The 72,089-nt window shown below is 34.8% G+C and overlaps 3 protein-coding genes across 3 annotated transcripts; 2 read left to right on the forward strand and 1 right to left on the reverse strand.

The window, feature by feature from the left end:
* Nucleotides 1–12,865: 12,865 nt before the first annotated feature.
* On the reverse strand, nucleotides 12,866–24,114 carry LOC141559812 (putative E3 ubiquitin-protein ligase TRIML1). The gene is made up of 7 exons (XM_074297491.1): nucleotides 24,021–24,114; nucleotides 16,852–17,275; nucleotides 16,010–16,105; nucleotides 15,340–15,570; nucleotides 14,612–14,634; nucleotides 14,375–14,472; nucleotides 12,866–13,682 (listed from the first exon to the last, which is right to left on the reverse strand). The coding sequence occupies exons 2-7, from the start codon at nucleotides 17,269–17,271 to the stop codon at nucleotides 13,141–13,143; spliced, it is 1,410 nt and encodes a 469-aa protein (XP_074153592.1). The 5' UTR covers nucleotides 17,272–17,275; nucleotides 24,021–24,114; the 3' UTR covers nucleotides 12,866–13,140.
* Nucleotides 24,115–38,951: 14,837 nt separating this feature from the next.
* Nucleotides 38,952–53,366, forward strand: LOC141563502 (tripartite motif-containing protein 43-like). Its single transcript, XM_074304697.1, has 7 exons — nucleotides 38,952–39,107; nucleotides 43,482–43,884; nucleotides 45,520–45,627; nucleotides 48,955–49,236; nucleotides 49,451–49,473; nucleotides 49,646–49,743; nucleotides 51,999–53,366. Exons 2-7 carry the CDS (start codon nucleotides 43,486–43,488, stop codon nucleotides 52,256–52,258), a joined length of 1,170 nt encoding a protein of 389 aa, XP_074160798.1. The 5' UTR covers nucleotides 38,952–39,107; nucleotides 43,482–43,485; the 3' UTR covers nucleotides 52,259–53,366.
* An 8,636-nt stretch (nucleotides 53,367–62,002) lies between these two features.
* On the forward strand, nucleotides 62,003–68,872 carry LOC141563503 (putative E3 ubiquitin-protein ligase TRIML1). Its single transcript, XM_074304699.1, has 7 exons — nucleotides 62,003–62,062; nucleotides 64,628–65,051; nucleotides 65,799–65,894; nucleotides 66,333–66,563; nucleotides 67,239–67,261; nucleotides 67,386–67,483; nucleotides 68,175–68,872. The coding sequence occupies exons 2-7, from the start codon at nucleotides 64,632–64,634 to the stop codon at nucleotides 68,714–68,716; spliced, it is 1,410 nt and encodes a 469-aa protein (XP_074160800.1). The 5' UTR covers nucleotides 62,003–62,062; nucleotides 64,628–64,631; the 3' UTR covers nucleotides 68,717–68,872.
* The last annotated feature ends 3,217 nt before the right edge of the window (nucleotides 68,873–72,089 follow it).

Here is a 72,089-nt window from a genome sequence, read left to right on the forward strand (position 1 = left end):
GGTGTTTATACTTACATTCTATTATAACAACTCAGAGAAGTTCCAGAAGAATCTATTATTTGATAGATTTAGTGCTGAAATTTGCTATAAAAGAATGAAAAAGTAAGAAAAAGTGTTCCCTTATTTTTTTGACAATTCTGGGCAAATGTTATAGAGTTGGTCAATTGGATTTAGCCAAGCTTAAATGAGGGAAGTGAGATCATATTGGAGAAAATGAGTCAAGAGAATCCTATTTCATTTTATGCTAAAAAAATTTCCTTCCAGCCTTTCCCATGAGAACACCACTTACCATTTATACATGTAAAATCCCACAGGGATTTCCCACTAGGATGAACAGGATAGTTCATAAATTACAACTCTCCACCAATATAACTGTTTGTACTAAAAATCCTATTTCTTAAAACAAAAACAAGACTTCCTCTAATATTAACTTCAAAACTTAATAGATTTACTACATCTTTGTTTCACAAATTTGTTTGCCCAATTATACTCATATCATTCTGAAAGAATGAGATATTTCAGAAATTGAATTTAATGCTTATGACAAGTTCAATCAATAAATTAACTAATTTAATTCTTGCCTAGGCCATGAAGTGACTACACATTCAGATCAAAACAGCAAGGTCTTTCCTACTTACAGTTTGTTACAGTAATTTAGCTGTCTTGGTATTATTCTAACAACTAACAATTCTAATAACTAATAATTATTCAATGCTGTAATGATACATTTCCACTATTTGTCTACTCTGATCATGGCTAGGAGAGCTGTAAGTAGAGACATGGTTATAAGAGCATCAAGACTAATCTTCAAGTTCTACCCTGCTATAAGTGCCCTAATATATTACTCGACTTCTTAAACTCTAAATTTCTTAAACTAAACATGGGAATCATGAAACTATGATTTACTATTAGTAAATGTTTAATTTTTGCGCCTGTTTCATATACTTATATATCTGGTATCATGTAAAAATTTTTCTGGAGGAAAGGGATTGAGAATGAAAAAAATTTCAAGAAACCTTGGTATATAGAATCAAGTGGACAGGTTTCTTATAGGGGAAAGTGAATTAAGAAGAGTCCACCTTAGCTTTTTCAATGTAACTTTCCTACTTAATTCCCAGGAACAAATATTCACCAGCCTTAGATGTCAGATGATACTTCCAGTGAGTTGCTGACTATTGATTCTATCTGAAAGCACTCAATTAAAGTCATAACAAACCTAAGAATAAAACTCCAAAAAGAATATTCACAGTCCCAAATTTTTACTAATCACAGTAAATTTGGATATAATCATTATCAATATCAAATTATCATTGCAATAAATTAACTTACAAATGAAAATTTAGTATCTCTTCCAAAAATCACACATGAGATTTTGACAAAAGTTTTTTTCCCCTAACTTAAATGTTTCTTCCTAAAAGTATTTCCCTTTCTTGAAAGTAGTTAAAAATTTAACCTGATGATAAAAAGAATAATCATTAAACTTTTATGAAGCAAATTAGTTAGAACCTCTAAAATGATAGATTTCACTTATTCAATCTTATAGCAAAAATAAATCTTTAAAATTGAAATTTAGTAAAACTAAGTTAGTATAAAATGTCTTTAACATAAATAAATCTCCAAACTATTGCAACAAAATAAATTACTAATCATTACAAATTTTCCACTTACCATCTTCTTTTAGTCAAAAGATATTTACAATGGGGAGGAAATCAAGTAAACAGTAAACAGAAAAAAAAATCCAATTAAATTAGTCTTATCATAATAATAAAGTTTATCAGGCCTTTAAAAAATTTACTCAATCTTTTTCTTTCTTTTCTTTTTAAATATACATTATAAGTAGTCTTGAAATTTTCACTCCCCTTTTGTGCAAGGATTCTTATTTTGGATCTCATCAGGAACAAAGAAAATTGATAAGAATTTATGACTAGATGGTTCTAAGAATCCTTATGTTTACAAAGGAAATTTTACAAAATCTTTTCTTTGTATAATTATCAATATTCCCTTTCAAAATACCTATGTAAATACTTAATTAAAACAACTCTCATAAATATCATAATTTCATGATAGCCAGACAATTTTAGGTGAAATTTCTTTTTAAATAATGACAAAATTTGGAAGTTTATACATTCTTAATTACAGTGCTATTATTATGTTATTATTAATTACAGTGCTTCAGAATATTACTGCACCTGGGTTAGTTAGTCTGATAGAATGATCTAACAGCTAGCTCCCTAACCCATTCATTCTCTCTTCTATTTTCTTAGCAGTACAATTCTTTTTTTTTTTTTTTTTTTTTTTTTTTTTTTTAATAGTTTGTATTTACCAGATATTTGCATGGATAATTTTACAACGTTGACAATTGCCAAAACTTTTGTTCCAATTTTTCCCCTCCTTTCCCCCCCCCCAAATAGCAGGTCGACCAATACATGTTAAATATGTTAGAGTATAAATTAAATATAATATATGAATACATGACCAAACAATTGTTTTGCTAAACAAAAAGAATTGGACTTTGAAACAGTGTACAATTAGCCTGTGAAGGAAATTCAAAATGCAGGCAGACAAAATTAGAGGGATTGGAAATTCTATGTAGTGGTTCATAGTCATCTCCCAGAGTTCTTTCCATGGGTGTAGCTGGTTCAGTTCATTAGCAGTACAATTCTTAATCCAATAGCATCAGATTATAAGATAAATTGCTTTTTTGATTAATATACTGATATAATTGTTTACCAAATTATGTAAGAAAATTTAGAAATATAACAACACCATGATATTAAGTGTCCTTAATTAGATGAATATGCTTCCAAATTACCTTAACAGAAAATCATTCAAATCAAGGTTGACCTTATAAATATGTAAAAATCCATACAAAGTTATCAAATATAAAGCAGTTACATCCAATAAAAACAAATTATAAAAAGTTAACATTTATTAATTCTTTACTTATAAAACTACCTGTATTCTAGTGATGAGGGTTGGGGTCCCTTTAAGATTCCTAATTGCCCAACCCATGACTGACCTTGATTCACAAATCCTGATCAAAGGCACCCTTTGAATATCTGGGCCCAGCCCCCCCACTCTCAGCTCAGCTCAAACCAGCCCACACCTGATCTGGGCTAACTGGAAAGCCCGCCAGAACTGGGTACCGCCCATCATCTTCTAGGTATAAAAGAAACAAGCTGGAACGCCCTCATTGCAGGAGCCCTCCCAGCCAACACATGATATTCTTCCAGCCATGTAAGGGTCCCTGTCCGCCAACGGCCACCTTTGGCCCTGGCGTCTTTCTAACTGAGCTTTACTTCCAAATTCTTACAATAAACCTTTTACTTATCAATCTAGGTTTTCGGGCCTGTAAATTCATTTTACAGGGGACACTGCGCCTCATGGGATCTATGCGCCAACAAATGGGGTTCCCCCTTTCCTTTCCCTCATTACTAGGGCCTCAGACATGCATCAGATAAGCGATAAATTATTATTAGTAGTACTAGTTCAATTATTACCTGTTCTACAACTAAATACATCTCACTAAATATTTAAGAGTTTTCATATATCCCTCCAAAAATAATTTTATCACATCTTTTTAAAAGTCTAATTCAAGTGTAACAAGTCTAATTCTTGTATAACATAGATTAAAGGGAAATTTTATTTAATACCATTTCTCATTTCGATGGCCTCTCAAATTTCACAATATAAATTTAAAAATACAATGCCAGTTAGGGAATACAATAATACAACAGTAAATATCAGATGACACCAATTGCATTTTCAAATTATCACATATAAGTCATTGATTTTATTACCTTTGGCATTTTAAAAACCACTTTAGAATGATCAGGTATGAAACTTACATTCAATTAAAGAAATAATGGGGGCATCTTGGTGGCACCGTGGATAGAGCTAGTGCTCTATCCCAGAAGTCAGGAGGACTTGAGTTCAAATGTGACTTCAGACACATTTCCTAACTGTGTGACCCTGGGCAAGTCACTTAACCCCCAATTGCCTCAAAAAAGAAAAAGAAATAATAATTTAGTACCTGGCAAATTAGTTACTGTGTCATGCACTCTATAATCATTGTATTATTTCGATCTCTAAACTGGAAAAAGTTTCGACCCCCTAGCAAGATTGAGAGAGATAATGATATAAATAAAATACCTGAGGAAAAGAGGGGTGGGGTAAACAGGGATCTGGTCCTGGAGTAAAGTCCGATTACTGGAATCAGTGCTAACAGGGCTAGGGAATGAGCTATAGGGGAAAGGATGAACAAGTTAGAGGATAGAGGTGGGAGAAGGGGGATAGATGATGAGCTTGTGGGAGAGGTAGGCAGCATCGGAAGGGGGTGAGAGTTCGGGGAGAAGAGGACAGAAGGAAAGAGGGGAGCGAGGAGGGAGATGCTGCTGAGGCACATACGGGAGAGAACGTTTCTTTCCGCAAACCAGAAGTAGAAACATTCCCCTTCTGATTTAGACATAGAACTTTTGACTTGTTTTTAAAATAAAAGTTTATTTTAAATTATTATATAATTATATGTAAAAATTATTTAAAAAAATAAACCAATTTTGAACTGGTCACAGGAATTCCACCATAATTCAGAGTATTCAGTTAGCTAACCGCAGCACTGGCAATTCTAATGGTTGGGAGACTCATAGAGCCATCCATCCACTGGGCTATCTAGCTGCTTCTGATCATTCAAATTCTTACTGCTATTATGTACAGCGTATTTCTGGTCCTGCTTGTATGGCTCAATATCAGGTCATGTAAATATTTCTAGGCTTTCCATAATCAGCTTGTTCATCATTTTTTATAGAACAATAATATACCATTATTTTCATGTACCACAACTTGTTCAGCTATTTCCCAGTTAATGGATATTCACACCTTTTCCAGTTCTTTGCTACCACAAAAAGAGCTGTTATAAACCTTTTTCCACATGTGAATCCTTTTCACTCCTTTATAATTTCCTTGGAATACAGACCTAGTCATGGCACTGAGGTCAAAGGATATGCATAGTTTTATAGTCCTTTAGGCATAGTTCCAGATTGTTCTCCAAAAGATCACAACTCTACCAACAATGCATTAGTATATCAGTTTTCCCAGTACCTTCCAACATTTATCATTATCTTTTTCTGCATCTTAGCCAAAGTGAAAGGTGTGAGGTAGTACCTCAGTGTTTTAATTTTGTATTTCTCTAATCAATAGTGATTTAGAACTTTTTTTTCATATAACTTAAAAAATTTCATCATCTGAAAATTGTCTGTTCATATCCTTTGGCCACATATAAATTTGGAAATTATTTGTATTCTTATCAATTTCACACAGTTCTTTATATATGTTAGAAATGAGAAATTGAAAATACTGTCTGTAAAAAATTTTTTTTCCAGTTTTGTATTTCCCTTTTAATCTTGTTTCTCTTGTTTTTGTTTGTGCAATTTAAAAAATAATTTAATGTAACCAAAGTGGTCCATTTTGCCCTTCATAATGTTCTCTAGGTCTTTTTTATTTTTATTTTTTATTTTATAATTATAATATTTTTTTTGACAGTACATATGCATGGGTATTTTTTTTTTTTTTTTTTTTTACAGCATTATCCCTTGTACTCACTTCTTTTCCGAATTTTCCCCTCCCTCCCTCTATCTCCTCCCCTATATGACAGGCAATCCCATACATATTAAATGTGTTACAATATATCTCTAGGTCTTTTTAAATCACAAATTCCTCCCTTCTCCAAAGATCTGATAGGTAAATTATCCCTCAATCTCCTAATATATTTATGGTACTATCCTTTATGCCCAAATAATGTATCTATTTCAATCTTACTTTGTTATGGGGTTAGATGTAGGTCTATGCTGATTTTCTGGCATATTATTTTCCAGTTTTCCTAGCAATTTTTGTCAAATAATGAGTTCTTATTCCACAAGCTACAGTTTGGGGTTTATCAAATACTAGATGACTATAAGTCTTGATTATTATATTGTGTATCTAATCTATTCCACTAATCCACAAATCTATTTCTTAGCCAGTGTCAAATAGTTTTGATTACAGCTGTTTTATAATATGATTTTAGGTTTGGCACTGCTAAGCCACATCCTTTGTAATTTTTTTTTTTTCATTAATTCCCTGGGTATTCTTGACTTTTTGTTCTTCTAGATGAATTTAGTTATTATTTTTTCTAGTTCTGTAAAATAATGTTTTGGAAGTTTGATTGATAATGGCACTGAACAAGTAGACCAATTTAGGCAGAATTGTCATTTTTATTATTTTGGCTTGGTCTAGCCATGAACAACTGATGTTTTTTCCAATTGTTTAGATCTGATTCTATTTGTGTGAGACATGTTTTGTAATAGTTTTCATATATTTTTTGGCTTTGTCTTGGCAAGTAGACCCCCAAGTAGTTTATTTTGTCTATGGTAATTTTAAATGGAATTTCTCTTTCTATCTCTTGCTGAAGGTCTTTGTCAGTAATATATAGAAATGCTGATTTGTGTGGGTTTATTTGATATCCTGCAACTTTTCTGAAGCTGTAAATTGTTTTTAGTAGGTTTTTCGATGATTTTCTAGGATTCTCTAAGTATATTATTATATTATCTGCAAAGTGTGATAGTTTTATTTCTTCACTGTCTATTCTAATTCCTTTAATTTTTTTTTATTTTCTTATTGCTAAAGCCAAAATTTCTAGTATAATGTTGAATAATAGTGGTGATAATGAGCATCCTTATTTCACCCCTGATCTTATTTTTTTTTAGTTAAAAAAAAAATAACAATAGTTTTTATTTACCAGATATTTGCATGGGTAATTTTACAACATTGACAATTTGCAAAACATTTTTTTTCAATTTTTCCCCTTCTCCCCCCCCCCATGGCAGATCGACCAATAGATGTTAAATATGTTAGAGTATAAATTAAATACAATATATGTATACACGATCAAACAGTTGTTTTACTGAACAAAAAGAATCTGACTTTGAAATAGTATACATTTAGCCTGTGAAGGAAATCCAAAATGAAGGCCGACAAAATTAGAGGGATTGGAAATTCTACTTAGTGGTTCATAGTCATCTCCCAGAGTTCTTTCACTGGGTGTAGCTGGTTCAGTTTATTACTGCTCTATTGGAATTGATTTGGTTCATCTCATTGTTGAAGAGAGCCACATCCATCAGAATTGATCATACAGTATTGTTGTTGAAGTATATAATTCACCCCTGATCTTATTGGGAATACATCCAGCTTTTCTTTATTACAAGTAAAGCTTGCTGTAGGTTTTAGATAGATACTGCTTATTATGTTTTAGGAAAGCTCGCTTATCTCTATGCTAATGTTTTTAATAGGAATGGGTGCTGTATTTTGTCAAAAGCTTTTTCTGCATCATTGAGATTATCATACAATTTCTGTTGGTTTTGATATTGATATGGTCAATTATTGTAAATGTTTTCCTCATATTGAACCAGTCCTGTATTTTTGGTATAAATCCTCCTTGGTCATAGTGTATTATCCTGCTGATAAATTGCTGTAATCTCTTTGCTAATATTGTCTTTAAAATTTTTGCATCAATATTCATTAGGGAGATTTTGTCTGTAATTTTCTTTCTGTTGTGGTCTTTCCAGATTTAGGTATCAGTGCAATATTTGTCATAAAAGGAATTTGGCCTTTACCTATTTTTGCAAATGATTTACATAGTATTGGAATTAATTATTCTTTAAATGTTTGATAAAATTCATTTGTGAATCCATCTGGTCTTGGAGATTTTTTTCTTAGGGAGTTCATTAATGACTTGTTCAATTTCTTTTTCTAAAATGGGACTGTTTTAAGTATTTTATTTCGAGAGAAGACCTACTTACTAGGGTGTTCTCTGCCCTAAAGCTGACTAAGAGAGTAATGTGGACTTCAAGAAAACAAGTCTATGGCACCTAAGTCGAAGTGCTGAATCTCTGTTTCCATCTGTGTCTCAACATCATTAAATGTCCCCCTTTTTCCAGCATTTGGTCAAAGAAAGACAAAAAAAGACTGATTTTGTGGGTTTATTCTTCCTAAGAAGGCAGGCATGCATGGGAGCATAATTAGAATGGATCTGGGGTGGGCAAAGGCAGTTTTTTTTTTTTTTTTTTTTTTTTTTTTTTTTTTTTAACACAAATCGGAGAGAGAAGGTGGTCTTACTGGGTTTAATCATTTTTTCCCTGGCCTAGGCTGCTCCTCACATAATCCCTACTTTAAGGAATATTTGATTTGCCTTCTGATTGGCTGATTCTGATTCCCAGGTCAAGTATGGCCTCTTCTGGATGGTCAGTGAATTCAAGCAAATCAAGATGGTTAGTAAAAATTAACTGCCTCAGTTCCATAAATAGCATATCAAACATAGTACACCTTTAATACATTTTTATTGATTCAATGAATAAGTGCAGCTTTCCATTATGTGCAGAGCACTGTTTTAGATTTAGGGTTTGAAAAAGTGTCTGTCCTTCTATCTTTTTTTTTTTTTTTCCCTGAGGCGGGGGTTAAGTGACTTGCCCAGGGTCACACAGCTAGGAAGTGTTAAATGTCTGAGATCAGAGTTGAACTCGAGTCCTCCTGAATTCAAGGCTGGTGCTCTATCCACTGGGCCACCTAGTTGCCCCTGTCCTTTAGAGACTTAAAAGTTAAAGAATAAGACTTCAGAAATAAAGAGAAAGAAATATGTGCAAATATATGTACATAAATCTTTACTCAACTAATTTAAAGGCAAAGTCTTGTGAGAATGTGGAATTTGAGAAAGACATAATTCCATGTATTTGAAGTATAAGTGTTCTACAAATTCATGAAAAGGAAAGTCTCTACAGATCCAAATAAGCACCATCTGCAGAGATGTTTATTACAATTTATGTTTTAAGTGAGGAACATAACTGTTAAGTAGGAAGATGTTTATTTTTCAAAGAGGTAAAACCTCAGAGTTGTTATTATTGACATAGTCCTATCAACCTAAAATAGAAATGGATCCCAGTGGAGAACATATTGACTTAAAAACCAATGAATTAACATATTCTATTTGTATTACATATTTATTTTGTTAAATATTTCCCAGTTACATTTTAATCTATTAGAGCTGAACTCTGGAGTTTTTCTGGAAAAGAAAGTACCTGACTTTGTAATTCCATAGACCTCAGTTTTTTTCAGTTCTAATGACTAGGTATATTAGCTTAGAGGAATCTCATTTGTTCTTCAGTTTCTCATCCATAAATTACAGAAGATGGAGCAAATAAATAATCTTTCAAATCTAATTATCCAAGAATTTTTTTGAAGGCTAGATTTTTATAAGAAGATGGGGAAGGAATTTCCAGCAGAATCCTCTTTAACCTTAAAGTTTACTTAACGTTTACTCTCTTTGACCTCAAACTTCACAACCATTATTTCTCCTTACTCCAAAGTATTATTGAATGCACTCTTAGAGTGATCATCCATAAAGACTATTCACTCTAATATCAGCAGCATTATCTAATATTAGATAGTCAAAAAGATTTATATAATGAATGTGACTTTAAGGAACTACCTTCCATTAAATTCAGGTAAGGCATTTTGTTCGCTTATAGTCTGGTTTAAACTAAATATAATTAGAAGGGATAACTGGTCTGAGAGCCAAATCTCTCCTGCTGTGGTAGAGTAAAAAAATTGTTGAATGTATTTCCCAATTACATATTATGATTTCTTGAGAAGGCCTACATAGGTTTTACATAAGTTGATATCAGAAAATCTAGATTCATACTATCCAATTGTTATTGTGACTAAGCCATTTCAGTCATAAACTGACTCCTCATGACTGAGGTTTTCTTAGCAAAGATACTGAAATAGTCTGCCATTTCCTTCTACAGCTTATTTTACAGATGAGGAAATTGAGGCAGACAGGGTTAAGTGATCTACTGAAAGTTATACAGCTAATAAGTGGGCTTGATTGACAAGTCTTCCTGGCTCCAGGCCAAACACTTAATTTACTAGACCACCTAGCTGTCCCCATACTCAATCATCAAGGCTTGCATTAGTTATATTTGTATATATATATTTTTTTCATCCTTGTTACTCAGGATCTGTTCTATATAACTAGTGTCAAATCCCTACTCCTTGACTCTGGGCAGTCATTTGATTTTTCTGAGATTCTTCATCTGCAAAAGAAGAGTTAAATTAGGGCATCTCTAGATCTCAGGACTACAATGCAGAAACTGACATATGAGAGATCAGATTTTTTTCCACTAATAAACTTTCCATTTAAGATCAACTTGAGAGTTTTAAATCCCCCTCTCAATCTGAATGACTGCCCCCTTTTAAACCTCCCTCTGTCTTTTTAGCCTTTTAATTCCCTTAAAATATTTAAAGAAGTTCTTACTATGAGGTATTTTTTTTTTTGACGACTCCTTTTTTTTTTGTTGTTGTTCCAAATTATCCCTCCTTTCCCCCACCCCTTCCCTTAGATGGCAGGTAATCCAATACATGTTAAATATGTTAAAATACATGTTAAATCCAATATATGTATACATTTTTAGACAGTTATCTTGCTGCACAAGAAAAATTGGATCAACAAGGGAAAAAACAAACAAACAAACAAACCTGAGAAAGAAAACAAAATAGAAGCAAACATCAACAGAAAGAGTGAAAATGCTATGTTGTGGTCCACACTCAGTTCCCACAGTCCTCTCTCTGGTTGTCTTCATCACTGAACAAGTGGAAATGGTTTGAATAATCTTATTAAAGAGACAGATCCATCAGAACTGATCATAGTATAATTTTGTTGTTGCTGTGTATAATGATCTCCTGGTTCTGCTCATTTCACTTAGCGTCAATTCATGTAAGTCTCTTCAAAATTCTCTGAAATCTTCCTGTTGGTCATTTCTTACACAACAATGATATTCCATAACATTCATATATCATAATTCATTCAGCCATTCTCAATTGATGAGCATCCATTAAGTTTCCAGTTTCTAGACACTACAAAAAGGGTTACCACAAACATTTTTGCATATACCACTGGCAATTTTCTTAATCTCTTTGTGTCTGTTTCCTTATCTGTAAAATGGGAATATTTGTAGTGCTTATCTCACAGAGTTGTTGTGAGGTTAAAATGAAATAATATAATTAAAACCTGTTTCAGAACTTAACTAGATATAGAAATGCCAGTTATTATTCTGTCTCAGTTTTGTTCTCATTTCCCTTTTTCTCTAGACTACCAGAGACATATCTCTTTAAAGTTACTTAGGGCCTATGTTAATCATGGCACAAATACATCTGCAAAATGACGAGTGTGTGTGTGTCCAAGCAGGTTTTCCCCTGTTATTTCCTTTATTATGGTTCTAAAGAGGTATTCTATGAGCTCAAGGTCAGTGAGCACTAAATTCCTGGCTGGTTTTTTTTAAAACTTTATTTTGGATTCTAGATGTCCTAGATAATGAAATTACTTTGTCTTTGGCTCTGTTTCCTACTTGGAGTAAGTTTGGGAGGTCATGGGAATCAGAGAAAATGATATCTTGTTGATCATATGACCTGCAACTTTAATTTTAATATATGTAACTTAAACAAGGCTGAAAATATTGTAATAAATATGGTTGTTGGTAGCAAATGGATGATTTTGTTAGCTGTGTTCCATATCCTGCTGATTAACTCAAGTTCTAAATTTTGAAGACATTTTTCTTACAGAATTGACAAAATTTTCTAAGTAAAGCAATATAATGCTGCAAAAACAGCAGAAATTCCCAATTTTTTCCTATACTTATTCTATGGACTCATTTTTCTTGTTTTTTTCCTACCATTATCAGTCAAATAATACCGAATAATGTTGGTAACAGTGGTTGATCCTGACCTTCTTGGAATATCTATATTGGTAAATATTATTTATCACCATAAAAATAATTTATTTATTTTTGGATCTGTTAGTTTGGCTCTTCCACTTTTGTAAGTTCATTTCATAAAAGTTGCTAGTTTTGTTGGCATAAATTAGTAAGTTTTAAAAAATATTACTTCATCTTCATTGTTACAATTTTAATCTTTTCACTTTGAGAGTAAAATGATTTTCTTTCCTTTTTTTTTTTTTTTTTTTGGCTGAAGCAATTGGGGTTGTGACTTATCCAGGGTAAAACAGCCAGAAAGTGTTGTGTCTGAAGCCAGATTTGAATTCAGGTCCTCCTGACTTCAGGGCTGGTGCTCTATCCACTGCACAATCTAGCTGTCCCCTCATTTTTCTTTTTGAAATCAAATTATATATAGGAATATTGAATTAATCTTGAAAATGGTTTAGTTTCATTTCTAAACTTGGTAGACTAGCTTTTCTTTTGCATTTAATTGTAACTTATTTTTAAGTTTGATCTTTGTCAGCTACACTTTTTTTTTTTTTTTTTTGGTATATTGTCCTATTAACATTTTAAGAACTCACTTGTTTTTAATCCAAAAGATTTTGCTAGACGCTTCATTGACATTTCCTTTATTAAACCAATTTATTGATTCTGTTATTTTTCTTTAATCCACTCTTGCTTTAGGCTTATTTTATTTAATCATTATTTAGGATGAATTTTTGCTACAGACTCTCACCAATTATAGTTGTTACTACTTCATTGTCAGTAAAGATTGAATTTTAAATTAAATTTTTTTTATTTGTCTTTGTGTGTTATGTGTTAACATGGATTCCCCCCTCCCCAAATGCATTCAGAATTGAAAGATGTATACTTTGTGAGTTCCATTTAGGAATCAGTAGATGTCAATGGCATATATGTGTTTTTACATAATTTTTTCAAGTTCTTAATTTTTAAGATTATTTATCATTCTAGTAGACTTTTCTAGGTCTACATAGAGTACATGGAATTCCCCTAGCTTCAAGTTCCCTTCTAGCTTAATACCTGTCATCATATTTATCTGTGAGTAATTAACAAACTTTGATCCGATTTCAACAAGCATTTATTAAACTTCAGTAACATTCTACACATTGGTTATAGAGAGAGCAAAATGAAACAATCCCTGATAACAGCTTATATTCTACTGGGGTTAAAAAAAAAAAAAATACAAAGATAAAACAGGAAAAGTTATTGTCAGCAGGGCAAGTAGGTACAATTATTTTCATATAATATAGTACATACGAATTGGGGTGATAATGCCAAAAGTTCATTGGCCAATAAATGTGTGTTCTTTGATTTCTTTCACTTAGGAACAGATTGTGAGAGAATAATCATTTGAATCATTTGTCAATACTTTCTTAGAAAGACTAAAGAAAGGCTGGAGAGGTCCTGAAAATGAAGTGGCAGGGAAAGTAAAAATTAGATATCCATTTTTCACATGATAAAATGATATCTCTCCACGTTCATAGTCAAGGAAGATGCCAATTTTTAACTTGCTCACATTGACCAGGCAGTATGAGCTATGGACTTGGGAACAAAGATTAAGGTGGGACGTGGGATAAAATATGTAGTAATTACCTTTCAGTACATTTCTAAATATAAACAAGTCTTGAGACTCTTTTGATTTTTTACAGATGCCAAAACAACACAGAGTGTTATTTGATATCTCCACCTCCCAGTAATGTCTCCCTGAAATGAAGGACTGAGTCCCAAGGACTTGAGCAAAATCTGCTAATCCCCCATTATTGTCTGGTGCTTCTTCTTGGATACCTCCATATCTCATACTTTTCATATCCTCGGATATGATGATACCTGGGTCAGCTGTGTTGCAATCCAGAGTGATGTTCACTGTGGAGAGAGGAAGATTAAACAATAATAACATCCAAGTTGTGATATTGTTGTAGTTATTTTACTGAGAAAAAGGTATAAACAAATGTTCCCAACGAGGAATGACCTTTTCTGTATCACAGTGATATCAAAAGAGTCAGTAAGGGTCAGTATAGCTGCATAGTATGAGGAATGAGATGCTCTTGGTTTGTCTTGTAGCCGAGAGATTTTATGAAATGCTTATTTGGGAAATCTGGAAAGTTGGAGGAGGGGTGGGGAAAGGATTTGGGAAAGACCGTAGCCACATTGTAACAGTCTTAAGTCATGAATGGTTTTTATGTAAAAAGGAAAGTTAAATTTCTCTGACCTTTGATGAGAGATCAATAAGAAATAGAAGTTATAAAGAAATATAAAGTTATAAAGAGGCAAAGTGAGCCTCATTGTGAGCAAAATCTTAATGGTAAGGAAATTAGAAAAATAATAGAGTATATAGTGGAAGTTATTCACTATCTCTTTTAAGCAAAAAAGGTTGGATAAATACTGAAGTGAATTGTTCAGGTATGAAGGTGAACTAGATGGTCACTAAGGTAGGTTCCATTCTTGACATTCCGGGATTCTGTGAAAGCCAAATGGGCTCTAACTGGGAAATTGGGCAAGACATGGAAATGTGTTGGGTCCTTGTTATTGACCTCCTCTTTTCCCGCCCTACTCACCTTTAAATCTGAAAATTTTTTTCATAAGACCAGTAATAGAGATGGCAGCCATGCGCATCGGAAAGGGTTCTATTTCCTTTTGCAGCACAGATTCATTCCTAGAGAAGACAAATGTTAAATTTATGTCACCAGTTATCAAAAGACCAGTGACACAATCTTCATTGTTCCAATCAAGGTCTATTAGGCCAAAAACATTTTTATGTTGTTTCCTCCTAATGAAGTAAGGGGTAAACCTACCTGCTTAACACTTCTTTCACATCCTGAGGAGAAAAAAATAAATGATATATGATTAGAACAATAATGAATGGATTTGAGTTAAGAAAATGAGACTTTGGAACTGATCACCTCATCATTGTCTTGAAAAGACAGAATAGAAAAGAATCTTCACAATTTCTGCCCTGAAACATTTCTCACATATGTCCTTTATCTTATCTCATCCAATAGCCATCTTGGTTTAGGCTCTCCTCCTGTCTTGTGATCTGACTAATTTGTCTCAATATATTGAATGTTATCTGCCTAGAATTACAGCCCATATCAATTAAATGACAGTGGCTCCATATTATCACAATAATAAAATATTGAGCATTAATAACCTTCTGTTTGGCCATTAAAATTCCACAACATAGCCCAACTCATTGTAGGTTCACTTTATATTACTTCCTTTCCCACTATGTTCCAGCTTCATCTTATATCCCTTTCTTTCTCTCAATGTTCCAGACTAACTGTTCTCTTTGTTCCCTTATTGGAGCCAGAACACAATCCAACACACAATTGAATGTATTGCCCGAAGAGGTTAATAAAGGGAAAAAAGGAACTAGCTTGTATATGTTGAAGGACTAGAAAACATACAAAAGGATAATGGATTATACAATTTCACTTTGTTTGAGACATGGGGTATAGATTGTTCATCTTGTCATCTCTTAACTTTCTTTGCTCTTTTTTCATCTTATTTTCTGAGGTCTTACCAGGAGCAAATCCAGATCTGGTTTCTTACACTCCTTCTCTAACTCTCTGCTTCTCCTCCTTAATTCTAGGCTATGGACGAACCATGTATTCATTCTCTTCCTCATGCCTTCTAAATTGGCTGTTGTTTCTGCTTCAAATTTTGATAGAAATGCATCCTTCTCTTCCTTTAGAAATCGTTTAAGTTTTTGGAATTCAGACAAAACGTGCCTCTTTTGAATTTCTTCTTCCTTCTACAAAGAAAAAATAAGGTTTATGAATACAACAAGTGACATGACATTAAATGGCAATAGGAACTTTTGAGGTTCTCATTGGGTTTTGATTTTTTTAATTTCTATGGCTGAGGTTGGCCATGGACAGTGAGTAACCTCTCTGGACTGTCCCCACTTTACTATGCTTGATGCTCCAAGCACACAGTCTCAATTTCTGCTGTTGGAAACCATCATTACTTCTCTGGTTCTCTTTTTGCTGCAATGCAAAGTGCAATTCATTTGAAACCTAAGCACTTGGCTACTAATTATGTGCCTTTAGGAAAAACAGTTAACCACTCTGACCCTCAGTGTCCCCATTTATGGGACCAATATGTCTACTACTTCTCTCAAAGAGATACTTTGAGGAATGACAGCAGAACATGCATTTCAAATGTTGAAGGATCAAAACATAGATACTTGCCTGTACAAATGCCAGCTTAGCCTTCTCAATGGCCAATTGGCGCATAGTGTTTTTGGTTTCTCTCCACAAAGTAGTCACAGTTCCATGGAGTTGCTTCTACAAATTTGTAAATCATATATATTTTAAAAGAAAGAAAACATATGTTTCTGTAGCCCTCAGAAGTTTAGTTTTAAATATCCAAGCCTATTCTTGTATGAATGGCTGAAAGATCAATGAATAATAAAGCAATAATGCTCTTACTTTTGAAGGTATGGTAAAAGTTAAAACTTCAAGCCCATAGTATATGTGGGCAGCTAAGTGGCACAGTGGATAGAGCACCAGCCCTGAATTCAGGAGGCCCATGGTAGATGTGGGCAATGGCTTAGCATCCAAGTCTTTCAGAAAGACTAATTCTGAGATAACAGTAGTCTCTTTCTCCTCCCTGCCCTCCCAAGAGGAGATAACATTCTTGTAACATAAAAAGAAAACCATTAGTCAACTAACTGTCTTGGCCCTTTCTGTAATAGATGAAGAAATGATGATACTATAACAGATGAAGATGGCTCTGACGTCAGAATCCGTTCTCTATAATGAACAGAAGCTCTTCCAGAGACTAAAATAATTCAGCCAAAACAAGAGTAAACTCTTGAACATTAGGGGAGACTTATATTTTCAGTCTGTTAGGAAAGACTTAGGTTGAGGTCAGAAAACACATTATACTTCAATTAACCAAGAGCATTTTTGAGTACTTAGAGTATAGCAGCTAGCTTGTGAAAACACATCTCTTGCTAGGATGAACTTTGAAGACTATTGTGAAAATTCAAAATGAACATGTGGATGGAATGATGGGGTACATTACTCACTCTAAAGTTCTCAGCAGCCTCATCTATGCAAAAGATTGTGTGAGCCTCATGCTCCTGGGATTGAGAACAGGACACACAAATTGGCCTCTGGTCATCATCACAGAAGAGCTTCTCCAATTCCTGATGTACCTCACACTTGCCATGTCCATCAGGGTACTGAAAACAATAGGATCCTAGTTCTTTGGCAAAGGCTGCCAGTTTACCAAGTTGCACATTGACTTGAAAATTCTGTATCTGGGAGACACTCCTGCACTCTGGACAGGAGAAAGGGGTTGGACCTTGTTGCCAACTACTACTGAGGCAACTTTGGCAAAAACTGTGTCCACATTCAGTGGTCACTGGGTTTGTGAAGTATTCCCTGCATATGGAGCAGATGAACTCTTTGTGGAAGTCTTGAATCAGTTCTGAGGTAGAGGCCATGTTTCTGAGGAAAGAGAATAGGAAAGGTCAGTAACTGCGTTAGGGGACAAAAGTGCAAAGACATGGCCCCTTCTATTCCATCAACTTTATCATTTCATATAGTTGTTTGTTCTTTCTAATACAATGGATAAGAGGAAAAGACTGAATTTTTCACATCATGTGATTGAGGACTAAGATGACAAATATGTAAGCACTGCAATTTCTTTCTGATCTCTTAAGCTTCTCTAGATCAGCTAATAACTATTGAAACACTGTTCCCAATTAAATTCATAATCTTACTTAGGTCAAATTTGCTCTTCTTTTTGTCCTTTTCTCAACTTTTGTTGATAATTTCAATTCTGATCTTATAAATAACTGTCTCCCTTTCTCTTTTCTCTTCCTCTCTCCCTACCCAAAAATCTTAAAAAATTTTTATGCTTTTCATTTTCATACTTCAGTCACTTGGGGGTAATTCTCTATTCCTTCCCATCAGAAGTGGGCATATGGTTTACATTCAATTACAATAATGGCTGAATAACAAAATAACAGTTCTCCTAAGCCAAACGCCTCATGAAATATGTCTTACAAAGAAATGGAGGCATATTTTCTTAACTTTTTTAAGAGTCGAGATTAGGAGTCAAGATTAGTCATTAAAATTAGTTTTATTTCATGTTTTGCATGTATGTGTTTGTGTTCTGTTTATTCTGGTTGTCTTGGTTGTGTTTATTTTAGTCTGAATCAGAGGTTATGCTTTCCTTGTTTCTTTGATATAACAATATTTTACTATACTCTTCAATCTCCAAATCCAAATCCAAACTTTGAAATTCTTTGCCACCAGGAAAAAGAACTGTGATGAATTTTTTCATATATATGGTAATTTTAAAAAAAACCTCCTTCACATATATGACTAAAAGTGAGATCTCAGGGTAGGGAGTCTGGACACTTTTTGAGGATAATGACAAATTTCTGTCTAGCATGAGTGGCCCAATTCACTGTTGCTACAGCAAAAATGCTTTAGAATACTTGTGTTCTCCAAGCCCCTTCATCACTGCCCATTTCTTCTTATCACTTATTTTGGAAGTTTGAAGTGATGCTTTTGAATTTTTTTTATCTTTAGTGTCTTGGAGCATTCTGTCATATATAAGTTGGTACCTTTAGAAGCATTTGCAAAATTCACAAAGGGAGAAATTTGGGCTAATTAGATGGATGAAGGAAGTTATCAATCCTCTCTGCCTCCTATCCCCCCTTTTGGCTCTTTGCCTTCATTTGATTATTATTGGCTTGGAGAATACTTTTATAAAGGAATTGTTATCTCTAAGGTATATTTGCCAGATAGATAATGGGAGAAATTCAGATAACTAAGTGGAGAAGGGAAGATATTCATCCTTCCAAATTCCTACCACTCTATCTTAGCAAGCTGAATTTCTCCACTTTATCTTGATGTTTTCTTTCTTTTAAAATATGTGATTTACAAATTTGTAGAAGAAACTTCATGGAACTGTGACTGCTTTGTGGAGGGAAACCAAAAACACTATGTGCCAATTGGCCATTGAGAAAGCTAAACTGGCCTTCATATCCTGAAACTGTTCTCCTTAAAACTGTCCTTCTTGACCTTTGGGGCCATCAAGTGGTTTCATTAAGATTGAACCAGGACCACTCCTACTTAGTCTCTGCTGGAAATCTAGGCCTGATGTCCTTATTGAGCTGAAAATTGGCTCAGGACCACTCCCAGTAAAGGTGGGAGTTAGAGTTAAGAGTAAAGAGATTTGGAGAAGCTTAACTGCATTCTTATCTTGATCTGCAGCTCTGACAGGCAGGGCCACACCCATCTTCCAGACCCTGCCTCACAGGAGCAGCCGTGTACTTCCCTAGGTGGGCCATCCTGCCTTAGAGCAGTGGCTGCCAAGGCCCTTTTAATTGAAGAGGCCTCAAAATTAACCTTGGGACAGCCATTAAATTAACACCTGGGGTTCAGAACCTTTTAGAAGCCAAAGGGCATCAATTGCTTGGTGAGAAGCCTAATATATATCAGGGTCTCCTACCTGACCTGACTCTCTGGGTTCCACACATCCTTAATCCTGCCACCCTGCTCCCTGACTCCACCCCATCAGGAGAAATTAGCTTCCCTTAAAATGGGAAAGAAATGCTTATTCTTCAGGAACTCTCAATGGCACCCTAGACTCTAGGCTACTTAACAGTTTTAGTAAGGATGAGAACAAAAAAAGCATTTTCTCTCCTACTTTTCTTGATTGGCATTCTATACCCCTGCCAGCAATTAACTTCTCAATTACATTCATCTAGGAAGCTCTGTGGGTGGTGGGGGTTATTCAGCATTGTTGGGTGGAGTATCAGCATTCTCAAAGGCAGCTCACAGACTGGACCTGATACAGTTTCTGCAAAAGGCCCTATTCCCAAACATCATCATCTCAACCCTGGATGATACCCTCCCTTTAATCTGATCCTGAGATCAGTTTTCTCTAAACTGCAAGCTTTGAATTTTCAACTGCCCTTCAGCCTGCAGATCCTGGGATCACTGATTGAAACACACAAAGCCCCTTAGATACCCTGCTGCTATTTTCAGATCTCACACCTCCCCTCCTGGCATGAACCCCTAAATGAACTTAGGGATATCTCTATGACCCTTGCCAGCTCCAAGCAATTACAGAAGAGACCTTCGCCCTTTACCCCAAATGAATTTGGGTGGTGACTGCTTGAGGGAGGAATGACAGAGGAACCCTGAAACTGTCCTTCCTGATGTTTGGGGTGAGCCTTGAAACTCTCCTGACTGGGACCCACCCTTGGGGCAGTTAAGTGGTTTCATTAAAATTGGCCCAGGGCCACTTCTTAGCCTTGGCTGGAGAGCTGGACCTGATTTCTCCATTGAGTTGAAAATTGGCTCAGGACCACTCCCAAGAAGTGGTTTTATTCAACTGGAAATCTAGGCCTGGGGGCAATGGCATTGAAGGAATCTTATTCAATTTAAACCTTAGTTTCAGATTCCTCATAAAAAAGGGGAACTTGAGGCTCATTTTCTTGGAGAAGGTCCAAAGCAGGAATCATCCCATGCCCAGGAACCTCTCCTTGGCATAGTTGCTTGCAAGGACCCCCTGCCTCTTCTCAGCATTACCCTTTATCTCTCTCTGCCAGGATTTCTCTACACCCCTGTTTATCTCTCTGCCAGGACTTTGTCACTTGGAAGTCAGTCTCCTAGCAAAAGCTGATTTCTCAGTGCCAATAAACTTCTTTGTGTCAGGCTAACTTTTCTGGTTCTCTGATTTTTCTGGTTCGTGAATTCTTTCACGAACTTTCATGTTGGACTTGTGATGTCCAGAAAGGGTTCCCACAATTCTCTGATCTGTACCAAACCTCATCAATCTGATATGTTATTTCCTAACACATGAACATGAAATCTTGCTCTTCTCCATTTCCTGAGTTTAGAGAACTCATTCCCAAAGTTGTATATTACATCATGGTGAACTACAGCTCTCACCCTCAATGCCTGCCATATTGTAATGGCCATATTTACATTCTTGACCCAAAAATGAAATTTTTAATGGAAAAACTTACCTTCCTTTTTTCTTCTTGGATGTTTTCTTCAGCTTCCACTGCTCTGCCTTTTTTCTCTGCTTTCAGAAGGAAACTCTGAATCTGTCTCGTCTTAGGCCTTTCATATATCCCTAAGGACACCAAAGCCTCTCCTTCTTTCAAGGTGTGAATTCTCCTGACCTCCAAAGCCAAGAATAAACTCAGATGTAACAGCCATTTTCCTGGAGGTATGAACTCCATGTTACTCAGTGTAAATGCAATCACAAGAATGTGAATTTCAGGAAGTATCAGAACCATGCTTTTGGCAGAGAGGTAATCCTGGATAATTTAATAATGAATTGAATTGACTGACACCTTATATTGGACCAGGTGACTTTACACCTTGTGTTGGGAGAGACTGAATTTCAAAAGGAAGTATACTGAGTGAATCATAAAAAAAGTTTTTCATTTAGGAATCTTAATTTCCTTTTCTGAATTTCAGAGTTGGCTCTGTTAGTAAGAAACTAAAGGGGAAATATTTCAGTGAGAATGAAATGCTGTAGCATGATTTAATCCAACAGTAATCATGAAGTACATAGATCACTGGTTCCTTTATTTGGGGGCTATTAGTTAGTTAAGGAGGTGTTCCAACTTCAGCCTTAAGTGTCTTCAGTGATTTAGATATTAAGTGTGAATTTCAGATGTACTTAGATGTGGTTCTAGTTTACTGATCTACTAACTTTGCACACTGCAATTTTTAAATTTTATTCTGAACATAAAGGAGGAAGGGGGAAGAAAGGAATTATATAAAATTCCTTTCAATATATAATAACAATTATTGGAAAATGTCTTCCCCCCCCTTTTTTCTTCTCGCCACTCCCCCGTCTTGGAGATGGCTACCAGTAGGTACAAATATGTGTGTAGTGTGTGTGTATATTTGTATAAATGTGTATATATACACACCATTCTTATAATTCTATTTATCAGTTCTTTATCTGTGTGCAGAAGATATATTCCTTCATAGTTAACTTGGGAATTTATTATAGTCAAAAAGTCACTAAAAGTTTTTCTTAAAACCATATTTTTGTTATTATATACAGTATCCTTTTAGATCACCTCATTTCATGCATCCTGATTTCATGGAAATCTGTGTTTTGCTAAAATCATTGAGCTTATCATTTCTTATAACAGCAGTATTGCATGACAATCACACAGTACATCCTGTTTAGCTCTTCCAGAAATGATGGATTTTTCTGCAATTTCCACTTCTATGCAACCACAAAGAGCTGCTAAAAGTATTTTAGAACATATAGATTCATTTACTTTTTCTCCTATCATCTTTCAGAGGGTCAGTTTCAGCAAAATTCCAGATTGAAATAATCCTACAATTTTAAAGAACAAAGTTGTACCAATAGTTAATTGTTCCCACATCCTCTCCAACATTTATTGCTTTTTCCTTAATTTATTTCATATAATCTTATTAATTAAAAAAAAAAGTTTAAAAAAAAGGAGGTTTAGCATTAGCAGACCTCAAATTTTATGATTTGGATGTGATGATCAGATTTGTTTACAGAAAGGTAGATCCATAGAAGAGAGCAGACATACAATTTATAGCAGCAATTATAGTCGCCTTATGTTTGATATAGCTAAAAACTTAAGATTTGGGAAATAGAACTCATTCTTTGCCACATTGCAAATCATTCTAAGTTGTAAAATGACTGACTGGAGAAAGTATATTTAAAGCTACATTAAAAAGAATTTGGTTTGTCAAACTCAGAAACTACTTGCTTGGGCTTTATAGGAAGGTGAGAAGGATCAGCAGACTAAATATGATAGTGGAGGCTTCTCAAGTATAGGGGAGAGGACCTTCCAAAAATCTAGCATTATCAACTGCTCCTATTGGAAGATGAAATTCAGAGGGTAGAGAACTCTGGATAAGGAAAACACTTAGTATTCTGCTGATAAACAGAATTATTATGATAAGAAGGAAACTACTATGGTAAGAAGGAGCCAGAGACTCAAACATTTAGCAAAGTCTCAAAGAAAAATGTAACTTGGACACAAGTCCATTAAGAATTTCTAAAAGAGTTAAAGCAAGATTTTGTTTCTTAAAAAGCTAAAATGATTATTTTCAAATACGAATAGTAGAGGAAAAATTGTAAAAGCATGAAAATTGTGGAAGATACAAAGTAATATTTTGAAAAAATGGAGCAAGTACAAAAGCTTACCAAAGAAAGTATCTCATTGACAATTGAAATTGACCAAAGAGAAGCTAATGACTCCATAAAACATCAAGAGATGGCAAAACAAAATTAAAAGTCTAAAAAAATAGGGGAAAAATATGAACTCATATAAAAAAAAATTTGAGCTTAAAAATAAGTCAAGGAGAGATCATTTTAGAATGATTGCCCTACCTGAAAGTGATGACCAAAAATAAATCTAGATATCATATTTTAGCAATCATAAAATAAATCTATACAGATCTCTTAAAACTAGAGGAAAAAGATTTTAAAAATCTACCAGTAATCTAAAGGAAATCTGAAAAGTAAAATGTTCCTAGAAAGAAAAAAACAAAACAAGAGAGAACATCACACTAAATAAAACCTTAATAAGAGGGGTTTCAATAGTATTCAATAGGACTTTGGGAAACACTTTGATCCCTTTGCAGCTACAAGGATTTAAGCCCATCTGGCCAAGACCAACTAGGTGCTTCCAAGCAGCTGATCAGTGTCCAATCATCCTGATTTAGATTACTGCACTTCTTCAGGGTGAACTTATACTTCACTCCCACTTAAAAAAAGGCTCCTTTTTCCTCTTCTAATATACACTGTTATGTACACTGTCTTTCCTCTAAGCCCCATCCATTCCACTTACTTCAATCACTGAAGCAGCAATATAAAGCACCCTATCTTGTTGACAGTGAACCCAGTATTCAGTTACCCATCCCAACTACATTTCCATGCCCTTCAGTTAAAAAGATAAGAGTAACTATCAGAATCGTCTTTCCTTCAGACCCAAGATCATTTATTGAGTCCCAAGGAATTCCACTCAGGAGTGTACCAGTAAATGTTTAACTATCACTCTGTGAGAGAGGTAAGGGGTTATATATAAGGTACTTAAGTTTAATCTACAGTACTAGTGTTATCTTCATTATTTTCTTAAGTCAAGAAATCAGTAAAACAGTAAACCAAGCCAAGATTTTTAAGCTACACCAAAATGCCAATTTCTCAAGTACAAATACTCACAATGAAAAATTGAACCATCTATTAAGAGCTGATTTCAGCACACTTTTCACTCTGTTGATATTACTCTGGAGAGCTCCAGGAAGATGCTTACAATACCCCCATCCCCTACTTAAATGAATTTGACCACCATTCTTTCTCCTCTGAGTCCCACATCCTGTGCTTAATCAGAGCTAGCCTTGAGATAACTACATACAATACTGCCTACTCACCAGCTGAGATCAATCCTGGAATTATTTTAGAGCACCTGGCAGCAGTATCCCCATTTTAAAATTCATAAGAGGACCCTCCCCTCAATCTGAGCTCTATCCTGGGAGACCAATCACTGCTACATTGAGATACTCAGACCTAAAATAACTTTATAGAGTGCTGACCACTTGATGATCAGCCAGAAACTCCAGAGCCACTATGACATCCCTTGACTGGACTATGTGTGGAGTAAGACATGGTGAAGAATTTACAGATTAAGCACATATTGATCAGAGACTCCTAGTAAATGTAATATCAGGCCTATAGGCCCCAGTCATGTGAAGGCCTAGGCTGCATTCCTTTGCCCAAATAGGGATTAACCTATACATGGCCGAAGAGATTATAAATCACATTGTCAGCTGCATTCCACTGACCAAATATGACCAATCACAACCTATGGAGGGTGGGATTTTGGAGGTTCTTTGTCTGAAATGTATAAAAGTCATGAACATCTTCAAGGGAGTGGCTCTCTCCTGCTGTGAATCTGGCTCACAGACCAGGATGGTCCTCTTCTAGAGATTCTAATAAATAATTCTGCTTTTCTACGAGTAATCTCTGAGTAGTCATTTTTGGATAGGATTTTCTATCCCTCACAACCAGAATCCACTATTACCATCTACCTTGGTGAAATAGACCCCACTTTTCCTCAAGTGTACTTCATTTTCACTTCTATTTTGTATTTTGATGGATGCCCTATAAAGCTATATAATAAACTACACAGAATATTGAAGAGGAGGGAAGAAGATTTGATCGCATTTAGAACATTATTCAATTCTTTTTAATAATCCCCCTGTCCTTTTTAAATAAAGGCCCATCTTTATAAAAGCAAAATGCTTCCAGGGAGGTTGGACATAAAAATTCTCTGAAGAATTAAAAATACATATTACTCAAAGGGCAAGACACAAGTCTCATGCAGACTGTTCATAAGCTTTAATATATTTCATTCTTCACTAAACATTTCTTAAACATATGTGCTAGACACTGTATTAAACTTAAAGGGGTTATATACAATGTTGCGCAGGAATACCATTACAAAATATATAACAGCAAATTATATAAGGAGTGAAAGCTAATAAGTAAGAGGATGAAAATCCTTGTGAAAGATTTGAACTCAGATTGTGAATAAAAGCTTTTTATCCTAAGAGATAAAAGCATAGAGGCAGTAAATTCTATGCAAGGAAGACATACTGTGAAAACATTGGTGAATGGAACTTTTTCTATACTCAGGAAAAGCAATACTCTCTCAGTAAAAGTAATAATAAAAGTATACTGTAAGGAAAACAAAAAGCAGTTTTTAGAGAGTAGGTAGGAAGTTCAAGTTTGGAAATAGTGGATTTAAGTTGCTTGATGGACATTCAGATACAGGTAGCTGATGAAAGCCTAAACCTTAATCGAGGCAGGAGGTTTGAATTTAGAAATATGAGATTTGTCCACAGAGATAATTATTAAACTCACGTGAGGTAATAAGATCCACTAAAAAAGATGTTCCTAGAAAGAAAAAAAAAAAAAAAAAAGCAGTACAGAATCTTGGTGGACAATCACATTTAGGATTTGTGATAGGGTTGATCATCTAGAAAAAGGTTGTTAAAAAGAGTGCCCAGACAGGAAAAATCAAGAAAGAACATCACACTGTATAAACCCTTATATAATAAGGGGAGTTTCAACAGTATTCATTAGAGTCAAATGCTGCAGAGGGGTCAGTAAAAAAGAGGAGAGAGTAGAGGGCATTGATTTGAGCAATTTAGGGATTATTGATGACCTTGAGAAGCTTCATGCAAGTATTGAGATTAGAAATCAGATTGAACACAAATTTTACTCTAAGGTAAAGCAATGGGGACCACTAAGTAACTTTTTCTAATTTGGCTACAAAAGGAGAGAGAAGAAAATATATTGATATGATTATTGGGGCAAGTATAAATTTTTTTCGTTATGGTGAACACTTGAATACTTGGGTTTCAATAGTATTCAGCAGAGTCAAATGCTGCAAAAGGGTCAGTAAAAAAGAGGGAATTGATTTGAGCAATTTAGGGATTATTGAGATTACCTTGAGAAGCTTCAAGAAAGTATTGACATTAGAAATCAGATTGAAAGAACACAAAATTTATTCTAAGATGAAACAATGGACAAACTAAGTAACTTTTTCTATTTGGCTACAAAAAGAAAAAGAGAAGAAAATATATTGATGTGATTATTGGGGCAAGTATAAATTTTTTTTCATGATGGTGAACACTTGAACATATTTGTAGGAAAGAGAATAGGAGCCTTTGAAATGGAAGATTGAAAATTCAAGAGTATGGTTGATTGAAAAGATTGGAAGATGGAAAAGGCTGGAATGATGGCCCCTAATAAAGAAGTTGGCCTTTGTGAATAGAAAGGATATGACCTCTTCATCATCATTAGAGCTTAATGATACAATGGAGCATCACGTTAAGGGGATTTGTATTGTAAAATTAAGAAAATAGGTTCATGGATGAAGAATGTCTTATTTTCCCAGTAAAGAATAAGGCAAACTTCTATGTTCAAAAGGGAGGAGCAGAGTGAATCTTTAAGAGAGACATTTTGAATAGCTGCTGTGGAGAATACAATACAAAGCACATCAGGAACATTTAAAAAAAAACAGTAGCATAGACTTTGATAAACTATATATCCCCAGTTTTTGAATGAAAGATTCACCATTGCACTATGGGGAATGAATGTGGATCACAACATAGTATTTTCACCTTTTCTGTTATTGGTCTTTGTGTGCTTGTTTTGTTCTCTCATTTTTTTCTTCTTGAGCTAATTTTTTTGTGCAGCATGATAACTGTGGAAATATATTTAGAAAAATTGCACATGTTTCCTTGCTGTAGGGGAAGGGAGAGGGAGGGAGAAAAATATGGAACACAAGATTTTGCAAGAGTGAATGTTGTAAACTATCTTTGCATTAATTTGAAAAACAAAAAGTAATATTATAAATATTTACCAGTGGTAAAAAGCAATCAGAAAACAGGATAACAGTCTGAAAGAAATTAGACGTAGGGGGCAACTAGATAGTACAGTGGTAAGAGCTGGCCTTGAAGTCAGGGAGACTGGAGTTCAAATGTGTCTTCAGACACTTAATACTTCCCAGCTGTGTGACCCTGGGCAAGTTTCTTAATCCCAATTACCTCAGGGAAAAAATAGATTTAGGCCAAACCCCAAAGAAATGCAAAATGGAGAGTAACTTAGATATAAAATATCACATCATAAATTAGAGGAGTAAACTTTTTTGTTATTTTTTCTAACTCAGTAAAATAATTATTAAAAATTTAATTGGAATGACATGGAACACATAATTTAATTAGGTAAAATTGTCATTTTAAAAATTTAGCTTACCAACTTGTAAACGATAAATCTGAGTTCAGTTGTTTAGATCTGACTTTATTTATTTAAAATGTATTATGTTTATGTTTATATAGTTCCTGTGTCTTTCTGGCAAGTATACATTCAGATATTTTGTACTGTTTGGTTATGATAATTGCTCTGTCAATATTAAATAATATTGCTGACACATAGTTTCTTTTGATTTAATCTATTTTAACTTTGTCCAAGGCCATGATTACTATGCTTTTTTTTATTAACCTAATAAATTCTTCTCCTGATCTTTATTTTATCTTAGGGCGCATCTCTATTTATTATTATAATGTTTTCTGGAAGCAACACATTGTTGAATTCAAATTGTTAGTCTACTATCTACTTCTATTTTATGGGAAAATTCATCCTATTCACATTCTGAGCTATAATTACTTATGCATTTTTCTCCTTATTTTTCTTACTATTCTTTTCCCATTCTATATACTTTATCTCTCTGTACACCTCTATTCACTACTTTGAAATGAGTCCCTCATTTCTCCTCTCCCTCTACCTTATCCTCTTGCCCTCTTATTTTTTCTGAATTCAGAAAATTTTTATTCTCTTCTAGTTATACATGTTGTTTTCTCTTTAACAAATTCCCAATGAGAGTGAGATTCCTGCACTAACCATCCTCCACCTACTAGTTTCTTCTGTTTCAATTTTTCCTTTCATACCTCAGTTGACTGAGGCAATTACTCCTTTTTGTCTCTTCCCACAATTTTAGTTTTTATTTTAGATCACTCCATCATTCTAAACTCAGCTGACTCCTTTATTTAAAAATACTTAAATAATAACAATCATAAAAATACTGCTAATATTTTCACATATAAACAATTTGATTTAATTGAGTCCTTTATAATTTGTAACCAAGATCCAAAATCAAGTATTAAACAACACTGGTCTATAAATAATAAGTCTGATTTCTCATCCATCTAAGTATAGGTTTAAATAAAAAGAAGTTTACTGACATAATTCATCTTCATAATTCTTCAACTATTTCTGGTGGGAGTAGGTCCTCATGAAAAATATTGTGGGCTTGATGATCTCAATCTATGGAAATGACTTGTGTTTCTCCTGAAAAGCCAAATGCAATTATGATAGATCTCATCTTCAAAAAAAGTTGTAACAATTGTAACTCTGCAACGATCCAGATACTAAAGAGAAAAAGAACTATATAAAGACAAGAAACATTAATTCCAAAGAATGAAATTTCATAACCCAAGATTCTCAGGAAAGTTGAGATTTTTAGAATAAGAATAATCTTTAAATATTTTACTATATTTAAGAAAAGAGATAATACTAGTAGTCAAGCCCCAGATTTCTGTTTCAGGCATTTTCTCTTTAATAGGTTCCCACATAAAATTATCAAACAAATTATCAGAAACTTCAGGGAGAAAAGGTAAAATAAATAGATTCAGCAGTATCAGAACTTAAACTACATTATGAGGTAAGAGCTTTGTTGAGGTGTAAAAAGGATGCGTTTTATTACTTTAAATTAAAAACTTCTTGTATAAAAAAAATAAAAGGATTGCAGAAAATTGAGAAAAAAATCTTTCATAGACAATTTCTCAGACAGGATTGGACTGGGTTGGAATACTGCTGTAGTGTAAGAAATCATGAACTATTTGATTTGGAAAGACAAGGAAAAGCTTGCACGCTTGCACTTATGAAAGAAGATGCTATTCTATCTTCAGAGAAACAGAGAACAAATAGAAATAAACATAGTGACTTACATGTATGTGGATGAGCATATATGTGTAAATATGTATATGTTTATAAATATCAAGGAAGAAAGAAAAGCTAGCCAGCTTTGTTTATTTATTTAGCAACTAAATTGAATAAAATTCTATTTAATAGGGATAAATGTAAAGTTCAATATTTTGAGATTTTAAGTTTTCTATCTTTTCACTGATATGAAACATAACTATCCATCCTTAGTTCTATGTCTTTGATCTTTGGTCTGTCTTCCCATGGATCTTCCACAAAATATTCCCCTGATGACTTTGTCTCATTGGATAACTCGAAATGGAGCGCTGAAACTTATAACCTGACTAATTTACATCTACTTCTTGTCTACTTAAAAATATATTCTTTATACCACTTGTCTTCTACAGGTGTTCATTGGAAATAAATTTCATCCTGCTCATGTGCACCAGGTTCTTCCTCACTGCCTTAGATAATCTACTACTATTATGCTACTCATAGGAGAGCTGTGATTTCATAGATATGGGGAATTCCTGTTGGTTAAATTCTTATAGGTAAATGACTTCCCATGATGACCATCAGATTTTAAATCCAGGGCTTCCTAACTCCAAGGCCAGGAGTTTATTTTTTACATCTATCTGATGCTCTAGCTAGAAGCTAGAGCTCTGTATCAAGAAGATTTGTATCATGGAATCAAAGGACAATCTCTTAATTACAATGTATAGCTTGTACTATTTCAATTCTAGTCTGGCTTTATTAAATAAGACATAATCTCTCTCTCTCACACACACACACTCTCACACACAGATGTGTTCTCTCCCAATTACAAATGATAGCCTAGAAAAAAAGACATTTTTCATCCACTGATTATTTTCCCCTTGTGGATAACTTAGTAAAGTTCAACTGAATGATTATAGATCTGATGTAGAAGACGTAATGTTTCAGATATTGATGCATTTAGCACAATGGTATGCACAAAGAAAAGCTATAGGGAGAGCTGTCTATTTAAAAAAGAATTCCCATCCAAATGAAATATGTGGGCATATTTCATGATTATGTCAAACTCTTTCAAGAAGGTCAGATTCCGCTAGGTGGAGCAGGAGATAGAGCACCAGCCTTGAATTCAGGAGGACCAGAGTTCAAATCTAATCTCAGACACTTAACACTTCCTAGCTGTGTGACCCTGGGCAAGTCACTTAACCCCAGCCACAGGAAAAAAAAAAAAAGAAGGTCAGATTCCTGGTGTTTCAAACCTCATTTAACTATAATTTGAGGGATGTTTATCAAAGTTATCTCTGCTGTGAAAGATGCAATTATTAAACAATAATTTTTTAAATGATTACTACTTGTCAGATACTGTGTAAGATATTGAGGTATACAAAGATGGAAAGAAAATCATTTCTGTTTTTAAGAAGCTTAAATTTTGTTAGATCTTTTAAAGAATATGATAAAATTTTGCCATGTATCTGGAAGTCATATGTTCATGAAATTATTTAAGCTGATATTTTGACTTATGGAATCACATGCTCTCTACAGGGAACAAAAAAAAAAATAGTAGGATCTTCTCTTTGTCTTTTTACAAATTGTTTTAGTGCAAAAATTAGGTATACATGTCTATAATGGTTAGGGAATGGTGACACTGCATCATGTGAGAAGAAAACTGGGATTTATGTCTCAACATGAATCAATAGTGTTTTATGGGAGCAAAAAATAATAAAAAACATGATTATCTCCAAAATTTGGAGTTTCATAAATTAATAGTTAAAGTAGTAATAAGTTGACCACTTATGGATGCAATGGAAAAGTTGCACACCAGAGAAAAAGACCTGTCTAGTCTTTTCCATCTCAGATTTTATGTGATTGATGAAAATGTGGTATAAACAATAGGGAAGACTTAAGTCTTTCCTGGTTTCCTTCCAGTTTCAGCTAAAGTACAAATTTCATCATTAAGTCTTTTGTGATCTTCCTTAATGCTAATGCTTGACCTTGCTTGATTATCTTCAATATAGTTTGTATATAACTTTTTAATATTTAGTTATTTATATGTTTTCTCCTGCATTTGATTTTGATCTCCTTGAGACCAAGGACTATCTTTTGCCTTTCATTGCAACTACAGTGATGACCACAGTGCCTAACATATTATTCTGTTATTTCAGTCATGTTCAACTCTTTAAGACTACTTTGGAGTTCTTTTTTTTTTTTTTTGGCACCATTTTTATTTCCCAGGGTCACACAGCTAGTAATATCTGAATCTAGATTTGAACTCTTTGAGATGAATCTTCCAGACTCTGGGCCTGTCAGCACAACCTAGTTACTTATTCATGTATATGTATATGGATGGATGTGAATATGTATGTCTATGTTTCTCACCTTGTCCACATACACAGCCCTGAATGGAGAAGAGGATCCATTTTTAACCTCCTTTACTCAGCCTCACATTAAGCAGTATCTGATTTTTTGCCTTCTCCCCTTCTAACCCTCCAGGAAATTTAGCTTTATACACTAATTGATTGATTTTCCAGATGATACTAAGAGTAAAAAGGTTAAAAAAGTTTGGAAATAAAACAACAAAGATCTCCATGAAGTTTTTATTTCAAAAGAAAGTATAAAGCTTATGATATGCAGCCATTGAGCAGGAGGGTCAGATAATTTATGAAAGGTTTCTGGCAGATGTTTAGACTAGATTTGTTGTATTGCAGAGTTGATATAGAGTAGTTCTAGTATGTCCAAAAATCATGGTGTTGGTTAGGGGTGGGGAATCATGAAAGTATGAAATCATCATGATGTAAAGATGCAGAAGAAAGGGAGAACTTGATCTGGAAGCCTGCAGCTGCCTTTTCAATTCCATTCATTTATTTATGAATGAGATATGTTCCTGTATTTCCAAAAAAGTCATGTTCCCTTCTGGTTTGTGTGTACTGAAGCCCAAAAGTATTGATAGAACTTGAAAGGACTCTCCACTCTGCTGTTCATGAAGAGTTAAAAAAGGTGGCAAGGTATAGGTAGGCCTTGGGTTTCAAAATCTTGGCCATACTGAATTTCCACTACTGATGTGGAGGTTAAGCCTTTTAGTAAAGATATCAGAGTAATCAAAGAGAAGAAATGACTCATTTGGGAAATGTGGCAATGTCACAGTAGTAGAGTCTCTGTCTCTATGTTCCCAGGTTGCCCAAGAAAAACTAATTCTCACATGAAATCCTGCAGACCAGAGGTGTCAAATATAGATCCCAGAGCTGCATGTCACCTATAACACTTACAAGCATAGATCAAACCAGATTAAAATGTAATTGGGAAAAAATGTAACATAATAATTGAAAATAAAACACAGATAATGTTACTTTGTAATTTCCTGAATCAATTGTCAGTTTAGAGGGATCTTTATGTATACATACTAATGCTGCTGTTTCTGTTTCGGTTTGAACCATTGTTGTAGCCATACTCAAAAATAAAATCCTAAACAGAATTAGAATTGAAGATTTGTATGGACTTCTGGTTTCTCCAGGAGAACTACCCCATGGAATAAGAGGTTTTCCATAATTTTGGATCTGATCATCTGGGGACAGGAGGAAGAGGCAGGCAGAAAAGTTTCCACTAAACTTGGATTATATATGAAATATATTTGAGAAGTGTTAGTGTTAGTGAATTATGTTATCCTCTTCTCTTGATTTCAGCAAGGCATACAATTCAGACCACATTATGTTCAGATTAATTATGCAATGAAAAAGACTACTGGTCTTGGAATCAGAGAATCTGGATTTAAATCCAGGAGGTGCCACTGAACTTGTATAACCCTGGCCAAGAGACAATCACTTTGGGCTTCAGTTTTTTGATCTATGAAATTAACAAGACTGAACTTCACGACTCTAAAGTTCTTTTCAACTCAATAGTTGATCCTATGAATTCTGCCTCAAATTGTTTGCTATTGTTTAATTTTGTTTAATTTTGATCCTAGATAGATTGGAAATTTCTTGAAGGTAAAATTCATGTCATTCACTTTATCTATTATTTTTCCCCCTAGCATTTGGGAAGACTCTGATATTTACTTCATGGACTTACAAAATTAGAAAGGAGCTCAGAAATCAGTTATGAGGTGATTTAATCACTTTCTAATACAAAAAATTTATGACTGAAAGCCTTTCAGGAACAAGTATGTCACACTTTGATATTTGCAAAGCTATTTACATATGCTGGTTTATTTGATCTTCACAATAATTTTGTGAATAAAGTGCTATTATTCCTCCAACTTTTAATTTGTTCTTTATTTCTTTAAAAAGAACTTTGTAATTCAATTTATATTTTACATGCTTTGATTATTAGATCTTTAGCTACTTTAAGCATTTTGAATTTGTATGAAAGAAGATATCTTCCTCTATTAATGCTTCTGTGTTATTAGTATTATTATATAGAAATGTTGTTGATTTTTGAAGACCAACTTTATAACTGAAACCTTTGTTATAAGTATTAATTTTATCTTTAATCTCTTTATGATATCTGTCTCCTAAGACCTGGATCTTAGGTTCCGCACAATTTAGTTATCTTCATAGAACAGTCCAAAAAGAGATTTTTCAGAATGACTGAGTATTTTCCTAGCTCTAATAGTAATGTACTAGTTTGCCCATTTTCTTCTAAAGTTCCTCCACTTTCATTACCTTCCTATTTTAGCATAATTTTCTACTTTGATGGTTATGAGGTAAAATCTCAAAGTTGTTTTAATATATAATTTCTCTAATTACTAGTTACACAGATTTTTTCCCTATATGATTGTTGATAGCTTGGATTTGAATTGGATTGGGTTCTTTCTTGAAAATTATCTCTTCAGGATGCCAAAATGGTGGAGTAAACAGTGAATTGTTGTAGCCTTCCCATGTTGACCTCCAGGCAACCAGAAAAAAACAACCCAAGATAGGTACTAGAATGGCAAAAACAAGAAGACAGGATGGAACAATGTCCAATTTCAGGAAACTTGGAGAACCAGAAAGGTCCCTATTACTTGGGTTAAGGGTTGCAATTCAAGACAGGAAGCTCTCCAGTGAACTAGCAGCAAGTCCCACTTCAGCAAATTAGGAGGAGATCCAATCTTGAGCCCCAGAGTGGTAGAGCATACAAAGATCAATATCAGAATCCCCCCCAGGCCTTGACAAAACTAGAGGAACTCTTAGGTTCCAGCTACAGGAATAACCATTTGCTCTAGTATGGCTGGATAAACAGGCATCCTCCAGAAGCTAGACCAACCTATGTTTTTATGTAGCCCCAGGGAAATACAGAAACACCCCACTTGTTCTCAGCACATGCCAGATACCACAACTAGGACCCCAGCTCAGCACCAGGTAGGCTGCCAGACCCCTAAAGCTTCCAGTATCACTAGCCATTTCTCACCCCATCTCCCAAGCCAGTATCAGACATGAAGGTCTCCATGGGATTTAGGGCAACATCAGCAGCACCAAATAAACTACCAGGTCCTGTATCAACAGGTATAAGAACCTGAGATAATTCTTGCAGCCACAGAGGAGAGCTTAAACTTAAAAGAAAGGGAAAAGATGAGAGTACAGCTAATAGGAAGATATGTTACAGTCAGAACAACAAATGGGCTAATAGTGGTTGAAATAAGGAAACAGGGGGCAGCTAGGTGGCACAGTGGATAGAGCACCAGTCCTGAATTCAGGAGGACCCCAGTTCAAATCTGGTCTCAGACACTTAACACTTCCTAGCAAGTCATTTAACCCCAGCCTCAGGAAAAAAAAAAATAAATAAATAAAATAGAAATAAGGCAAACAGGGTTGCTGATAATTCCACAGAGGTGTTTAATAAGAGAAATCATGTGTGTGTGTGTGTGTATTGGCTGAGGCAATTGGGGTTAAATGACTTGCCCAGAGTCACACAGCTAGGAAGTATGAAGTATCTGAGGCCAAATTTGAACTCAGATCCTCCTGACTTCAGAACTGGTGCTCTATCCACTGCACCACCTAGTTGCCCCTCACAACTTGCATATCTTAAAACAATGTTACAATGAAAAACACTCTTCTGTAACTAACCCTTATTTTTGTTTTCTATGCCCTTTTCCTGATGGCAAAATATTGGAAACTGAAGGGATGCCCATCTACTGGAGAATGGCTGAAGAAGCTACGTTATATGAATGTAATGAAATACTATTGTGCAATAAGAAATAATGAACAGGCAGATTTCAGAAAAACTTTGGAAAGACTTGTATGACCTGATGTGAAGTGAAATGAGCAGAACCAGGAAAACATTGTGCATAGTATCGGCAACATTCTATAATGATCAGCTATGACTGACTCAGTTCTCATCAGCACAATATATGAAAGTCTCATGAAGGAAAATGCTTTCCATAACCATAACCATAACTATAAAGAACTGATGGACTCAGAATGCAGAACTTTATTCTTTTTTTTTTCTGCTTTTTGTTGTTGTTGTTGTTGTTGTTCTTGACCTGGTTCACTACTGTGATTAATATAGAAATATGTTTTACATGATAGCACATGTATGAACTATATCAAACTGCCTATCATCTTTGGAAGAAGAGAGGGGAAAGAGGGAAGGAAGGAGAAAATTTTGCAACTTGAAATCTGGTAAAAATGCAAAAAATCTTCTTGACATTTAACTGGGGTAAAAATACTATAAAAATGTGAACTCATTGAGAACAAAAAAACCTCTTCACATCTTTTGACCATTTATCTATTGGAGAATGATATTTAGGTTCATAAATTTGAATCAATTCTTTAAATAGTATTGATGTAGGACTATTATCAGAAATACTTGCACTCAGGATTTTTCCCCATTTGCTTGTTTCCTTTCTAATTTTAGCTAATTGGATTTGATAGTAAAAAAAAAAACCAAAACCAAAAACAAAAAACTTATTTAACTTTTATAATCTAATATTCCATTTTATTTTGTGATCCCATTTATACTTTACTTAGCTATGATTTCTTTAATTATTAATAAATCTAAAAGGTAATTTCTACCTTACTTTTCTAATTTGTGATGTGATATTTTATATCTAAGTCATCCTCCAGTTTGCATTTCTTTTAGGGTTTTATGTGTTGGCCTTAATCTATTTTTTTCCCTGAGGCAATTGGGATTAAGTGACTTGCCCAGGGTCACATAACTGGGAAGTATTAAATGTCTGAGGGCACATTTGAACTCAAGTCTTCCTGACTTCAAGGCCAGTGCTCTTACCACTGTGCCATCTAGTTACCCCCTATATCTAATTTCTGTCAGACTGTTATCCTGTTTTCTGATTGGATTTTGACCAATAGTGAATATTTATAATTTTACTTTTTATTTTTCAAATTAATGCAAAGATAGTTTACAACATTTACCCTTGCAAAATCTTGTGTTCCATATTTTCTCCCTCCCTCTCCCCCTTCCTCTAGACAGCAAGGAAACATGTGCAATTTTTCTAAATATATTTCCAGTTATCATGCTGCATAAAAAAAATTAGATCAAAAAGAAAAAATGAGAGAAAAAAACAAGCACACAAAGACCAAGAACAGAAATGGTGAAAATACGTGATCCACATTTAGTCCCCATAGTCCAATGGTGAATCTTTCATTCAATAATTCAATAACTTTCATTCAATTTATCAAAGTCCATGCTAGTGGGTTTTTTTTTTTTTTTTAATATTTCTGATTTGCTTTGTATTGTATTCTCTACAGCAGCTTTTCAACACATCTCTCTTAAAAACTCTTACTCTGCCCTTCCCTTTTGAACATAGGACTTTGCTTTATTTTTTACTGAGAAAATAGGATATTCTTCATCAGTGTCCCTATTTTCTTAATTTTACACCGCAAATTCCCTTAACTTGATGCTCCATTGTGTAATTAAGCTCTAATTCTGATAAAGAGGTCATATGCTTTCTATTCACAAAAGCCTCTATTAGGGGCCATCATTCCAGCCTTTTTCATCTTCCAATCTTTTTAATCAACCATACTCTTGAATTTTCAATCTTCCATTTCAATGGCTCCCATTATCTCTTTCCTACAAATATGTTCAAGTGTTCACCATAACGAAAAAAATTTATACTTGCCCCAATAATCATATCAATATATTTTCTTCTCTCTCCTTTTGTAGCCAAATTAGAAAAAGTTACTTAGTGGTCCCCATTGCTTTACCTTAGAGTAAAATTTGTGTTCAATCTGATTTCTAATCTCAATACTTGCATGAAGCTTCTCAAGGTCATCAATAATCCCTAAATTGCTCAAATCAATGCCCTCTACTCTCTCCTCTTTTTTACTGACCCCTCTGCAGCATTTGACTCTAATGAATACTGTTGAAACTCCTCTTATTATATAAGGGTTTATACAATGTGATGTTCTTTCTTGATTTTTCTTGTCTGGGCACTCTTTTTAACAGCTTTTTTCTAGATGATCAACCCTATCACAAATCCTAAATGTGATTGTCCACCAAGATTCTGTACTGCTTTTTTTTTTTCCTTTCATGAGTTTAATAATTATCTCACATTAAACTCACATGAGTTTAATAATTATCTCTGTGGACAAATCTCACATTTCTAAATTCAAACCTCCTGCCTCGATTAAGGTCTAGGCTTTCATCAGCTATCTTATAGACACCTGTATCTGAATGTCCATCAAGCAACTTAAATCCACAATTTCTAAACTTGAACTTCTTACCTAAACTTCCTACCTACTCTCTAAAACTGCCTTTTGTTTTCCTTACAGTATAGTTTTATTATTACTTTAATGAGTGAGTATTACTTTTCCTGAGTATAGAAAAAGTTCCATTGACCAATGTTTTCACAGTATGTCTTCCTTGCATAGAATTTACTGCCTCTATGCTTTTATCTCTTAGGATAAAAAGCTTTTATTCACAGTCTGAATTCAAGTCTTTCACAAGGATTTTCATCCTCCTACTCATTAGCTACTTACTATTCCTTATATTATTTGCTGTTATATATTTTGTAATGGTATTCCTGCACAACATTAGTGTCTAGCACATATGCTTAAGAAATGTTTAGTGAAGAATGAAATATATTAAAGCTTATGAACAATATGCATGAGACTTGTCTCTTGCCCTTTAAGTAAAATACATTTTTAATTTTTCAGAGAATTTTTATGTCCAACCTCCCTGGAAGCATATTGCTTTTATAAAGATGGGCCTTTATTTTAAAAAGACAGGGGGATTATTAAAAAGAATTGAATAATGTTCTAAATGCAATCAAAACTTCTTTCCTCCTCTTCAATGTTCTGTGTAGTTTATCACATAGCTTTATGGAACATCCATCAAAATACAAAATAGAAGTGAAAATGAAGTACACTTGAGGAAAAATGGGGTCTATTTCATCAAGGTGGATTCTGGTCCAGTCAAGATGTGGATGGCTAGTCATGGTGGTTCTGGAGTTTCTGGCTGATCATCAAGTGGTCAGCACTCTATAAAGTTATTTTAGGTCTGAGTATCTCAATGTAGCAGTGATTGGTCTCCCAGGATAGAGCTCAGATTGAGGGGAGGGTCCTCTTATGAATTTTTAAATGGGGATACTGCTGCCAGGTGCTCTAAAATAATTCAGGATTGGTCTCAGCTGGTGAGTAGGCAGTATTGTATGTAGTTACCTCAAGGCTAGCTCTGATTAAGCACAGGATGTGGGACTCAGAGAAGAAAGAATGGTGCTCAAATTCATTTAAGAAGGGGATGGGCGTATTGTAAGCTTCTTCCTGGAGATCTCCAGAGTAATATCAACAGAGTGAAAAGTGTGCTGAAATCAGCTCTTAATAGATGGTTCAATTTTTCATTGTGAGTATTTGTACTTGAGAAACTGGCAATTTGGTATAGTTTACAAATCTTGGCTTGGCTTACTGTTTTACTGCTTGTCTAGACTTAAGAAAATAATGAAGATAACCTTAGTACTGTATATTAAATTTAAGTACCTTATATATAACTCCTCATCTCTCTCACAGAGTGATGGTTAAACATTTACTGGCACACTCCTGAGTGGAATTCCTTGGAACTCAACAAATGATCTTGGGTCTGAGGGAAAGACGATTCTGATTGTTACTTTATCTCTTTAACTGAAAGTCAAGAAAATGTAGCTGGGATGGGGTAACTGAGTACTGGGTTCACTGTCAACAGATGGAGAGGTGCTTTATATCGCTGCTTCAGTGATTGAAGTGGAGTGGATGGGGCTTAGACAAAAGTCAGTGTACATGAGGAGAGGAAAAAGAGCCTTTTTTAAGTGGGAGTGAAGTACAAGATCACCCTGGAGAAGAGCTGTAGTCTGTCAGGATGATTGGACACTGATCAGCTGCTTGGAAGCACCTAGTTGGTCTTGGCCAGATGGGCTTGAATCTTTGTAGCTGCAAAGGAGGTCAAGTGTATATCAGTGTGTTTCCCAAAGTCCCATTAAATAGTATTGGAACCACTCTTAATAAGGTTTATTCAGTTTGATGTTCTCTCTCTCTCTCTCTTTTTTTTTTTTTTTTCCTAGGAAATTTTTTACTTTTCAGATTTCATTTAGACTACTGGTAGATTTTTAAAATCCTTTTCCTCTAGTTTTAAGAGATATTTATAGATTTATTTTATGATATGATATCTAGATTTATTTTTGGTCATCACTTTCAGTTAGGGCAATCATTCTAAAATGATCTCTCCTTGACTTATTTTTAAGCTCAAATATTTTTTATATGAGTTCATATTTTTCCCCTATTTTTTTAGACTTTTAATTTTGTTTTGCCATCTCTTGATGTTTTATGGAATCATTAGTTTCTCTTTGGTCAATTTCAATCTCAAAGAAATGCTTTCTTTGTTAAGCTCTTGTACTTGTTCAATTTTTTCAAAATATTTCTTTGTATCTTCCACAATTTTCATTCTTTTACAATTTTTCCTCTACGATTCTCATTTGAAAATAAATCATTTTAGCTTTTTAAAAAATAAAGTTTTGCTTTAATTATTTTGGAAATTCTTAATGGACTTGTGTCCAAGTTACATTTTTTTTTTTTTTTTTTAGGCTTTGCTAATGTTTGAGCCTCTGGCTGCTTCTTACCAAAGTAGCTTCCTTCTTATCATAATAGTTCTTTATAATGAGGCTCTTTTTGTTTGCTTATTTTTCCATCTTTCATTTTCCATCTTGACTTTGAACTTTGTTTATTCTACCACTTTTGGGAGGGGTGTCTGGCCTGCGCTTCTCTTAACTTATGTTTTTTAATGCATGTACAACTTGGGCTGGGGGGCCTACAAGTTTCTTTGTAAATCCAAAGTGACATGACTTTGGTAGAAGTCTGCTCATTGCAAGTTCCTGCTTCAGATTTGCCAGTTTGTTTTGGGAGTTTTAATATTCTGCAGCTAGAAGGGGCTACTATTGTTACATGAAAAGCCAGAGTGTCTGAACTTCCCCTTTAATTGGGAATTCCTGCCTGTGATAGTCAATTGAAATTTTTATCTCCTGAATTAGTCTAGAACTGAGTTGCATTTTTTTCCTTCTGGGATCAGAACTAGATAGCTGTGATTTATTTCTCACTCAATATAAGCTAAGGCCCACACTCCCAGCCACTCTTCTCCATTTTGATCTGTGACATGGAATTGAGTAGTGAATAATAGTTGCCATATGCCATGTATTCCTAAATCCCAAGCTAATTCAGGGATCCCTTGGGATCCTATTCCAAACCAGTGTTTCCTGCCTCAGTGCCTAGTGATAGCTTTCTTTCACAGAATTCTACTGGCCAGACCCTGTCCTCAGGGAATGTAGACTTTTTTGTTTGTTTGTTTGCCTCCCTAAGCTGCCTGGCCTGAAAACTGACTAACTGGAATTTTATTAATCAGAATTATATCTGGTACATTTCCTAGATATTTGTGGAAGAATATTGTTGAGACAATTAGATTTCCATTCTCAATTTTTATTTTTTATTCCCTGGCTCCTCAATGCTTACAAACGTTCTATTTCCCCCCCATTCTTTAAGAAAATAAAATAAAAATCTGCCTTTCATTCTTTTGATTCTACTAGCCCCCTCTCCCTACTCTTTCATAGCAAAATTCCTAGAATTCAATATTTACATGATTGCACATGTGTAACATATCAAATTATTGCCCTCTTGGTGAGGGCAATGGGTAGGAGGAGAGAACAATTAAAAACAAAATCTTATAAAAACAAATTTTGGAAATAATCTTTACATGTGATTGGGGAGAAAATGAAATACTATTTACACAAAAAAGAAAATACTCTAAATTAAGAATCAACTGTTGGAGGCAGAGATTACAATTCCCAATAAATATAATTATTTTTGGTTACTAAATGAAACATCTAGAATATATAGAGAGAAAAAACCATTAACTCCTCTCTCATTTCTAATTAATTTCTCAGTATTCTACAATCTGACTTCTTTCCTGCTACTCAAAAAAGAAACCCAAAACAACAAACTTGCCATCAGTAACCTTAATGAAAGTATCTTGATAGATAATATTCAATTGTCTTTTCTTCAGATACTCATTACTTTTGAACCTCTGCAAATGTTGACTATTGACTACTGACTCCTTGAGTTTCCCTGGATTTCTCAAATTCTACTTGAACTTGATTCTCCCTATCAGTTTCATTATTCTTCATGATAACATCTATTTCATTAGTCCCTTCTACAAAGACTATAAATACTCTTCCTATATCTATAAGAACTAAATGTAACATTGTAGGAAAGGGTATTTGAAAAGACAGTAGTGATTGTCTTTCTGAAGTATTTTTCTCTGGACTCTGGAGGTGTATGAGTATGTGAGTGTGGGAACAACGAGACTTGACTCGGGCTGGCACCTTGTTATTCTAAGATAAGTGTTGGGACAAAACTAAGTACTGTCAAGTCATTCAACAAAAGGGTATGGAACAACATAGTACAGCTACACCATAACTACCTGCTTTCTGTATGGAAATAAGATTACCCTGCAAGGCTGAGTGTGGTGTTTATTTCATGAGCCACTTGCCTATGTTAACTTTTTTTTTTTTTTTTTTTTTTTTTGGGGGGGTGGTGAGGAGGAATAGGATTCTTCAGAAATTTTAATCAGTATCCTAAATGAATTAAATGGTTTAATTGTGTTCATGGGAGTACAAAAAATGACAGATTAGAGTTAGAAAGGGCAAAGAGGCTATTATAGTGTTCTAAACAGACAAATGAAATGTAGAGATAGTCAAGACCTAGTAACTAACTGAAGGGAATCGGGAGAATAATGATGATGAGACTGAATCTGTTTAGATTTCTTAAAACTTATTCTCCTACTGCATTAGAGAACTGAATCAAAAAGGTATTTTTGCTCTCTCACAGGAGACAGTATCTCCTGTCTTTGTACAGGATTTTTCCCATGCCCATAATATTCTCTCTATTCACATTAGCCTCTTAGGGAAAACAAACAAACAAAAAAAAAACCCAAAAAAACAAAACCTACTCTCCTTCAAAGCTCTGTAGGCCTATCTTCTGCTTGAACCCTTTGCTGATTTTATATAGTTACTCTAATCCTCATTTCCATTTGTAATTTTTTGGTATGGTGTATCATTTTCCCTTTAGAGTTATAAACTCCTTGAGGGACCTTTCTAAATCGTAGTGTGTCTGGAACATGATAGATGCTTAATAAATGACTGTTGATTGAATGACTGATTAGGTGGTGAGAAGGATTACAATGTCTTCCATGGAAGTAGAAATTAGGATGAAGGCTAGGTTGGAATTGGAAGATATGAGTTCCATTTTGAATGTTAAGTTAGAAAGCTGTGGGTCTTCTAAGTATTGATTACTAGGTAGTTAGCAAGTAGAGGCAATAATTTTCCTTCTTCCAATTGAAAAAACAATCACAAATTGTTCAAAAGCTTTACATGCAGTTTTATTGAAATGAGAATTTTGATAAAAACCAACAAGGATAATTAGTGTTGAATTAGATTAATTTTGATGGAATATAGTTATGTCCAATATAAATGGCTTCCTCTTTATGCATTCTTTTTCACCACAGTTTCTTAGGATTAGATTATTTGAGGATTATCAGATTCTTTGTTGATAATTCCTCCAAAATGATTGTGAAAATTGCTTCTGATAAGCATCTTTCTCAGCTATAGGATAAGGAAGTAGGAATTTTACTTGTCTATTTGAAGGGAGGGGATAGGCAAGAAGCTAGAGAAAGACTCTTACCACCCATTTTCTCATTCAGGCTCATGGCTTCAAAAGAAATAGTTTCAGATCCCCAGGATCTGCTCACCCGCGCCATTTGTCAGATCTGTCTCTCAGACCCAACAACTGAAGCCTGTGGACACAGTTTTTGCCAATCCTATCTTAGCAGTGGGAATGAAGTTTCCATGCCTTTGTCCTGCTCTGAATGTCCAGAAGTATCACAGTCACAAGCTTTTAAAGACACTTCAAGGAAAAGCAATATGGTTGTTGTCACACATCACGAGCAATGTCCTGAGGAAGCCAGCAACTGTGAAAAACATCAAGAGGCTCAGAAGCTCTTCTGTATGAATGACCAGATCTTCCTTTGTATGTCCTGTTCAAAATCCCAGGCGCATGAAACTCATGAAGTCTGTTCTATGGAAGAGGCTGCTGAGGACTACAGGGTAAGAACATGACGCAATGGCAACTCTCCAGAGATCTTCATAAACTAATAGCATTTTCTTCATTGTTATTTTGACTGCTCCCATATTAATCTTTTTAAAAAGTATAATTTTGTTTTCGAAATACATGCAAAGATAATTTTTCATCATTCACCCTTGTAAAATCTTGTGTTCCAAAGTTTTCTTCCTCCACTCCCTCCCCTAGACAGCATTCCAATATATATTAAACCTGTGCAATTCTTCTATATAAATTTTAGCATTTATCATGTTACAGAAGAAAAATCAGGTCAAAAAGTCAGGGGAAGGAAAAAAAAAGGCAAATTAGATCAAAAAATGTGAAAATACTGGGTTGTGATCCACAGTCAGTTCCCACAGTCCTCTTTCTGAATGCAGTTAGCTCTTTCCATCACAAGTCCATTGAAATTGGCCTAAATCACTTCCTTGTTGAAAAGAACCAAGTCCATCACAGTTCATCATCACATAACCTTGTTGTTACTGCGTATAATGTCTTAATTCTGTTCATTTCACTTAGTATCAGTTCATGTAAGTCTCTCCAGGTTTTTCTGAAATTGGCGTGTTCAATATTTCTTATAGAACAATAATATTCTATTACATTCATGTGCTACAACTTATTCAGCCATTCTCCAATTGATGAGCATCCACTCAGTTTTCAGTTCCTTGCCACTACAAAAAGGGCTGCGACAAACATTTTTGCACATGTGAGTCCTTTTCTTTATTTAGTGATCTCTTTGGGATATAGATCCAGTAGAGACACCATTGGATCAAAGGGTATGCACAGTTTGATAGCCCTTTGGGCACAGTTCCAAATTGCTCTCCAGAATCAATAATCAGTCAATCATTCCACCCACAATGTACAAGTGTCTGTTTTCCCATATCGCCTCCAACATTGTTGTGTCCTGCTTTCTAGAACTCCCATGCAAGGGTGATTAAAATACTCCATCCTAGTGGAGAAGGGATGAGATGGGACTCCTGAGGATAGTGGAAAAATGGAATCCATTTATTACAAGGTCTTTCCCCCTTTTATATCCTCGTACCCTTATGCTATACCTATATGCTAAGTATATACTGTGCATGTTAGATCACATAAAGAACTTGCTATTGTATGTAATTTGCCACCTAGTATCGCTCTTCTATCTGGTATCACTTTGCTTCAATCAAAACACAGGTTATCACTACCCCTTGACGTCTCATGAAAACTGAGAGCCCTTAGGAGAGATGGGGAGCTGAACCAGACATTGTCAGCAGGTTCCCTTTGGGCTGAAGGGTGTTATACCTCACCAGAGTTTTCCCATTTTCATATCCTTTGACCATTTATCAATTGGAGATTGGTTTATATTCTTATAAATTTGAGTCAACTCTTTATATAGTTTTGAAATGAACCCGTTACCAGAATCCTTGTATATAAACCCCCCCCCCCTCCCAGTTTTCTGCTTCCCTTCTAATCTTTCCATATTAATCTTTATCCTGGAAGCCTCTCTAAATCAAATGATCTCTTTGCTATCTTCTCAGACTTCCACATGTCCTTACTAGCTTTCCAGGGATTCTGGATATTTTAGCTCCATACACTTAAAATTTTTAACCTTCCTACCATAATAATTGAATGCCTTTCTCTTACAGAAGAGGCTACAAGATAATCTGAAACTTTTAGATGAAAATTTAAAAGATGTCAAGAAGCTAGAACTTGAGGAGAAAGAGGTCCCTCGGACTTGGGCTGTGGTGTGGACAGTAAGTATATCTGGTTCTGTTCTCTCCAATAACTTTCTTATCTCTGACTTTTATAATCCTATCACAAATAGATAAGGAAACTGAGGCACTAGAGGTAAGTTACTTCTCTACATTCTTCTGGGTAGTGATTATAGAAAAATAGAATCAAACCTAAGTCTCAAATGATTCCAAATCCTATGTTTTGTGTTGCACTATCTCTGAAAGCAAAACTAGTCTTTGTGGGATAGCTAGGTTGTACAGTGGCTAGAGCACCAGCCCTGAAAGCAGGAAGAGCTGAGTTAAAATCTGGCCTCAGACACTTAACACTTCATACTTCCCAGCTTTGTGAGCCTAGGCCTCAGCTAAAACAAAACAAAATAAAACTAGTCTCTGTTTGCATTGTTCTTCCTGGCTACCAAACTTTGTTTTGTTGCTTCAGACCCTTCAACTTTTAAAAGCCCAGCAAAGTGGGGGTGAAGCTGTAGTAGACTTCTACAGTCAGAATCCCAGAACTTGAGTATTAAGGGACCTCGGTATTCTTTTTGTTTAATCTATAACTGAAAATGATTCCAACTATTGCATAATTTGATAAGGGGTCATCTAGTTTCTACTTGAAGACCTTTAAGGAAAGGGAATTCTCTACTTTTCAAGTTAATCCATTATACTTTGTTTTGCCTGCTTTTGCAATTTCTGCTCCTTATTCATGGTTCTTTCTGTAGTGTTGGACCAAACAAAACTAATTTCTCTTTCCTATGACAATGTTTCATATTTTGGTTTTTTAAAAAACTTAATAGTATTTCATATATATATATATATATATATATTTTTTTTTTTTTTTGCAATTACATGTTTCTTCACATATTTGAACACTAATCTGGGTCCTCCCCTCAGTCTTCTGTTCTTCTAGCTTATCAATCATCCCCTATTCCTTCAGCCAGTACTCATGATTTGGATTTAGAGACCTACAGCATCTTAAATAGCTTCATTTGGATTCCCTCTAGTTTATTAATGACACTTAGAACTAAACAAGATGCTCTAGAAGATGGCTGAGGATAAGCCATAAGGCCCCCTTAACTCGAAGTCCTGTCCTTTACATTTTGTTTTTATTTTTTGGTTTTTGACTGCTATATCACACTGCTGATTCTGATCTTGCCATCCACTAAAATTTCCAGATTTTTTTCAGATAAAGTCCTGTTTCATCATTCCTCCCTAAATACTAAGGAAACTTATTTTTTTTTTTTTTGGTACACAACTATAAGGACTTTATTTGTTCATATACATTTTATCTTACCAGATTCAGGCTACCAAGATCTTTGTGACTCTTGACTTTTCATCCATTGTATTACCTTTTCCTACATCTTTGTTTCACTTGAATGTGATGAACATGTGTAGCTCATATAACTTTATCTAAGACCTTGATAAAGTTGATAACTAACCCAGACCCAAGCAAAGAAAGATCCTTGGATGCTCTATTAGGATCCTTCAACCAAGCTGACAGTAAAACATCAAAAACTCCTTTAGAATCTTGCTAACCAAGTACTTCTGATTACATATAATTTCAACTTCATATTTTTTCATTTTTTTTCACAAGAACAATAGGAAAACTTGATCAAATGCTTTACTAAAATCTAGGTACACTTCCCCCCACCACATAATACTCATTGTAAGTTAGAAACAATGTCAAATAGTACGTTGGAGGAAAATGCCATTCCTTGTTCCTGTTTTCTTTCTAATCAATCAGCCAAAGATTTCCTAAGCAATTACTATGTGCTAGGCACTATGCTATACAAAGAGACAAAAGATGGGTCCTATGCTCAAGGACCTCATAATCTAATGGAATAGACAACAAATTAAATGTATAAACAATTTACATTCAGGATCAATAGGAAATAATAAAAAAGAGAGAAGGGATTACACTAAAGAAAAATTGAGAGAGATTTCCTTAGAAGATATGAATTTAGTTTCGATTTGAAAAAAGCCAGGGAACTCAGGAGGCAGAAATGAAGAATGAAAGCATTTCAGGCACAGGGGACAGCCAAAAAAAAGTGCTTAGAATAGAAGGATGGAGCACCTTATTTATGAAAAAGCAAGGTGACCAGTGTCCCTGAATTAAAGAGAAGAGGTAAGAAATATGATGTAAGATGTTATAATATTCTTCTCTAAAATGTAATGTTTTCTAGGAGCAGATTTCCTGGGAGCTTCTGGAAACAGCCTTCATTTCAATTCAGTAATCACCCCAAATGCAGCCAGGGATTAAGGTCCAAATCCTTTATTATCTCTTCCCAAGTCTTGTCTCCTTTCCTGGGGCCGAATTAGCTTTTTTAGAGGCTTTCTGTAGTTTGGTTCTGAGAGCTTGAATTCTGGCTTCTGAATCTCCCCTACTGAATCCTTGTTGTGGCTCCTAGTTTATTTATGCTCTCTTAAAGGTGTGAATCTTGTAGAATCTAGTAAATACTAAGTACATGTACTGAATTAGAGAACTGTTAAATACCATGCTGAATTATCATTGTCTCTATCAGTTCCACTGACTTAGCACCTTGTTTCAAGTTCTGGCCCATAACAAGATATGAATAGTACATTTGAATGGAGAGAATTTTGTATTTAATCTTGCTAGTGATAAGAAGCCACTAATTTGATCAAGGAGGTGATGGGGAAAAATCATTTTGATTCAGTAAAATCATTTTGATAGCTGAATGGATGATAGACTAGAATAGAGAGAAAACTGAGGTAGACAGGCCTACAAGTCTGTTATTACAATATTGTAAATACAAGTTATTTGCAGACTCTACTTATGTCAATATTCCACAACTATGTATTCAACTATCATCTTGATATCCCCTTGAACTATCATCTTGAGATGACTAATGCCAACCTATTGGCTATATTTATTCTATCATTTCCAGCAGCATAGATATAAGAGAAAACAGAAGTAAAATAAGAAATAATGAATTGTACTTCCCTTTGTTTTGCTTTAAAATCTTTTTCCTACCAAAGGCCCTTCCCTTTATGGCCTTGTTTATAGCTTTTTATGCACATCTTTTCCCCCATTTATAAGTTGGACAGTGAATTTTTAGATCACTTATACTATTCCCTATCCTAGACAATTCTCCCTTTTTTCACTTCACTGAAATAATTTTCTCACTGATTCTAGAATTCCATTTATATTAGGAACTACAGATAGCATCTTATAGATGCTCATCAAAGATTTAAGGACTCAAATTCATGTTTTCTAAATCTTTATTAGTATAGTGGTTTTTCTAGTAAATGTCACATGAGTCAGGCCAAAGTGAGGTTTGATCAAAGTCATTTCTGTATATATAAAAAACATCTGACCATGTCCTACTGTAGGAACAAGTGGATATGCCAAAAGAAATACTTGAGGAAAAATTTCAGGAGATAAGTGAATTTCTGAGTGATGAAGAAGAAGATGTACACAGTCTTGTGGAGCTGGATGAAGAAGAAGATGAGATGTTCCAGAAACTGAAGGATCATGAGGCCCAGGAAGAAATAAAAAACATTCAGAAAAAGGAAAGGAGCAGACTCCAACTGTCCCAACATAGCAAAAACCTACGAGAGATGGTGTCAGAATTGGAAGAAAAATTTCACATGTCAGATGGGGACCTGCTGCAGGTAGTAAAAATATGTACTGTTGTGGGGCAGATGTATTGGACTCCAGACAAAGTAGTCAAATCTAAAACAAAAAGTATTATCTACTTAGTCCTCCATGTCTCTAGCCTTTGATTTGCCCTTATTCTCCCTCTCGATCCACCCCTGTATCCAAGTCTTTGTTAAATCAATTCATGCCATATACCAACTTATAATCTTTTCTCACTTTCTCTCCTAGGACATAGGAAACACTTTGAGCAGGTATGCAAACATTATGAACAAAGATAATAAGTGAGTAGTTGGGGATGGAGGACAGAAGTTAGAGGAAGGCAAAACTTTGGCTGTATTCAAAACAGGTAAGAAAGTCTTTGATGCCAAAGAAGATGGAAAAGCTGGTGAACATAAATGGTAACAGAGTCTCTCTTTTCTATAGGAGTGAGTTATTGCTGTTACAAAAACCAGAACCTTTCACCCCAAAATTGAGTGATTCTTATTGTGTGGATTTAAGCAAATTTCTCAAGAAATTTCAGGGTAAGTCCAGTTCTTTGACTGTGAGTCTAGGTTTGAATTTTCTTCAGAAAGATAAATAATCTACCTTTTGAATCTCTTAATTGTTAAAAATTTATTGCCATACACACTAGTATATAAGTTGCAGGATAGTTACCATTCTACATTTGTTGCCTCTGCTAGAAGGCACAAACTACTCTATGAAAACCACAGGTGTAGTCCAAAATGTTACAAATCACATTAATAATATCATTTGAACCATAGCCAAGATGAACAATATGAGTGGGATCTAAACCCTGAAGTAAGAGTAAGTAATCAGTGAGAAACAAGAAAAAAAAAGTTTCACTGGGAGCTATATCTATTATAGCCTAGATATTTAAAGTCTCTAGATAAGTAGTAGTGCTGATGGTAGATTTGACTTGAGAGAGCAGGGCCTGTAAGAACCCATAAAGATCTACTTCCTTGTTGAGTTGGAGGTAGAAAAGGGAGGGAGGAAAGGAAGGAAAAAAAAACATTTGAGCACCTGCAATTTTTATGTACTGTGCAAAGCACTTTACAAATATCTCATGTGATTTTTACAACAAGTCTGTGAGATAAGAACTATTTTTCCCTTTTACAAATGAGGGAACTGAGAAGGGCAGAATTTTTGACTTGTATGGGCTGATAAGTATCTGAGATCAGATTTGAACTTCAAGGTGTCTTCTAACCTTAATATTATAAGATGACTTTTGGAAATGAAACCAACATTTAGCACTTTACCTTTGGATTTTTATCACGGCTCAACAGATATCTTCCCTTTTTGTGTTATCTGGTTAGAAACTCCTTTGAACAAAAAAATAGAGCAAGATCCCCCAAATTTGGGGATGTTGTTCACCAAAAAAATAAAGAAATGGACCATAGATGTGATACCTTTAATGCATTAGGGAGATCCTGTCCCAATTAATGAAGAGGCAAACTTTTTTTTTTTTTTTTTTTTTTCCTTATGGAATTGATTTGTAGAAGGAAAGATTTATAGAATTTTAGGGAAGTGTTTGGGAGAATGGGAATCACAATTGACTAGTAGATATAGAGAAGTTTAAAAAATCTGATTTCTCTGCTCCTTTTAAATGAAGCTGTTTTATTATCTGCTTAGTAGAATTTTGGTTTTATTTTGATGTTTGTCCAAAGTATACCTATACCCAAAAAACCAAGGGAATCAAAGTATTAAAAAGGGAAGGAAAGGACTGTTGGCAACAAAGATAGAACTGAAGTGTGTGAGAGTCATAGTTCATAGTAAGTTTGAAAGAATTCAAAGAGAATTTCTTGTAGTCACAAAATAGTTTATACCATAGCTGATGGTCTAGTCTCTAAAAGACTAGCAATTAAAGTTTAGGGAGAGTTTTATATATAAGAAATTTGGGGATTTATTCAGTCTATAAGCTGTAAGATGCGGTCTGTAAGCTAGCAGCCAATAAAGTTGTAAATTTTAAAAAAAAGGTAAGGAAGGTACCAAGAAATTTCATAATTAAGGAAAGGAGACAAGAGCTTTTACAAAAAGACAAATCAGAAGTTAAGATGGTACTTTTAACAGAGATGATATTTTATTGCTCCACATTCCTTAGCTAGATATACAGTTTTGAATAGACCCTGGACTCTAACCCTTAAGAACTGCTAATCTAATAATGAATACAGAGTGAAGTTAAGTAAAAGGAAAATCTTTCAATCAGGGTTACCTCACTTTCCTACTTACAGGATATTCTTTTCTCATTGCTCTTTTCTCTGCATCCCACATTTCCCTGGTGCTATAGTCCAGGACAATAGAACATATATTTCTCCCTGTCACTCAAGATACTGGAGTACTATTCATAGGGTTGATGTCTATTTCCTGATTACACTCATTATGGACTCTGACTTCTCTACCATATCCCCTGGAATTTCATCATTGGGGCAATCTCATTTTGCAATATCTTAACTGGCTTTGTTCCTAATGCATTGCCAATACCCTGTAGCTTTGCTTGTTAAGAAGGGGTCACAGAACAGACATATCTCCATTTCCTACTTTGTTGCACTTTTATTTTGGGCTTTTTTGATTTCTCCACAATGCACCTTATGGGCACCCTCCCAACCTACTTCTACCTTCTGAACTTTCTTTTATGTGTTGTCTTTTCCCCCATAAGATAACATCCTTGAAAATGACGGGGATTGTTCTTCTTTTCCTTAATTGTATAGTCATTGCTTAGCATAGTTCCTGACACATGCCAGGTATTTAATGTCTATTTGGTGCTTTGTTCTCTCTGCAGAATCTCGACTGCTGGCATGTCACTATCCATATGAATTATCTGATGATAGGAAGCGGACTTTCACATTTGCTGATCTCTCTTCAGGTCAAACATATGTTGTTTATACCTCTGGAAGTATCCACTACATGAGTGGGAGAGAATTATCTATTACACCATTGGACATAAATACCATTTCCCAAGAGGAACAAGCACAACCCATCTTTGCCTGCTACTGTTTGCCTATTGAAAGGAATATCCAATTTGTTAGACTTTCTCCCTGAGTCCAAATAGGATGTCATCAGGTACAGGCATGCCTGAAGACATTGAAGATGAAACTTTATCATCTTATCATGTACATGCAAGGGGTCTATTTAAAGGAGAACATTGGAAGCTGTTTTTATTTCTCTCCATGTTTAGATAATTTTGTTTTTTTTCCATGTAATCGTAAATATAGTAACATCCTTTATCATCTATACTTCTTAGCTATGTATGTAATACTTCTGGAAAATTAGCTGCTTTTCCTTTCCTTTTCCCCTACCCCCAATCTTTAATATTTCTGCCAAGATTACTATCAATGGGAAAACGTTAGCCTTGGAATGAAAATTTGTTGTTGAAATCCCAACTATCAAATACCTACTACCCTTGTAACCATTAACATGCGGGTGCGCACTCACACATACATGCACACACTTCTGTAAAAACTTATCACATGATTGTATATTTATGAATGTATGTATATACACATGCATATACTTGCCTACATCTATACACAGATATAGATAGATAGTAGGAGATAGTCCACTAAATTTGTTTAACTTTTTTTGACTCTACTATAAAATCTTATCCAGTGCTTCTCAGCTGTGGGGAAAAATAAACGAGGACAAACCACTTTAATTGTACTTATTTTTTATAGCACCTTAGAATTTTTAAGCATTGCTGCATATATTTTTATTTTCTTTACATCAAATCTGTAAGATGGGAAGACCAAAAAGTGGATTGGTAGAAACTAAGTTTAAGCCAATTTCTTAAACTATATGCCATACATCTCTTAATCGACAGAATCATAATTTAAAACCTCTTCAGTTTTTCTAGAAATATTTAACAAAACTTAACTATCTTAATTCTGTTTCTATTGGTGGATTTGGTTGAGTACCAAAAGGTTTTATTTAAGGAAAAGGATCAAAAGTAGAAACTAAAACTGTAATAGAATACATCTTACTTTGTTTTATTAAGCTCTTTATATTCCTCATTTCCTGAAGCCTTTGGTTAAGTGTCCTATGCTATTCAGGAAAAGATTGCAATAGTTAATTGGGAGGACCACTTTCAATCTGATGTTCTGGTAAATAAACATTTTTCCATCACTTTCCAAAGTCTAGACAATAAACAAAACAATTAAGTTTTGAATTATAGCATTTGTAGAATTGTGATACAACCCAGAATCAGCTTTTAACATCAGAGCTATCTCTAGTACATTTCTACTTAATGTTCTTGTGGGTAGTAGTCTAGAGAAGAGAGTGGGCTCTCCTATGTATCTGACTTCTCCTTGGCTTTTTTTGCTTGATCTGCATGTAAATCATGCTGGCTTGTCCCTTGAGGATATATCATGGACTCAAGAATATGTCCTGGACCTTCTCCTCTTTTGCCTCTGTAATAATCTAATTTTTATAAAGTTTTTATTGAATTATTAATATGGGGCAGCTAATTGGTAGAATGGATAGAGCACCAGCCCTGAAGTCAGAAGGACCTGAGTTCAAATCCGACCTCAGACACTTAACACTCCTTAACTGTGTGACCCTGGGCAAGTCATTTAATCCCAAATGCCAGGGTGGGTGGGGAATAGATTGGTACAAATATCCCATAAAGCAAGCTAATATCTTCCAAAGAAATTGGTCTAGTGAAAAGAAGCCTATATTGCCATCTCTACCGTTTTCTTGTGGCTTCATCTCTCTGATCCTGAGCTTCTAAACTTACAAAATTAGGATATTTCTCTAAATGACAATGGTGGACACATGTTAATCTTTAAGTAGATGAACTAGCCTTCTGACAGATTTGTCTATCCAGACATATGCATGGGTAATTTTACTACATTGACAACTGCCAAATCTTTTGCTCTAATTTTTCCCCTCCTTTCCCACCCCCCCCCCCCAAGATGGCAGGTTGACCAATACATGTTAAATATGTTAGTCAGGTAATAGTCTTAAATTAGTCCTAAAAGTTATGGTGGAGTACTTTTTTTTTTTTTTTTTTTGCCTCACAGATTAGATTAAAACATACCTGGTTTGAGAATTTCTAGAAACAGGAAGCCGATATAAACTAGGGTTTTATTATTATTTACAAACATATGGGTATTCATTAGTAATATAAACAGAGGGAAGTTTGTCCTCATATGCAAGAAACTCACCTCAGCTTTAGGGTAAGGGAGAATATGTTGGAGAAAACACATTCAAAGTTGGATTTTAGAGAGGCTTGAGGATAGATAATGGGTGCCAGATATACAAAAGAGCATTCCTAATGAGAAGTAAAAATATTGGGGAGTTGGGAGATTGGTGGTGGTGAGAATCATCTTCCAAAGACCAAGCTTGGATGAAATTGTTGGGAGTAATAAACTGATGGAATGTTACTTAATGCATCAGAAGCAGAATGACTCAAGATACCTTCATCTGTTAGCTTTCATCCAATCAAAAAGCTACAAGCCTTATCACCTGACAGAGTTTGGGGGTGGGGGAAATGAATTGTTCATTTTGCCTATATTGTTTCAAATGTTTTAGGACCACTTGGCAATTCAGGCCATTTTCAACAGACTTGTGATGCAGACAAACATCTCCCCCAAAGAGAGGACTGTGGGAACTTAATGTAATCACAACATAGGATTCTACTATGGAGTTATTAGAATAATAACTGTCATAAATATAATATCATATAGTACCAAACATTATTAACAATTTAAATTTATAATTATTTCATATGTGATAAAAATTTAATAAAATATCATGAGACCAGAAAGTACAACATAGGCAGTTTGGAGGATATTGGGAAGGTATCTATAAACTGTTGCACAGCCAAAAAGCAGAAGTAGGAAAAGAATTTAACAACATTGTAGAGGAAAATAAACAATAAACTACTTTTAAAAACTTTAGAAGTCTGATCCCTGCAATGATCAACCACATCTGTAGAAGATGAGATGAAACATGGCACTCATCTATCATCAGAGTAGTAAGGAATTTTACAATCCAGTTTTGTTACTTTTTTTTCCTTTTTAAAATTAATTTTATAATTATAACTTTTTTTTTTTTGACAGTACATATGCATGGGTAATTTTTTACAACATTATCCCTTGCACTAACTTCTGTTCCGAATTTTCCCCTCCTCTCTACCCCCTCCCCTAGATGGCAAGCAGTCCCATATATGTTAAATGTGTTATAGTACATCCTAGATACAATGTATGTGTGCAGAACCAAATTTCTTGTTGCACAGGAAGGATTGGATTCAGAAAATAAAAATAACCTGGGAAGAAAAACAAAATTGCAAATACTTTACACTCATTTCCCAGTGTTCCTTCCCTGGGTGTAGCTGATTCTGTCCATCATTGATCAATTGGAACTGAATTAAATCTTCTCTTTGTTGAAGATATCCACTTCCATCACAATACATCCTCATACAGTATTGTTGAAGTGTATAAAGATCTCCTGGTTCTGCTCATATCACTCAACATCAGTTGATGTAAGTCTCTCCAAGCCTCTCTGTATTCATCCTGCTGGTCATTTCTTACAGAACAATAATATTCCATAACATTCATATATCATAATTTACCCAGTCATTCTCCAATTGATGAGTATACATTCATTTTCCAGTTTCTAGCCACTACAAAGAGGGCTGCCACAAACATTTTGGCACATACAGATCCCTTTCCCTTCTTTAGTATTTCTTTGGAATATAAGCCCAGTAGCAACACTGCTGGATCAAAGGGTATGCACAGTTTGATAACTTTTTGGGCATAATTCCAGATTGTTCTTCAGAATGGTTGGATTCTTTCACAACTCCACAAACAATGTATCAGCGTCTCAGTTTTCTCACAGCTCCTCCAACATTCATCATTATTTTTTCCTGTCATCTTAGTCAATCTGACAGGTGTATAGTGGTATCTCAGAGTTGTCTTAATTTGCATTTCTCTGATCAATAGTGATTGGAACACTTTTTCATATGAGTGGAAATAGTTTCTATTTCATCATCTGAAAATTGTCTGTTCATATCCTTTGACCATTTATCAACTGGAGAATGGCTTGATTTCTTATAAATTAGAGTCAGTTCTCTATATATTTTGGAAATTAGGCCTTTATAAGAACCTTTAACTGTAAAAATGTTTTCCCAGTTTGTTACTTCCCTTCTAATCTTGTTTGTTTAGTTTTGTTTGTACAAAAGCTATTTAATTTGATGTAATCAAAATTTTCTATTTTGTGATTAATAATAGTCTGTAGTTCTCCTTTGGTCACAAATTCCTTCCTCCTCCACAAGTCTGGGAGGCAAACTATCCTATGTTTCTCTAATTTATTTATGATCTCGTTCTTTATGCCTAAATCATGGACCCATTTTGATCTTCTCTTGGTATGTGGTGTTAAGTATGGGTCCATGCCTAATTTCTGCCATACTAATTTCCAGTTTTTCCAGCAGTTTTTGTCAAATAATGAATTCTTATCCCAAAAGTTGGAATCTTTGGGTTTGTCAAACACTAGATTGCTATAGTTGTTCACTGTTTTGTCTTGTGAACCTAACCTATTCCACTGATCAACTAGTCTATTTCTTAGCAAATACCAAATGGTTTTGGTGACTGCTGCTTTATAATATCGTTCTAGATCAGGTACAGCTAGGCCACCTTCATTTGATTTTTTTTTTGCAATAATTCCCTTGAAATTCTCAACCTTTTGTTCTTCCATATGAATTTTGTTGTTATTTTTTCTAGGTCATTAAAATAGTTTCTTGGGAGCCTGATTGGTATAGCACTAAATAAATAGATTAGTTTGGGGATATTGTCATCTTTATTATATTTGCTCGGCCTATCCAAGAACACTTAATGTCTTTCCAATTATTTAAATCTGACTTTATTTTTGTGGCAAGTGTTTTGTAATTTTGCTCATATAATTCCTGACTTTCCTTTGGTAGATAGATTCCCAAATATTTTATACTATTGACAGTTATTTTGAATGGAATTTCTCCTTGTAGCTCTTGCTGTTGGATTTTATTGGTGATGTATAAAAATACTGTGGATTTATGTGGATTTATTTTGTATCCTGCAACTTTGCTAAAATTGTGAATTATTTCTAATAGCTTTTTAGTTGAATTTCTGGATTCTCTAAGTATACCATCATATCATCTGCAAAGAGTGATAGTTTGGTTTCCTCATTACCTACTCTAATTCCTTTAATCTATTTCTCAACTCTTATTGCCAAAGCTAGTGTTTCTAATACAATATTGAATAATAATGGTGATAGTGGGCAACCTTGTTTCACTCTTGATCTTACTGGGAAAGGTTCCAGTTTATCCCCATTACATATGATGCTTACTGATGGTTTTAAATATATGCTTCTGACTATTTTAAGGAAGAGTCCATTTATTCCTATACTCTCAAGTGTTTTTAGTAGGAATGGATGTTGGATTTTATCAAATGCTTTTTCTGCATCTATTGAGATGATCATATGGTTTTTGTTAATTTGGTTATTAATATGGTCAATTATACTAATAGTTTTCCTAATATTAAACCAGCCCTGCATTCCTGGTATAAATCCTACTTGATCATGGTGTATTATCCTGGGGATGATTTTCTGTAGTCTTTTTGCTAATATCTTATTTAAAATTTTAGCATCAATATTCATTAAGGAGATTGGTCTATAGTTTTCTTTCTCAGTTTGCAATCTACCTGATTTAGGTATCAGTACCATGTCTGTGTTATAAAAGGAATTTGGTAGGACTCCTTCATTCTCTATTTTTTCAAATAGTTTATATAATATTGGAGCTAATTGTTCTTTAAATGTTTGGTAGAATTCACATGTAAATCCATCTGGTCCTGGGGATTTTTTTCTTAGGGAGTTGATTAATAGCTTGTACTATTTCTTTTTCTGAAATGGGACTTTAAGAAATTTACTTCCTCCTCTGTTAATCTAGGAAGCCTATATTTTTGGAGGTAGTCATCCATTTCACTTAGGTTATCAAATTTATTGGCATAAAGTTGGGCAAAGTAACTCTGATTTCCTCTTCATTGGTTGAAAATTCCCCCTTTTCATTTTTAAGACTAACAATTTAGTTTTCTTCTTTCCTTTTTCTGATCAGATTTACCAAAGGTTTATCTATTTTATTTGTTTTTTCATAAAACCAACTCTTAGTTTTATTTATTAATTTAATAGTTTTTTTTTTTTTTGTTTTTTTTTTTACTTTCAATATTATTAATTTCTCCTTTTAATTTTAGAATTTCAAGTTTAGTATTTGGTTGGGGGGGTTTTAATTTGGTCTTTTTTTTAGCTTTTTAAGTTGCAAGCCCAATTCATTGATCTTCTCTTTCTCTATTTTATTGAAGTAAGCCCCTAAAGATATAAAATTTCCCCTTATTACTGCTTTAGCTGCATCCCACAAATTTTGGTATGATGTCTCATCATTGTCATTATCTTGAGTGAAATTATTGTGTCTATAATTTGCTGTTTCACCCAATCATTCTTTAAGATGAGATTATTTAGTTTCCCATTACTTTTTTGTCTATTTACCCCTAACTTTTTTTTGAATGCAGCTTTTATTGCATTGTAATCTGAAAAGAAAGCACTTACTATTTTTGCCTTCCTGCATTTAATTTTGAGATCTTTATATCCAAATATATGGTCAATTTTTGTATAGGTTCCATGAACTGCTGAGAAGAAAGTATACTCCTTTCTGTCACCTTCTCCAAAGGTCAATCATACCTAATTTTTCTAATATTCTATTTACCTTTTTAATTTCTTTCTTGTTTTCTGGTTTGATTTATCTAATTCTGAGAGTACAAGGTTGAGATCTCTCACTATTACAGTTTTGCTGTCTGTTTCTTCTTAGAACTCTCTGAATTTCTCCTTTAGGAAGTTAGATGCTATACCACTTGGTGCATATATGTTTAGTATTGATATTGCTTCATTGTCTGTTGAAACCCTGGATATCTTAGAATCAGCCGGAGTCAGAATAATTAAAAGTATTTATTTATTGAGGCTGGGGTTAAGTGACTTGCCCAGGGTCACACAGCTAGGAAGTGTTAAGTGTCTGATTGAACGCGGGTCCTCCTGAATTCAAGGCTGGTGCTCTATCCACTGCGCCACCTAGCTACCCCCATTTATTTTTATTTTTATTTTTTTGAAGTCTTTATTCTTGGTCTTTTGTGGTCCCAGTCAAGAGATTAGATCTAGCAATCTCCACACCTCCTTCCTCTCTCTCTCCACCACCAGGAGAATGAATCAATCTCCTCCTCCTACTCCACCCACTCATGTCACTTCCCCTTCTTTGTCCACACCCACCAATCAAGGCAGCATAGAATAGTTGGGGAGGATCATCCTTCAAACATGTTAATAGAGAATTATCCAATTGGCAATTAGCCTCACGTGCTCCATTATCCAAGTGCATTTGCTCAGTTCTAGCCCTTTACAATTGTCTATGCTACCCTTTAGCAGGATATAGTTTCCTTATCTCTTTTAATTAGATCAATTTTTGCTTTTGCTTGATTTGAGATAAGGGTTTTTTTTTACTTCACTTGAAGCATAATAGATTCTGCTCCACAGTTCTGTTACTTCTGTTTAATCTTTTTCCAGGCATGCCTGACTCTTCCTGACCGTATTTGGGGTTTTCTGATTTGTTTGTTTTTTCCCCTAACTCATTATAAAAATTAGGAAACTAATAAAAATAGGATTAGGCGACTTACCTCGGGTCATACAGTTAGAAAGTATCTGAAGCCAGATTTAAACTTGAGAGGATGATTCTTCCTGATTCCAGTTCCAGTACTCTATTCACGGTGCCACCAAGCTGTTAGATGCTGGACACGTTAGACTTTTCCTTCTTCAATTCCCTAATTATAGGTGAAGAACTGAGACAAATGGGGCTGCCCAGACTAGATTTAAAGTTATGAAGCTGAGACTTTATGATTTCAAGTGTACACTGTACTACCTAGCTGCCATGAAATGCCATGAAATGATTCTAATGTACATATTTATTCATATTGATTTCAGGATGAAATATAAAAGCTTCCTATCTTCCAAACCCTTTATGATTTAGCCTCTTCTTATCTTTCCAGTTTTCTTATGCCTTGTTAATCCCACCATATACTATAATCCATTGATGCTGGCCTCTTTACTCTTCCTTACACAATACTTGGAATTCTTTCCTTCACAAATCCTGATTCCTAAATTTCTTGACTTCCTTCAAATATTATCTAAAATCTCAAATTTTATAAGAAATCTTTCCCAATTCTCCTTTATGTCAGTATCTCCAAGTGTCCTATAAGTATCTTGTTTGTACATGGTTGTTTTCAAGTTATTTTATGTTAATTCCTTTATACCAAGGACTATCTTTGGACTTTCTTTATATCCCCAGTTCTATCCTAAGTATAAGGATATCCTAAATATCCCTTAGGATAGTGCCTAGCATATAGTAGGTGTTTGATAAGTGATTGTTGATTGACTGGGTGGCCTATATCTGAATGGGAGGATTATAGTTGACTGTAGTTGGTGTTTTAATCTCTTTAACAAGATAACTTGGAGGAAACTTAAGCAGAAGTTTAGTGACTTGTCCTGGTTAGCACAACTAGCAAATGTCTGAATCCAAATTTGAAATCAAGTTGGTACAGATAAGTCCATCATTTGTGGAATAGCTGAACAGGATGTACAGTGTGATTGTGATGTAATACTGCTGTGTTATAAGAAATGATGAGCTCAATGATTTTAGCAAAGCATAGAAAGATTTCCATGAAATCAGGATGCATGAAATGAAGCAAACCAAAAGGACACTGTATACAATAACAAAAATATGGTTTTAAGAAAAACTTTTAGTGAATTTTTGACTATCATAAATTCCCAAATTAATTGCAAAGGAAATGTGAAGGAATATATCTTCTGCACACAGATAAAGAACTGATAAATAGAATTATAAGAATGGTGTATGTATACACATTCATATAAATACACACACACTACACACAATCCATAAACATATTTGTACCTAATGGTAGCCATCTCTAGGATGGGGGAGTGGCAAGAAGAGAAAAGGGGGGAAAAAGACAATTACTAGAAAACATTATTATATATTTAAAGGAATTTTATGTAAATCCTTTCTTCCCTCTTCCTCCTTTATGTTTAGAATAAAATTAAAAAATTGCAGTGTGCATAGGTAGTAGATTAGTAAACTAGAACCACATCTAACTGAGTACATCTGAAATTCACACTTAATATCTAAATCACTGAAGACACCTAAGGCTGAAGTTGGAACACCTCCTTAACCAACTAATAGCCCCCAAATAAAGGGACCAGTGGTCTATGTACTTCATCATTACTGTTGGATTAAACTATGCTACAGCATTTCATTCTCACTGAAATATTTCCCCTTTGTTTTTTTACAAACAGAGCCAACTCTGAAATTCAGAAAAGGAAATTAAGATTCCTAATGGGAAAACATTTTTAATGATTCACTCAGGATACTTCTTTTGAATTTCAGTCTCTCCCAACACAAGGTGTAAATTCACCTGGTCCAACATAAGGTGTGAATTCAATTCATTATTAGATTATCCAGGATTACTTCTCTTCCAAAAGCATGGTTCTGATACTTCCTGAAATTCACATTCTTGTGATTGCATTTGCACTGAGTACCATGGAGTTCATACCTCTGAGAAAATGGCTGTCACATCTGAGTTTATTCTTGCCTTTGGAGGTCAGGAGAATTCACACCTTGAAGGAAGGAGGGACTTTAGTGTGCTTAGCATAGCAGTATATAAACGGCCTAAAAGGAGACAGATTCAGAGTTTCCTTCTTCTGAAAGCAGAGAAAAAAGGCAGAGCAGTGGAAGCTGAAGAAAACATCCAAGAAGAAAAAAGGAAGGTACGTTTTTCCATTAAAAACTTCATTTCTGGGTCAAGAATGTAAATATGGTCATTAAAATATGGCAGGCATTGAGGGTGAGAGCTGTAGTTCACCATGATGTAATATACAACTTTGGGAATGAGTTCTCTAAACTCAGGAAATGGAGGAGAGCAAGATTTCATGGGTTCATGTGTTAGGAAATAACATGTCAGATTGATGAGGTTTGGCCCAGGTCAGAGAATTGTAGGAACCCTTTCTGGTTGTCACAAGTCCAATGTGAAAGAATTCATGAACCAGAAAAGTTAGCCTGACACAAAGAAGTTTATTGGCAGTGAGAAGTCAGCTTTTGCTAGGAGACTGACTTCCAAGTGACAAAGTCCTGGCAGAGAGATAAACAGGGGTGTAGAGAAATGCTGGCAGAGAGAAATAAGGAGTAATGCTGAGAAGAGGCAGGGGGTCCTTACAGGCAGCTATGCCAAGGAGAGGTTCTTGGGCATGGCATGATTCCTGCTTTGGACCTCCTCCAAGAAAATGAGCCCCAAATTCCCCTTTATTATGAGAAATCTGAAACTGAGGTTTCAATTGAATGAGATTTCTTCAATGTTGTCATTGCCCCCAGGCCTAGATTTCCAGTTGAATAAAACCACTCCTGGGACTGGTCCTGAGCCAATTTTCAGCTCAATAGAGATATCAGGTCCAGATCTCCAGCCAAGGCATAGTAGGAGTGGCTCTGGGCCAATCTTAATGAAACCACTTAACTGCCCCAAGAGTGGGTCTGTGTCCGGAGAGTTTCAGGGCTCACAACAAATGTCAAGAAGTATAGTTTCAGGGTTCCTCTGTCATTTTTCCCCTCAAGCAGTCACCACCCAAAGGTTCATGCCAGGAGGGGAGGTGTGAGATCTGAAAACAGCAGCAGGGCATTTAAGGAGTGTTATGTTGCCTAATCAGTTGTCCCATGATTTGCAGGCTGAAGGGCAGTTGAAAGTTCAAAGCTTGCAGTTTAGAGAAAACAGATCTCAGGAGCAGATTAAAAGTGGGGTGTCATCCAGGGTTGAAATGATGACGTTAGGGAATGAGGCCTTTTGCAAAAAAAAATCAGGAACCATTTGTGAGCTGCTTTTGAGAATGCTGATAGTCCACCCAACAATGCTGAACAACCCCCACTACCCACAGAGCTCTCTAGCTGAACATAGTTAAGGAGTTAATTGCTGGCAGAGGTATAGAATGCCAAACAAGAAAGGTAGAAAAGAAAATGCTACGAGCTTTTTTATTTCTCATCCTTAGTAAAGGTGTTTAGTAGTCTAGAGTCTAGGGTGCCATTGAGAGTTCCTGAAGAATAAGCATTTCTTTCCCATTTTAAGGGAAGCTAATTTCTCCTGATGGGGTGGAGTCAGGGAGCAGGGTGGCAGGATTAAGGGTGTGAGGAATCCAGAGGGCCAGGTCAGGTAGGAGACCCTGATATTTATTAGGCCTCTCATCAAGCCACTGATGCCCTTTGGCTTCTAAAAGGCTCTGAACCCTGGAGGTTAATGGCTTTCCCAAGGTTAATTTTGAGGTCTCTAAGGCAGGATGGCCCTCCTAGGGAAGTATATAACTGCTCCTGTGAGGCCCAGTCTGGAGGATGGGTGTGGCCCTGCCTGTCAGGGCTGCAGATCAAGATAAAAATGCAGTTTTTATCTTACCATATCTTACAATAATTACCATATATATGAAAAAATTCATCACAATTCTTTTTCTTGGTGACAAAAAATTTCGAACAAAGTTCGGATTTAGAGATTGATAGACTGTTTTAATTGAAGAGTATAGTACAATATTGTTATATCAGAGAAACAAGGAAGGCATAAGCTCTGATGCAGACTAAAATAAACATAAGCAATACAACCAGTATAAACAGACCCCAACCACATACATGCAAAGCATGAAATAAAACTAATTCTAATGACTAATCTTGACTCTTTAAAAAGTTAAGAAAATATGCCTCCATTTCTTTGTAAGACATATTTCATGAGGCGTTTGGCTTAGGAGAACTGTTATTTTGTTGTTCAGCCATTACTGTAATTGAATGTAAGCCATTATGGCCACTTCTGATGGGAAGGAATAGAGAATTACCCCAAATGACTGAAATATTCAAGTGAAAAGCATAATTTTTTTTTTTTTTTTTTTTTTTTTTTTTTTTTTTTTTTAAAGATTTTGGGTAGGGGGAGAGGAAGAGAAAAGAGAAAGGGAGACAGTTATTTATAAAATCAGAATTGAAATTTTCAACAAAAGTTGAGAAAAGGACAAAAAGAAGAGCAAATTTGACCTAAGTAAGATTATGAATTTAATTGGGAACAGTGTTTCAATAGTTATTAGCTGATCTAGAGAAGCTTAAGAGATCAGAAAGAAATTGCAGTGCTTACATATTTCTCATCTTAGTTTCCTCAATCACATGATGTGAAAAATTCAGTCTTTTCCTCTTATCCATTGTATTAGAAAGAACAAACAACTATATGAAATGATAAAGTTGATGGAATAGAAGGGGCCATGTCTTTGCACTTTTGTCCCCTAACGCAGTTACTGACCTTTCCTATTCTCTTTCCTCAGAAACATGGCCTCTACCTCAGAACTGATTCAAGACTTCCACAAAGAGTTCATCTGCTCCATATGCAGGGAATACTTCACAAACCCAGTGACCACTGAATGTGGACACAGTTTTTGCCAAAGTTGCCTCAGTAGTAGTTGGCAACAAGGTCCAACCCCTTTCTCCTGTCCAGAGTGCAGGAGTGTCTCCCAGATACAGAATTTTCAAGTCAATGTGCAACTTGGTAAACTGGCAGCCTTTGCCAAAGAACTAGGATCCTATTGTTTTCAGTACCCTGATGGACATGGCAAGTGTGAGGTACATCAGGAATTGGAGAAGCTCTTCTGTGATGATGACCAGAGGCCAATTTGTGTGTCCTGTTCTCAATCCCAGGAGCATGAGGCTCACACAATCTTTTGCATAGATGAGGCTGCTGAGAACTTTAGAGTGAGTAATGTACCCCATCATTCCATCCACATGTTCATTTTGAATTTTCACAATAGCCTTCAAAGTTCATCCTAGCAAGAGATGTGTTTTCACAAGCTAGCTGCTATACTCTAAGTACTCAAAAATGCTCTTGGTTAATTGAAGTATAATGTGTTTTCTGACCTCAACCTAAGTCTTTCCTAACAGACTGAAAATATAAGTCTCCCCTAATGTTCAAGAGTTTACTCTTGTTTTGGCTGAATTATTTTAGTCTCTGGAAGAGCTTCTGTTCATTATAGAGAACGGATTCTGACGTCAGAGCCATCTTCATCTGTTATAGTATCATCATTTCTTCATCTATTACAGAAAGGGCCAAGACAGTTAGTTGACTAATGGTTTTCTTTTTATGTTACAAGAATGTTATCTCCTCTTGGGAGGGCAGGGAGGAGAAAGAGACTACTGTTATCTCAGAATTAGTCTTTCTGAAAGACTTGGATGCTAAGCCATTGCCCACATCTACTATGGGCCTCCTGAATTCAGGGCTGGTGCTCTATCCACTGTGCCACTTAGCTGCCCACATATACTATGGGCTTGAAGTTTTAACTTTTACTGTAGCTTCAAAAGTAAGAGCATCATTGCTTTATTATTCATTGATCTTTCAGCCATTCATACAAGAATAGGCTTGGATCTTTATAACTAAAACTTCTGAGGGCTACAGAAACATATGTTTTCTTTCTTTTAAAATATATATGATTTACAAATTTGTAGAAGCAACTCCATGGAACTGTGACTGCTTTGTGGAGAGAAACCAAAAACACTACGCGCCAATTGGCCATTGAGAAGGCTAAGCTGGCATTTGTACAGGCAAGTATCTATGTTTTGATCCTTCAACATTTGAAATGCATGTTCTGCTGTCATTCCTCAAAGTATCTCTTTGAGAGAAGTAGTAGACATATTGGTCCCATAAATGGGACACTGAGGGTCAGAGTGGTTAACTGTTTTTCCTAAAGGCACATAATTAGTAGCCAAGTGCTTAGGTTTCAAATCAATTGCACTTTGCATTGCAGCAAAAAGAGAACCAGAGAAGTAATGATGGTTTCCAACAGCAGAAATTGAGACTGTGTGCTTGGAGCATCAAGCATAGTAAAGTGGGGACAGTCTAGAGAGGTTACTCACTGTCCATGGCCAACCTCAGCCATAGAAATGAAAAAAATCAAAACTCAATGAGAACCTCAAAAGTTCCTATTGCCATTTAATGTCATGTCACTTCTTGTATTCATAAGCCTTATTTTTTCTTTGTAGAAGGAAGAAGAAATTCAAAAGAGGCACGTTTTGTCTGAATTCCAAAAACTTAAACGATTTCTAAAGGAAGAGAAGGATGCATTTCTATCAAAATTTGAAGCAGAAACAACAGCCAATTTAGAAGGCATGAAGAAGAGAATGAATACATTGTTCGTCCATAGTCTAGAATTAAGGAGGAGAAGCAGAGAGTTAGAGAAGGAGTGTAAGAAACCAGATCTGGATTTGCTCCTGGTAAGACCCCAGAAAATAAGATGAAAAAAGAGCAAAGAAAGTTAAGAGATGACAAGATGAACAATCTATACCCCATGTCTCAAACAAAGTGAAATTGTATAATCCATTATCCTTTTGTATGTTTTCTAGTCCTTCAACATATACAGGCTAGTTCCTTTTTTCCCTTTATTAACCTCTTAGGGCAATACATTCAATTGTGTGTTGGATTATGTTCTGGCTCCAATAAGGGAACAAAGAGAACAGTTAGTCTGGAACATTGAGAGAAAGAAAGGGATATAAGATGAAGCTGGAACATAGTGGGAAAGGAAGTAATATAAAGTGAACTTACAATGAGTTGGGCTATGTTGTGGAATTTTAATGGCCAAACAGAAGGTTATTAATGCTCAATATTTTAATTGATATGGGCTGTAATTCTAGGCAGATAACATTCAATATATTGAGACAAATTAGTCAGATCACAAGACAGGAGGAGAGCCTAAACCAAGATGGCTATTGGATGAGATAAGATAAAGGGCATATGTGAGAAATGTTTCAGGGCAGAAATTGTGAAGATTCTTTTCTATTCTGTCTTTTCAAGACAATGACGAGGTGGACAGTCTCATTTTCTTAACTCAAAGCATTATTGTATAACAACATAATTGTTCTAATCATATATCATTTATTTTCTCTCCTCAGGATATGAAAGAAGTGTTAAGCAGGTAGGTTTTACCCCTTACTTCATTAGGAGGAAACAACATAAATGGACCTTGATTGGAGCAATGAAGATTGTGTCACTGGTCTTTTGATAACTGGTAACATAAATTTAACATTTGTTTTCTCTAGGAATGAATCTGTGCTGCAAAAGAAAATAGAAACCTTTCAGATGTTTATGACTGTCCCCTCTATTACTGGTTTTATGAAAAAAATTTTCAAATTTAAAGGTGAGTAGGGCGGGAAAAGAGGAGGTCAATAACAAAGACCCAGCACATTTCCATGTCTTGCCCAATTTCCCAGTTAGAGCCCATTTGGCTTTCACAGAATCCTGGAATGTCAAGAATGGAACCTACCTTAGTGACCATCTAGTTCACCTTCATACCTGAACAATTCACTTCAGTATTTATCCAACCTTTTTTGCTTAAAAAGATATAGTGAATAATTTCAACTATACTCTATTCTTTTTCTAATTTCCTTACCATTAGGATTTTGCTCACAATGAGGCTCACTTTGCCTCTTTATAACTTTATATTTCTATATAACTTCTATTTCTTATTGATCTCTCATCAGAGGTCAGAGAAATTTAATTTTCCTTTTTACATAAAAACCATTCATGACTTAAGACTGTTACAATGTGGCTACAGTCTTTCCCAAATCCTTTCCCCACCCCTCCTCCAACTTTCCAGATTTCCCAAATAAGCATTTCATAAAATCTCTCGGCTACAAGACAAACCAAGAGCATCTCATTCCTCATACTATGCAGCTATACTGACCCTTACTGACTCTTTTGATATCACTGTGATACAGAAAAGGTCATTCCTCGTTGGGAACATTTGTTTATACCTTTTTCTCAGTAAAATAACTACAACAATATCACAACTTGGATGTTATTATTGTTTAATCTTCCTCTCTCCACAGTGAACATCACTCTGGATTGCAACACAGCTGACCCAGGTATCATCATATCCGAGGATATGAAAAGTATGAGATATGGAGGTATCCAAGAAGAAGCACCAGACAATAATGGGGGATTAGCAGATTTTGCTCAAGTCCTTGGGACTCAGTCCTTCATTTCAGGGAGACATTACTGGGAGGTGGAGATATCAAATAACACTGTGTGTTGTTTTGGCATCTGTAAAAAATCAAAAGAGTCTCAAGACTTGTTTATATTTAGAAGTGCACTGAAACATAATTCCTACTTACTTTATGCCACGTCCCACCTTAATCTTTGTTCCCAAGTCCATAGCTCATACTGCCTGGTCAATGTGAGCAAGTTAAAAATTGGCATCTTCCTTGACTATGAACGTGGAGAGATATCATTTTATCATGTGAAAAATGGATATCTAATTTTTACTTTCCCTGCCACTTCATTTTCAGGACCTCTCCAGTCTTTCTTTAGTCTTTCTAAGAAAGTATTGACAAATGATTCAAATGATTATTCTCTCACAATCTGTTCCTAAGTGAAAGAAATCAAAGAACACACATTTATTGGCCAATGAACTTCTGGCATTATCACCCCAATTCGTATGTACTATATTATATGAAAATAATTGTACCTACTTGCCCTGCTGACAATAACTTTTCCTGTTTTGTCTTTGTATTTTTTTTTTTTTTAACCCCAGTAGAATATAAGCTGTTATCAGGGATTGTTTCATTTTGCTCTCTCTATAACCAATGTGTAGAATGTTACTGAAGTTTAATAAAGGCTTGTTGAAATCGGATCAAAGTTTGTTAATTACTCACAGATAAATATGATGACAGGTATTAAGCTAGAAGGGAACTTGAAGCTAGGGGAATTCCATGTACTCTATGTAGACCTAGAAAAGTCTACTAGAATGATAAATAATCTTAAAAATTAAGAACTTGAAAAAATTATGTAAAAACACATATATGCCATTGACATCTACTGATTCCTAAAAGGAACTCACAAAGTATACATCTTTCAATTCTGAATGCATTTGGGGGAGGGGGAATCCATGTTAACACATAAATAACACACAAAGACAAATAAAAAAAATTTAATTTAAAATTCAATCTTTACTGACAATGAAGTAGTAACAATTATAATTGTTGAGAGCTGTAGCAAAGATTCATCCTAAATAAAGATTAAATAAAATAAGCCTGAAGCAAGAGTGGATTAAAGAAAAATAACAGAATCAATAAATTGGTTTAATAAAGGAAATGTCAATGAAGCATCTAGCAAAATCTTTTGGATTAAAAACAAGTGAGTTCTTAAAAGGAAATATTAATAGGAAAATATACCAAAAAAAACCTAGCTAAAACAGATCAAACTTAAAAATCAAACTACAATTAAATGTAAACGAAAAGCTAGCTCTACCAAGTTTAGAAATGAAACTAAACCATTTTCAAGATTAATTCAATATTCCTATATATAATTTGATTTTAAAAAGAAAAAAGAGGGGAAAGTAGATTTTGCAGTGGATAGAGCACCAGCCCTGAAGTCAGGAGGACCTGAATTCAAATGTGGCCTCAGGCACTTAACACTTTTTAGCTGTTTAACCCTGGGCAAGTCACAACCGGAATTGCTTCAGCAAAAAACAAAACAAAACAAAACAAAACAAAACAAAACAAAACAAAAAAAACCAGGAAAGGAAAGAAAACCATTTTACTCTCAAAGTGAAAAGATTGAAATTGTAACAATGAAGAAGTAAAAATTTTAAAAGCTTCTAATTTTATGACAGCAAAACTAGCAACTTACAAAAATGGAAGAGACAAACTAACAACAATACAAATTTTAATTTAACCAATGTATGAAAAAGAAATTGAACAAATCTTTGATGAATTAACAAAATATGGAAAAAGCCCTCAAACTGACATGAAACATCTGATTTGATGAATTTGATGAAATGATTTTATCAAACATTCAAAATACAATTAATTATCATATTGCATAAAGATTTTCTTGAACAAAACAGAGAGAAGACATTTTATCATACTCTTTCCATTGTGTGGGATAATTCCACAGGGATATTCTATAAAGAGACAAACTGAAAAAGGGAGGCAAAAAAAATTTAGTCTCTTTTTCATGAGAAAGGGTACTTTTCATATGATACTCAGAAGTGTGCTGGGAATACAAAACTCAACAAGTTTTATTCCTAAAGCAATACTCTCACTCATTCTCTGTATTTTCCTCTCATTGTCTGGGCTTCAGAGCTCACAATGTGAATGCAAGAACCTTCCCCAACAATATTTTTTTTAAAGGGGGGAGCAAAGAGTCTGGGAACAAGGTCTGGACAAACAGGATTTTTTTAGTCGATACTCGTTGCACCTTACCCATCTTGTTTTTTGTCACAGCTCACGGGAGGGCTTGTTAGATAAGTCGTCATATAGGAATGCCAATGTTTTGTAAGAATGTTCAGCCTTTTTTCTAAGGGAACTTCACTTTTTAGATATTCCACTCACAATGAAACTCATATGATTCTAATACCACCAGTAGCAAAAGAAAAAAAAAAAGACAGATCAACATCACTAATAAAAAATAACCTCTTGATTAAAAACATTTGCCATGAGGCCACAACAATATGTTCAGAAATACTTTAAGATTATTCTGAAAACAAAGTTAGATTTATTCAAGGAATGTAAGGATGATTCAATATTAGCTAAAAGGAAACAATCAAGTTTGAGCATAAGGAAAACAATATAAAGCAGATTCACAAAAACCTTCCCAAAACATATAATTTATATGTTAACACTAAAAAGTCTAAAAGTAAATAAATTATTTTTATGATGATAAATAATATTTACCAATAGTTAGAAATATTCCAAGAAGGTCAGGATCAACCACTCTTACCAACATTATTCAGTATAATTGTTTGACTGATAACGGTAGGAAAAAACAAGAAAAATGAGTTGGTGGAATAAATATAGGAAAAATTGGGAAAATCTGTTGTTTTTGCAGCATTATATTGCTTTACTTAGAAAATTTTGTCAATTTTGTAAGAAAAATGTCTTCAAAATTTAGAACTCGAATTAATCAGCAGGATGTGGAACACAGCTAACAAAATCATCCATTTACTACCAATAACCATATTTATTACAATACTTTTAGCCTTGTCTAAGTTAGATATATTAAAATTAAATTTGCAGGTCATATGATCAGCAAGAAGTTTTTTTCTGATTCCCATGACTTCCCAAACTTACTCCAAATAGAAAATAGAGCAAAGACAAAGTAACTTCATGATCTAGGACATCTAGAATCCAAAATAAAGTTTAAAAAAAACCAGCCAGGAATTGAGTGCTCACTGATCTTGAGCTCATAGAATACCTCCTTAGAACCATAATAAAGGAAATAAAAGGGAAAAACCTGCTTGGACACACACACACACACACACACACACACACAGACAGACACACACACACACACACACACACACACACACACACACACAATCATCATTTTGCAGATGTATTTGTGCCATGAATAACATAGGCCCTAAGTAACTTTAAAGAGATATGCCTCTGGTAGTCTGGAGAAAAAGGGAAATGAGAACAAAAGTAAGTGAGACAAAATAACAACTGATATTTCTATATCTAATTAAGTTCTGAAACAGGTTTTAAAATTATATTATTTCATTTTAACCTCACAACAACCTTGTGAGATAAGCTCTACAAATATCCCCATTTTACAGATAAGGAAACAGACACAAAGAGATTAAGAAAATTGCCAGTGGTACGTGCAAAAATGTTTGTGGTAACCCTTTTTGTAGTGTCTAGAAACTGGAAACTGAATGGATGCCCATCAATTAGAGAATGGCTGAATGAATTGTGGTATGTGAATGTTATGGAATATTATTTTTCTGTAAGAAATGACCA

Source organism: Sminthopsis crassicaudata, chromosome 3 (genome assembly GCF_048593235.1).
Source record: "Sminthopsis crassicaudata isolate SCR6 chromosome 3, ASM4859323v1, whole genome shotgun sequence".
Lineage (NCBI taxonomy): Eukaryota > Metazoa > Chordata > Mammalia > Dasyuromorphia > Dasyuridae > Sminthopsis > Sminthopsis crassicaudata.

Coding starts and splice junctions, on each gene's coding strand:
- LOC141559812 (XM_074297491.1), bottom strand. CDS start 17,271: ATGGCCTCTACCTCAGAACTGATTCAAGACTTCCACAAAGAGTTCATC. Junction 14,635..15,339: donor CAGATCTGGATTTGCTCCTG/GTAAGACCTCAG, acceptor TTTTCTCCTCAG/GATGTGAAAGAAGTGTTAAG. Junction 13,683..14,374: donor AAAAATTTTCAGATTTAAAG/GTGAGTAGGGCG, acceptor CTCTCTCCACAG/TGAACATCACTCTGGATTGC.
- LOC141563502 (XM_074304697.1), top strand. CDS start 43,486: ATGGCTTCAAAAGAAATAGTTTCAGATCCCCAGGATCTGCTCACCCGC. Junction 49,474..49,645: donor ATAGGAAACACTTTGAGCAG/GTATGCAAACAT, acceptor TCTTTTCTATAG/GAGTGAGTTATTGCTGTTAC. Junction 49,744..51,998: donor ATTTCTCAAGAAATTTCAGG/GTAAGTCCAGTT, acceptor TTCTCTCTGCAG/AATCTCGACTGCTGGCATGT.
- LOC141563503 (XM_074304699.1), top strand. CDS start 64,632: ATGGCCTCTACCTCAGAACTGATTCAAGACTTCCACAAAGAGTTCATC. Junction 65,895..66,332: donor CTAAGCTGGCATTTGTACAG/GCAAGTATCTAT, acceptor TTTTCTTTGTAG/AAGGAAGAAGAAATTCAAAA. Junction 67,262..67,385: donor ATGAAAGAAGTGTTAAGCAG/GTAGGTTTTACC, acceptor TGTTTTCTCTAG/GAATGAATCTGTGCTGCAAA.